The sequence below is a fragment of the Pyrus communis genome, chromosome 11 (assembly GCF_963583255.1).
Source record: "Pyrus communis chromosome 11, drPyrComm1.1, whole genome shotgun sequence".
NCBI classification, from domain to species: Eukaryota; Viridiplantae; Streptophyta; class Magnoliopsida; order Rosales; family Rosaceae; genus Pyrus; species Pyrus communis.
In genome coordinates, this window is record NC_084813.1 from 20590507 (window position 1) to 20662595 (window position 72089).

Here is a 72089-nt window from a genome sequence, read left to right on the forward strand (position 1 = left end):
CTGAAGTTGAGAAACAACTAGGAAAGGTCATTAAGATTGTTAGATCCGATAGAGGAGGAGAATACTTTGGCAGGTACACTGAGGCTGGACAGAAGAAGGGGCCTTTTGCTCAATATCTCGAGCAACAAGGTATCGTTGCTCAATACACCACACCTGGGACACCACAACAGAATGGAGTTTCTGAGAGGAGGAATCGAACTTTGATTGGAATGGTGAGAAGCATGATGACAAGGTCAAAGTTGCCTGGTTTTCTTTGGGGAGAGGCATTAAAGACAACAACTTATATCTTGAATAGAGTGCCTTCCAAAGCAGTTTCATCCACACCTTTCAAAATCTGGTGCAAAAGGAAGCCTAGCTTTGATCATTTTCATGTTTGGGGATGTAAAGCTGAGGCTCGAATATATAATCCGAATGAGAAGAAACTTGATGCAAGGACTGTCACATGCTACTTCATCGGATATTCAGAGAAATCCAAAGGCTATAAGTTCTATTGTCCTCAAAGTCACACTCGGATTCAAGAAACTCATAATGCCAGGTTCTTTGATGATCAAGATATTGCAGAATTGTCACAAGGAATTTTTATATTTGAAGAACAAAATCTCACTGAGGCAGCTTCTTCCGAAACTAACTATAAAGAAATCTTGATACCTTTCTCAGCTGCAATTCCGTTGGAAGAGAATCAGTCTATTCAAGACAGAATGGAATCAGATCCTAGTTCTGAACTTCAACAAGGATCAACCACTGGAGCTATCAATCTGCTTCATTAAGGCAATCAACAAGAATCAGGAAGACCACCATGTCAAATGACTATGTTTATTTGCAAGAAAGTGAGTTTGATTTTGGCGATATAGATGATCCTCTTACATACACTCAAGCTATGAACAGCCCTCAATATGCATTATGGAACACAGCAATGAAGGAGGAGTTAGAATCGATGTCACAGAATAAAGTATGGACATTGGTGGATTCTAATCCCCAAATCAAGGCTATAGGATGCAAATGGGTCTACAAGACCAAGAGAGATGTTCAGGGCAAGGTTGAAAGGTACAAGGCAAGATTGGTTGCCAAGGGTTTCAATCAGAGAGAAGGAGTCGACTACAATGACACATTCTCACCTGTTTCTTCCAAAGACTCTATGAGGATGATTATGGCATTAGTTGCAAATTTCGATCTAGAGCTACATCAAATGGATGTAAAAACTGCCTTTCTCAATGGTGAACTCCAAGAAAACATATACATGCTACAACCTCCTGGATTTGTTGAAAGGGGGAAAGAAAACAAGGTCTGCAAACTCAACAAATCCATTTATGGACTGAAGCAAGCATCAAGACAGTGGTTTTTGAAACTTGACTAGGTTGTCACAGGTTTTGGCTTTGTGGAAAATAAATTGGATGATTGTATTTACATCAAATGGTTAGGATCAAACTTCATCATTTTAATCCTGTATGTCGATGACATTCTCCTTGCAAGCTCTAATGTTAAGCTTCTTAATGACACCAAGGATATACTGAGCAAAAATTTCGAGATGAAGGATCTTGGTAAAGCACACTATGTACTTGGAATTGAAATCATTAGGGACAGATCCAAAAGGTTACTTGGACTATCACATAAAGGTTATATAGACAGAGTATTGCTAAGATTCAATATGGAAAAATGCAATAATGGTGAAGTACCTGTGAATAAGGGATATAAGTTCTCTAAAGATCAGTGTCCCAAGACATCAGTTGAGGTAGACAAAATGAAAAACAAACCTTATGCCTCCTTAGTAGGTAGTTTGATGTACACTACAATCTGCACAAGACCAGATATAGCATTCATAGTAGGAATGTTAAGTAGGTTTCAAGCAAATCCAGGAGAGTCTCATTGGATAGCTGCAAAGAAGGTTCTGAGGTACTTGCAAAGAACCAAGGGATACATGTTGGTTTATGGCAAAGAAGAGAATCTGGAGTTAGTTGGTTATACCGATTCAGACTTAGCTGGTGATGTAGATGACAGAAAATCCACAGGTAGCCATGTGTTTATGTTTGGTGGTGGTGCAGTTTCTTGGAAGAGTGCAAAACAAACCATAATAGCAACATCTACTATGGAGGCAGAGTTTATAGCTTGTTTTGAAGGAATGAAACAGGCTGTGTGGTTAAGGAACTTCTTAACAGATTTAAAGATTGTAGATTCTGTTCAACGGCCTATTAAAATGCATTGTGATAATAATTCTGCAGTATTTTTTGCCAAGAATAATAGAAGAACTTCAGCCTCTAGATTGATGGATGTGAAGTTTCTTAAAGTTCGAGAAAAGGTGAGAGAGGGGGCTATACAAGTGGAACATCTGAGCACTGATTTGATGATAGCAGATCCCTTGACCAAGGCATTACCAATAGGGGTTTTTAAAGCTCATGTTTCGCGGATGGGGGTACATGAATCATTTGATCAGTGGGAGTAATCTCTTGTTGTGTATTTGACTGTCGAAGTTGCTGCTGTGAAGTTCAAAGAGCTGGTGCAGTAATGAAAACAGGTTTTATGTATTTTAATAAAGCTTAAGGCTAGTATTTGGTTAGGTAGCTTTATTTTAGAGTTTTTATTTTCTAGTGAGACTTGTTACAATGGTCTATTGTGTTTCTGAAATAAAAAAAAAAACTTGATAGTTCATTTGATGCTTGAATAACAGCTTGTCTGTATAAGCAGTTGTTGTTGAACTATTGTTTCACATGTTGTCTGGAGCAATTAGTTATTTTGCTGTCAATAATGTGAAATAGTGGGAGCAAATTATTTTGCTTATCTGATGGAACTAATTGAAGTTCACAACAGTACAGATACAAATTGGATGTATGTGACTCGTGAAAAACCTTGTTGCATTATGGTTGTAATGAAGATTTTCAGAGTTCTACATTTTGAAATGTATGTAAGATTGGTTGTGATTGAAAACTTTTGTTAACAGGACTTAGTGTACACTTCTGTCTGAGTATGATTGAATAAACTGTGTGCTTAAAACTTTTCTCATACTCAAGTGGGAGAATGTAAGAATATGAGTATGAGATAAAGAAGTTTTGAGAACAGTTAAAGGTATTCAATTAGAGATGGAAAGTCCTATTGATAAGAGGAGTGCTGATCCTTTACAGTAAAGGATTTTGGTTAGCATACGGAAAACAAGAGGTGGTTTCCAATTAGGATTTTGATAGGGAATCCTGATCTGTCTTGGAAAAGTCTATATGTATATATATAGTGGCCTCTCTTCTCACAGAAAAATGCTCATACTGGACCATAACCTATCTGTGAGTCGAGCTCTTAATATTCTGTAAGAGAAGAGAAGGTTCACTGGATTGCTGCGATGGCTTCAAGTGCGGGTGTTGCTGCAGGTATGATTCACTTTCTGGTTTGTAATGTGCATATATCTGGATTAGTCCTTTTGTGTTTGTAGTTCATGTTTTGGTCTTGGTGACTGGTTGCTAGATAAATCTTACATGTTATAGTTGGGACCTGGAACTGTTTTGTCTTCCAATGAAGAATCTTGTCTAACTATATAATATCTGCCTTATGAATCATAACACAAATTTATTTGTTATCCAGTCTAAGGGTAAAATCAAAGGAAAATATTCTGGTATGATTTATTTTTCTACTTAAATATTAATTTTCCACACAACGGAAATATATAAGTTATGCAATCATTAGTGACAACCAGGTATATATGTATAAGGCTCATCGCAAATATATAATGTCCTAATATACATAGATCATATATGTTAGTAATAAGTCAACTAAAGTTAAATTGAGACTTCCTCCAAATGAAGATAACAATCGCTAAACCAAACGCTAATTGGTTCTTGAGGTTGTCTTACTATATGTACTAATCAAGATATTACCTTTGAATATTGTTTCCTTATAATCAAATTTTTGTTATATTTGCTAGACTAAGGTTTAAATTCGTGTCCCGCTGTTGACAATCTCTCTTGATGTGGGCGATATGTAAAAACAAAAACAATGACTAAAACCCTGTCTATAAATCTTCAAAAATACTTATATAGTAAGCCCTAATCCTGAAATGGAGTAGCCTTCCTCTCCCTAACTTTTTGTCACCAAATAAAGAAAAATTCTGGATACTATGTATCAAATTGTCTAACAATAAGAAATTGCTGAAGCAGTTAACATGCATGTTACTGATGGATTATTTAAAAAAAAAAATGGCAATCTCTAAAATTATATAATATTAATGAGAGTAGACTTCAAAGATGGTGTGCCAGTAGGCCCCTACAAATATCTTCAAGATCCATTTTTGCCTGCTAAGCATTGGTTCAATACCACCACACTAAACAAGCTGAGAAAGAGAGCAAATCGAGCAAATCAAAACCTAAAATGGGTGTTTTTGTGAAGATAATCGACGCCGTACTCTTCGTAATGTTCGCCATAGTGGCGGTGAACGCGGTGCTAATAGACGTGCAGTTGTGTCTACCTCAGAGCCTCTTCCCAAGCTCGCTGGTGGAGCTCAAGAACTGGTATGTCAGGGAGTTCGACGATTATCTTGGTGAAGAGAAGCCTCATTTCTTCGTTGGTCTCGTTTGGGTTGAGCTCCTACTGCAGTGGCCCCTTCTCGTTGCCAACTTGTATGGGATTTTGGCAGCTAAGCCTTGGTACAGAACCACTTGCTTGCTCTATGGCGCCTCTTTCTTCACCACCATGGTATAATCCTTCTCTGTCATTTCTAACAAGCTCCAATGTTAGATTAAAATTTAATTTTTGAGAATTCAGTTAGCTACTTTATTATGATTATACACGCAGTTACGTATTCTGTATATAGAATGATGTACCTGGCTACTGATCAAAATTAAAATCTATTCTAACATCAATTAAAGTTCGATAAAAATAAAATCACCTTCTTCAAAAACAATCTTATTTTTTTCCTTATTTAATTTAAATTTTGTAAACATACTGATTCTTCACCTGGGTGCTGATTATTTGCTTCTTCAAACTAGTCCAAATAATACATATAAACAAACCATGTTGAAACCTCCAAGATTTTGATAATTTAAAGTCGATTAAGTATATCATATTTACACGGCAACCTCACAATTTAAATGGATTTGTCAATATGATTAATGTGTTTTAATTGCCTGTTTCTACACTGTTCAATTTCTTGTTAAGATTTAGTTAGACTGGTTTTGATGGAGGTGTTAAGTACAAAGTGATTTTTCAGTGTAGTTCTCACACTCAAAAAGTTTCTCATGAATATGAGACGTTAGTTAATTAAGTGTGACCGTGTGAGAGTCACAAAGACACTGTTTTTGGAACTTCTCCTAGAATTAGAACCAAGGCAATTCTGAAAATTAGGTTTTTTTTTTTTTTTCCACATGTATGGAGCGATGTTTATAAAAGATTCCTTCGTTTCTTTCAACTTGTTGCATATTCTCTGCCTTGGTGAAAATTGCAGGGCGCTATTTTACCAGAGCTGTTATGGTCCAGCAAGGCATCTAATACAATGTTGATGTTGTACTACCCTGCTGTGGGCTTTGCCGTCCTGGCCATACTGCGCGGGTTGCTCCCTCCGTCTAACGCCAGTACTTCGACCAGTGACAAAAGAACAACAAAAAGCACCGGCCAACCAAAGTATCAGAAAGTAACTTAGAACTCAGATTCTTTATCAAAATTTACGTCTTTTAGTTGTTCACTTCTGTTACATCTATGTACCTTAAATTCTAATGTATTGATGAGAAAGAATTGTTATGAACTAATGGCATGTCAATCATGCTGTTGATGTTTATTTGGGAATTTTTTGGTGGCCGTAAGTTAAAATGCATACCCCTCAGGGAAGAAGAAACAAACAAAGTCACGAAAAGCATGCAAATGAGGGCTTCTTAGGAAATAATCCCCCGTCCTAGGACTAGTCTCACCAAAACTCATTTAACTTTAGAGTTTGATTTGATCGATTTGATGCATATGAGTGATAAACTTTATAGGTCCAGCATAGTCAACCATTAATATCACCGATATTGTCTCAACTTAACTACCTATTGCTAAGTGTTGAATATTATCACAAAAGGTTTCAGTGATGTTAGAAGTGAAAACTCCATATAGTAATCGTATATTATTTTGTCATATGACCATTATGAGATTCTGTCCTCCAACAATGAGTTGGTATGATCAACGATGCAGAATTTAAACCTCATGCACTCACTTGCTCATCACAAGTTGCCTAGAATACCCTAATTAGTCAGCTAAATTGTGATAATTGTTTTAAGTGTCCTCACCATTCTGCGTGGGCTGCTGCCACCCTCCGCCACCACTATTTCAGCCATAGTAAACAAAGGATAAGAAAATTAACTAGAACTCAAATCTTTTATTTCATCATTTCTTTTTGCTGTTCTTTTACAAGAAGTGAGAACCTGATTTTTAATTTTTTATATGAACTCCTTTATGTGAAAGAGTTGATAAAAGAAGACAATGTTATGGGCTGCAATGTTTTGGACTCCTCACTGCACTATTGGAAGGTCCACTTGGATAAGAAATTGAGATTCCAGTTTCGGTTCAAGAATTTCTATTTCGAATTTGAAATCCCAAAATTTTAATATTCTGAAAAGCTTGGATGTAAATTGGAATGTATTTAGGAATTTAGAAAATTCTGATTTTTTTATCTGATTTTCTCCAATAAAGTACCGTATTTCGAATACATTTTTTACAAAGAGTATACCTAAGTTCTAATAAAAAAAAGTACAAGTCAAATAGGCATAATCTGAAAATTCCAAAACAAGCCATTAACGCATCTTTCTGTACTTTTTTTTCTTTTAAAACACAAAACAAAAAAAAGATTATCATGTTTGACATGTACTAAAAAATGAGCAAGAATTTGTATAACTCAAGCGGTTAAAAATATTTATGCATGCATGCACTCGATTGCTTAAGGTTTGGTTTTCCTTTTTTTCATCATCGCTTGTATAAAAAGAAAGAAAGGGAATTATAAAGTTAGAAGGGTTATGAATAATTATTACACATAGGTTAGTCAGTCATGAAATCTTTTATTTAGAGGAAGAAAAAAAATGAAAATATGCAGATACGGGGCATCGATCGGCTTGCTCTTCCGTCTGAGCTATATCCCCCTCAGTCTTTAGATTTTCCTCACAATAAAACAAATCACTACGAAAAATACGATTGAGCGCGTGTCGGTGCAACAAACATAATTATTAAGAAATTACACGTCGTTAGGATCAGGAAGAAACGAATGAATCTGTAATTCTGTTACTCCAAAAGTAAAATGGGTGCTTTGGCGAAGCTTGTGGACGCCACACTGTTCGTCTTCTTCGTCGTGATCGCGGTGGCAGCACCGTTAATCGACGCGCAGATATGTCTGCCCGAGAGCCTCTTCCCGGACGCATTGATTGATCTCAAGAACTGGTACGCGCACAGCTATGGCGATTATCTGATGACCCAGAAGCCTTATTTCGTCGTTGGGATCATTTGGTTCGAGCTTCTCTTTCAATGGCCTCTCGCGCTTGCCAACTTGTACGGAATATTGGCCGCCAAGTCTTGGTTCCACACCACCTGCTTGATCTATGGCGTTTCGGTCTTCACTTCCATGGTAAAGTTTTCGTTTTATTGTTCTTTAATAATATCATAACTTGATTGCCAATTTGTTGTTGTTATTGATTCTAGCTAGAACTAGGGTTTTTTTTTCTTGTAAAAAAAAAAAACACAATTTGGGTTTTTTTAGATTCCCTTCTCTTGTTTTCCATTGGTAATGTTATAGTACTTTCGGTTTTTATACAAGCGATATGAGGGGAGAATCGAGGACATGGTCTGCTCTTAACCTGTTGCTCTACAAGTCCCTAACATTATAGTTTGTTTTTTAAATGATCTTTTAGAAAAGAAAAAAAAGGTTCCACATGAGTAACCTTTAGTTATAGTTAAGGATTTAAGACAGAATGATTGTGATATCAAATAAGGTTGGATGTATGAGTCATGTTGATTTTCTTTGGGAAGTTTAAAGTGGTCGATCAAATTTCATGGCAGGCCCACTAAAATGAAGAAAGGAGAAAGTAATCAAGTGAAAGATGTTGAGGAAGTGGGTGCTTAAAAAAAATTAGCTAGCTAGCTAAATAGACTTCTGAAAACTATTTTACTTATGTTATCTATTCTTAGCATCGGTTAAACCTATAACTCTAAACCAAAGTGGTATAAAATCCTGACATCGCACTCTGTTGATTCAACTAGTAGATTATCGAATTTGGTTGTAAAGTTGGGAATTCCTCATAAATCTGCAGCATACATGCATATTACCACATTTTATTTTGTAACCCTCGTTTTAGGCATGCATTGAATTAGAAACGATACACACCATTGAAGGTGAAAGTAGTGTCTTAGGCTCACATGTTGAATTTTAGTCATTCCAGTTAATTCGGTAAAAACTCACCTAATTATATCTAATGGTGATTGGCGATGAGAATTATAACTGGATGATGGGGAGGGTGTTTCTTCTTCCTGTTTCTGCACCATTTAATTACAATTTACAAAGTCTAGTGATCACATTGAATTCTATCTCATGTTGGATTGTATATCTTTCGTTTTCTTCAACTTTTTTTTTTTTTTTTTTCTTAAGATGTCTTCCTTTTCTGAAAACTTCAGGTTACTATATTATCAGAACTGCTTCAGTCCGGCAAGGCTTCAGATGACCTCCTATATACGTATTTCCCTTTTCTAGGCTTAGGCATTTTGGCCACAGTACGAGGGCTGCTGCCGCCATCCAACACAACTACTTCGAGGATTGGCAAGAGACCTACATTGGGTAGGAAAAAGAAGGCTTGACGTACAACTGAACTTGCAGACACATTGTGCAATTTATCATTATTTTGATAGTTCATATATGTCAATTATGTGTCCATGTTCTCAATTTATCAATAAACTCTTGTTATGAATGATTGAAAGTTGTTGCTAATTGGATTTATCAATAAACTCTTAGTAACATATCAGAATTTGAAGGAAAGGAAAGACAAACATAAGTTACTACAGTATTTATTTTCCACGGATGTCGATTTACGTATCTCTCATCTCATGCTAAGTTCCTAATCACATCCAGATTGAATTGATCCTCCGTATACCAATTGTCACGGAGGATTTTCTTTCGAAAAGGCCACAATCTGAAAATCAACAGAAGAATACTTTTATCTAAAAGAGTATGTTATTCAATTATTCATTCATGTAAACATTGTAAAGGAACCTTACAAGAGGATAGAAGTGTGGGCCTCAAAAAAAACCTTGTCGGGAATTTCACCCAATCGAAGGAAAATATGTACCACACACTAAAATATGAAACATTATCATCTATCGTCCTAACAAAATATTGAAAATTGCGTCAGCAGGTTCTTCCAAGCAAACCAAATCATGAGACATAGACAGAGAAAACCGAACCAATATTCTATGAGTAACCCCATTGCCAATCTATGGGCCAACTCAATTATCAGCAGTAAACACAAGAGATCCACCGTCAAGAACACTATCTGCAGTGCCATGTCCAGTGCTAGATAGCAAGAGATCCGTTGAGTATTTTCCATCAGATGAAGCGTCAACAATTTTATCACGATTATTGGCAGACCTAAGTTGCTCCGGCTGAATATGCTGTTTTGATGTTACGGTAGAGTCTGCATGAGCCGGAATCCACTTCAACCAATTGTCCCGTAGCCGTATCTTGTAACCCTGCACTTCCACACTGGTCGAGCCCAACAACAACGAATCAAGGATAAACGGTATGTCGGTGCACATATTCTTGAGTCTCTTAAATTCAGCGATAGTGGATATCGAAACCCATCCCTGGTCATCCATAATCGAAATCAGGTAACGATCCTTCTTTAGATTTTTATCACTGAAATAATACTCTATTTGCCTAACGATATTACTTCTCAAAACCATTAAATCTTGTGGCAGTAATGGAGCCCATGGATTAACCGTAAGGCCTTGGTCAATCATGATCACGGGATTAGGAGGAACATAGTAAAACGGAGGAAACTGAGCACACTGCAGTTGCGGATTGACCGGTGTAGGACATGATGTACGGTGATAAAACATAGGAGGAGGAATATAGTGTTGTTGGTGGTAGGGCAAGGGTGGAGGAAAAAGAGGTGAACGATTAGGGTTTTGTTTATCACGGCTGCTTGTTTTTCCTGGAAAGAATGCTTTCGCATCGGCAGAGAGCTTCGTGGCGGAGTGGGATTTCATAGGGTTGAGGGTCTTGACGTCGCGTATCGGCATCACCAGTTCTGCTGTGGGATTTGACAGGAAGTTTCAACTTCTACTTCGCGGACATAAACAAGGTTGAGAAGCGGGTGGTTTTATAATCCCTCTCTTTTTCCTTTTTGTATTATGAAAATCGAAAGCGGAGTTCTTATTAAATAAGGATTCCCAATTGCTTTATATTTCTTTTAATTAGTTTTATTCTTTTTTTTTTTCATTTTAAATTTTGAGTTCGTTTTAATTTGCTCACTCCCTCACTCAAGATAATCATTATTTTCGATCCAGATTTGCGTCACATGTTAAAAAATGTAAGTATAGTTAGTCTATACTATTTAATTATTTATTATGTAAAAGAAAAACAATTAAACTAATTAAGCAAAAAACCTTAGCACCATTTATTCTCTCTAATCCTCATCAAACAATTGATTAGCATTAATACACCCTTTCCCGTCCTACCAATTCGGCTACGACATATCAAAATAAAAAGTAAAAACTGTAGTACAGGAAAATCGAAAGAAGAATTAACCAAAGAAATGTTAATTTGGTTGATATACAGTCTTTCTTGCAGGCAACTTCCGGATCGTATGATTAATATGGGGAACCTGATTCACTTAAAAGAATTCATACACACCCTTTCTTGGAGGCGTATGATAATTAAAGGCTTTTCTTTTAGGAGTTGTTGCTACTTCTACGCCTGAAAAGTGGGATGTGAAAGGGGGTATTAGTGTCGATCAACTATTTATGACGAGATATTATAGAGAGAATAGATGGTAAATTTTTTTCTTCATTAATTTAGTTTTTTCTTTTCCATAAAAAAATATTAAGAATATAGACTAATCATGGTTAGTTCTTTATACACGTGGCACAAATATGGAAGAAAGTAATAGTTATCTTGATTTAGAGGGTAAACCTAACAGTGAGGGTGGTAAACCTAAGAGTTAGGGGTTACCACCTAAGAGTTAGGGGGTGAGAAAAGACGAACTCTTTATTTGTTTTTTTTTTTTCTCGTAATTTGTAGTTTAACAAGTTTCCCCAGCTAGTTTGGAATGTAATTTATTCCTAGGTATAAAAAGAAATCGTATTCCTGCCACTTAGTACTACGATGGTGGTATTTCTCTTCACTTGGAAGTGAAAGATTTTAGGTTCGAATCTCGTGGATGGCGAATTTGATACCAAATTAGGCTTTTCATTGTGTGATTTGGCCGAATTTCCCATTCTTTTAGTGTAAAATATCGATGTACTAAAAAAAAAAAAAAAAAAAAGAAATCCTATTCCTGCCTAACTTTGGGTGCTTTCTGGAATGTAATTTATTCCTAGGTATATAAAGAAATTCTATTCCTGCATAACTTTGGGTGCTTTCTTTTGAAATAGCTAAGAAAACGAACTTTTTATTTACAATAACTTTTAATTTTTCGTTAAAATAAGGAAATTTGATGTGAGTATTTACTTTTCTGAGTTCGAAATTACCGGACCTGACTTCTCTACCCTTCCAGATCCTATACACTTCCATCTCATCCTATTTGTGCGATCACGGTTAAGACACGTCAACATTTTATATCACTATTGTTTTTCGTCTTATTATCTTTATAAAAAAAATCAACATAAAATGTTAACGTGGCTTAACCGTGACCGCACAAAATATGAGGAGATGAGAGTGTATGAGAACTGAGAGGGCAGAAAAGCCAGTCCGAAATCACCCTTCTTTAGTATAATTGTGTCGAAAGACAATCAATCCATCAATCTTACTTTTCTTGCAAGCCAAGGTAACTGAAATCTACATCCAACTTGGGGATGCAAAGAATAGGAATATGGTCTTGTTGCCTTGTCGGTAAGAAAAAAAACAAATAAAACGACTTGGCGTCTGAATATGTTCCAAAAATATTAGGAAACGACACATCGTTCAGATCAGGAAATTTGACCACACAAACAAAGCCAAAGTTTCACGGAGCAAACCAGAGAGATCCATTGAAGGAAAGCAAAGCTGTCCACCCTGAAAATTCCAAATGGGTGCTCTGTTGAAACTCGTAGACGCCACTCTCTTCGTATTCTTCGTCGTGATTGCGGTGGCTGCGCCGTTTATCGACGGGCAGACATGTCTGCCGCAGAGCTTCTTCCCGGAGGTGTTGGTGGAGCTCAAGAGCTGGTACGCGCGCACCTATGGAGATTATCTGGTGAGCCAGAAGCCTCATTTCTTTGTTGGGATCGTTTGGGTTGAGCTGCTCTTCCAATGGCCTCTGGCGGTTGCCAACTTGTACGGAATTCTGGCCGCCAAGTCTTGGTTGAACACCACCTGTTTGATCTATGGCGCTTCGGTATTTACCTCCATGGTAACGTTTTCGTCTTTCTTTTCTTTTAATAACATTATAAATTATAGAAAATTGGTGATTTGTTTGGTTTTAGATCTTGGGTTTTGCTGTATCTCTTTTTTTTTTTTTTTTTTTTATAGTTTTCAATTGTTTAATTATATATTTTCTTGTTAATTATCTTCCAAGTTTGTAACTTTTATAGGATTTAACATCGGTTAATTGTGGTATCCAATCCGAGGGTGGTTTAATAAGTCAAAGATGTTAAAATGTACAAGATAGAAAATGAAGCGAAACTTGTTTGAATAATGTTATGTAACTTAAAGATTACAAATTGCATGAAGAATTAGCCAGATAAGAGAGTTCCGAAAACTATTAGCATCGATCAAATTCTAACATATTTACTCTACTGATGGATTTCGCTTCCTCATTTTAAGCATAAATTGGATTGGAAACGAAACACCATTGTAGGCGAAGCAATGTCTTAAGGTCACGTGGTTAGTGTTAAACTGTTTATCATTACCCATAAACACTCTCATAATTATTACGTAATGGTGGTGAGAATTCTAATTGGGTTATTGGAGGTGGAGTTTTTCTGGATTCGGCAGCACATACATAGTCTGTCATGTTGAACTATTCCATATTGGATTGTCAACCACCCGTCTTCAACTTTTTTCTTTCTTAACAGATTTTGGTTTTGTCAAAATTTCAGGTTACAATACTATCAGAGCTTGTTCAGTCCGGCAAGGCTTCTGATAAGCTGTTATATGTGTACTCCCCTTTTTTGGGATTAGGTGTTTTGGCCATGTTGCGGGGGCTGCTGCCGCAATCCAGCACGACTACTTCAAGGATTGGCAAGAGACCTACATTGGGTAGGAAAAAGAAGGCCTGAAAGACAACTGCCTGACTTAGATTTTGCGAGTTATTGTTATTGTGAGAGTTTCATGTTTGTCCCCTTTCAGTTGCTGGTTATGCAACAAATTGGAAGATTTTAGCAATGTAACAAATGAAATCCTTCTTATGCAAGATTGGAAGATTTTAGCAATTGGATTCACTATTAACGTTTTAGCTATTCTCCAGTTCTGTATACTTTGTATTTCAATATTTTGCTGAATTTCTCCCTTCTTCTCTTGTTAATTACTTAGAAAAAAAAGATGGAAGTTCCTCACAAATTGCTGTGTTTTAGCTTTTTCTTTGGGTCTGAATCTCTTCTCTTCCTATATTTTCGAAAAGAGAGAATATAATTTCTGACCAATCTAACCGTTAGATGGTGAATGCATTAAGTAAATGCATGTACCGTAGCCAAGTCCTTATAGCTTCTCTACCCCTCGCACATTTATTTCTACGAGTTGTAAGTTGCTGTGTACTTTGGGAGAAATCTGGTTTCTGTAGCAGATGTACAGTGCCATTAAAAAATTAGTTGATTGTTGTTGTAACTTGTACCCTATCTATATACAGATCATATAAATCTTATCTCAGATTTCTTTCGAATAAGATAAAGTTGACATTGATTGCTCCTCATCTCTTTGCTTATTTCCTTCTAAACTACACCAACCAAAGGTTGAAGAGTTCACCATAAAAAAGGTTGAAGAGTTTCAAAGAAAAAGCTATCTACCCTCAAAAACCAAAATGGGTGCTTTGTTGAAGCTTGTAGATGCCACACTCATCGTCTTCTTCATCGTAATTGCGGTGGCAGCGCCCTTGCTCGACTCGCAGATAATTCTGCCTCGGTGCCTCTTCCCAGACTGGCTGGTTGAACTCCAGAGCTGGTTATACGTGCGCATCTTAGGCCATTATCTTGTGACCGAGAAACCTCATTTCTTTGTTGGCCTCGTTTGGCTGCAGCTACTCCTTCAGTGGCCTCTTGCGCAGGCCAACTTGTACGGAATTTTGGCCGCCAAGTCTTGGTTCAACACCACCTGCTTGATCTATGGAGTTTCTTTCTTCGGCTCCATCGTAAAGTTTTCTTCCTTGTGTCTTTATTCACGTTATAATTTATAGCCAATTTGATTGTTTTGTTTGATTTTACAACTTGTGTTTGCTACATCTCTTTTCTTTTTCACGTTTTCATTTGGCTTGCTTAGATCTTGCTATTAGACTGTACAATTACAAAGTTCGTGACAGAAATCAATCCGCTTACAGAATTCTTAAAACATGATATTTGAACATATGTTTGTTATCTTTCGATCAAATTCTACCAAGCTCGAATATAACGTGTTACTGTGATGATGCATTGGCATCCCGATCTATGCATGCATTCGATGTGAAACGAAACGCCACTGCAGTCACCAGATAAGCAATTGCATCGTAATTGGGTTATATGAGATTGAGAGGTGGAGTTCTTCTGGTTTTGCACTAATGAAAGTCCGTAATATTGAACTTCTATTTCATATCGGATTGTCAAGTGTCAATGTCAACCCCTTTCTTCAACCTTACTTTCTTATAACAGATTCTGGTTTTGTGAAAATTTCAGATTACTGAATTATCGGAGCTGGTTCAGTCCGGCAAGGCTTCTGATATGCTGGTATATTTTTACTTCCCTTTTCTGGGGTTAGCTGTTTTGGCCATTCTGCGGGGGCTTCTGCCACCATCCTGCAAGACTCCTTCAACCATTGGCAAGAGACCGACATTGGGTAGGAAAAAGAAGGCTTGATATACAAAACTGATCCAGATTTTGTAGTCATTGTGAGAGTGATCAATATCATTGAAACTTTTATGATGATTGATCGGAAGATTTTGGCAATTGATGTCATTTACAGTATATGAAACCAGAGAGTTACATGGAAATCTTTCGTTCATGTTATGAACTTAGGATTGTGATTATCTTAATCACAAATTAAGAGTCAAGTTAGTTGTAATTGAGGGTTTTACATGTTATTTGTTAGAAGTGCCAGCTGGCAGTAGTCACTCTTCGTGTATAAGAGCACTTGCTCTTTGGTTTGTAATGAGATCAGAATTTGTTTTCAGGAGCTCTGCTCTGCTCTCTCTCTCTCTCTCTCTCTCTCCCTCTCTCTCTCTCTTCCTTCCCTCTTCCTCTCTAGCCTCTGTGTTACTTGCAGGTTGATTAAGGGCTTACAGATTTGGATCTTATCAGTTCAAGATGATTTGGTTTCGGTTTGTATTTGACTACTCTGCTAAATTTCTCCTTTCATTTCTTACCTAAACAAAAGATGGAAGTTCACTATATGTTCAATTTCTCCTTCCGTTTCTTTACCTAAATTGACCTACTATTTGTTGGAATGATGTCATAATCTCACATCCGGCACTAGTAAAATTAAACTGGTCATCCATGCCGGCGCCCAATCGAAGACATCAGTGACGCCTTTCCGGCCAAAAACGTCAATTACATCATTTTGAGATGTTTGTTCAAAGGCGGAACAATTAAACGTTTCCCAAAGAAAGAAAGCAAAACAACTAATGAAGGCATCACGATACTTCATTCTCTCCTCTCTCTCGCTTCGTCTCCCAACCCCCATCCCTCTCCTCTCTCTCTCTCGCTCCTCCCCCTCTCATCATCTCATGTCAAAATTTTCTCATAATAAATAGCTCAAATCAAAAACCATGCAATACCAACACAGTGGCAAACTATCCACATTCAATCAACACAAATTACCTCAAAAGAAATCTTTTGCAAAATAGAAACCAAGAGTGATTGACAATAAAGAAAAGCAATATCCATTAAAAAACAAGAACACTTAATCTCTTTATAAATGAGAAATGAGAAAGTTCAATCCAAATAATAGCAATATCAATTACTGTGTACAAGGCTAAAGAAGGTGAATAATGAGAAAGTTATTCAATCCAAAAAAATAAAAATAAAGGAAAGGTCTTAAGCGCTCTTCACTTCTCCCCTCAGGGGTATAAGCTGCCGAAATCCCTTAACACCATCTATGTTTCTCTCCTTTCACCTTCCTTCCTCGTCCTCAAAATACTGCAACAAAGTCAAGGCAAACGATCATCAAATATGTGACACGTAATTAATTTGTAATATGTGACATGTATGATTAGTTTACCTAGAAAGTAACTAACTGAGTTATGCAGTTCATGCACTGTCGCATGAGAATGCAGCTTTTATCTTCTCAACAGTGCAATCAATAAGATCGTTAGCCGCTGTGACCGACGACCCAAGAGACAGCTTAGCAGTTGGGTCTGAATCAATCAAGAGCTCAAAAGCAACAGTGAGAAGTGAACTACCACCAGAGGAAGAGTCTCCTATGCCGGCTCCATCGGGGAGTATCGCAAACCCAGAAGGAAGAAGGGGAACATGATCAGGGTCACTCCCATTCAGCACGGCTTTCATGTGAATAATGTCAACTGGTGCATAAATTACAAAGGAAGCTGTTGGGTCAGTGCAGCTCTCTTGCAGTATCAGCATGTTGCTCTTGCTTGAATTGGCACTCTACAAATAAATTTTATGTTACCTTGTAATTAGTGATGTGAAGAGAGATACATGTAGTTGATTAGAGAAAAAAAACATAATATAAAAGATAAAACTACATTTACTAGTAGTAGAGACACGCAATTTCCATTGTCACGACCATTAGCAATGTGCCCAATCTCTTGAAAAATTCCCGCATAAGAAAGAATATCCCACTGCAAGCACAAGTAGTGATCATAACAATTACAACCGGGACAATTTAAGGAGAATAACTGTGTTTCCAGTTTAGCAGATGCTGATCAGCTTTCTATATCTAGCTTCTGATTATTTGTAAAATACATAACCTTCTATCTTGATGATCTTTTTTTTTTCTGTGGTTTACACAAAAGAAACCTAGATTTTCTCTGGTATTTGTTTCTGTATTAGGTAGGATGTGAAAGTATGTACTTTTCCTTTTCCATCCAAGTTACTTAATGTGGAAATTGTTTCTATCCATGCTTCTGTTGTCCGTTTATGGTATGTTTTTGTAATGGTTCATGTACTTGTTTGTTACATTTTTCTGAGATACACGCATTAAAATACTTGCTTATAAATAGAAATATGATCTCACGCTTCTGCAAAATATATGTGCATTAATTTGGTTCATGTAATAGATTTGGTAAATTTATTCCAAGAATCAGATGACTATTAATTCAGCTTTAAGATTAGTTCAAGCGTATGTACCTCGCTGCGAGACTTCTCATTGCGGAGAAACTCAAAGACTCTTTTGGGAGGTACAGGAAGACAGAAAGATGCCGCGGCTCTGAGCACAATACCTGCAGGCCTTCCGAGATCATCCACACATTTTCGGGTCATCACCCGGACGTCATCAACCCCTATTCCGGACATTGTGGTCCATGTGTGTGTGGTCGATGCACTCAATCCAGCACAGAAGCTAATCACCATTCTTTCAGCCCATTTCAGGACGCTTTTTCTCCTTTCTTGATTTGTGATCACTTATTAACCAGGAATTTAACAAATATAACCAATAACAGTTAAATAATTTTTATCGAAAAGAATTAGGCTTAATTAACTAACGGACATGCATTAACGGTATATGACCAATATTTTAATGGGCTATCCTGTTAGTTAATAGGATGACGCAACATAATAGTCTCATGTAAAATTTCGCGCCATATAAATATTAAAGAAATGAATAATGAAATAGCAAGCCAAATTATTATTACCTCCAACATCACCAGTAGGGATGTCAGAAGCCATTGCACTAGCAAGACGTTCGCATTGACGGTCCAAGGTAGCAACCCATCGTTTTGCGCCAAATGCATGGCCGGAGCTAACCAGCTGCTTGTAGAGGTGGTGAACACCTCTTTCATCCACTTCATCAGCATGCTCAACCCATGTAACCTAAGGCAGCAACATTTATCATTAGATGAAATTAATGTATCCTGTAAAAATTGGGCCTCAAAATATCCCATTAAAGTGAAACATGTATGATATGTATAAATAAAATAGTGTCTTGTAAACCTTTGAATTCCCATTTGGCATTTCTTGAATTAGGCATCCTGAGGGCCTTCTTTTACAAGATTTGAGTGCAGGATTAGGGCGCAAGTTGTCCAAGGAAACATCAACCACAGCCCAGGTGCCATCGGCATGCTGTTTGCAGTACCTCAGATAATAACTCTCACGAGTTGAAACAAGTGGTGAAGGAACTTGAAATTCTGCCGTCATCTACCAAACCACAAACAGTATTTTAATACAAAAATATGTATCACAAAAAAACTAAACAATTAACGACAAAATAAGAAGAGCTGAAGTTGAACTTTGAGGGGAAAATATATATACCACTTGCAACGCTCCATTGTAATTTCCGGCCACGCCAGTTGATAGGACTTCAAGGGTCAGAGCTCTTGAGACAATCCCAGAAAATACAGTCGACCACTGATTCTACACGTTACAAAATCCACACAAATAATACTGTGGGTTCATGCGATTCTTTCCTTCAAAAGTGTTATCAATACAACGATATAAATACACTAATGAAGGCGTATGTAAATGTCTAATAGAGTTGGCAGGCTTACCACATCCATGAGAATCTCAACAAGTTTCATGTGGTTCATAATAACAACTGCACTCTCACGCGAAGCTTCAGTTTTGAAGCCGCTTTGTTTTGGCCTGACTTCACGAGGGAATGTTTGTTGGTATTTGACAGTTTACTAACTCAATACCAAAATATGTGGGTGATAAGTTTACAAACTCTATCACACCTCTTTCACTTTGCACTCTCAAATAAAATTGGACAAAGAAAGAAATAGAGAAAGGAGGGAAGCAACAAGCTTTGGCAAAACACTTGGACTTTGATATATGAAAAAAGGTTTACAAACTGTTGGAATAAGAAAGCTTACAAGCTTCTTCACAATTGGAAGTGGGATTCGGATGGGATGATTTACAATGCTTGAGAACTTGGGTATTTATAGCAAACCAAATGATTAAACTAAGATTATTTATTACCACACAAAACACATTAATTGCACCTAATAATTTTTATTCAACCATACCTAACATTGCCTAACTTTCCATGCCTAACTTTGACATTGATTTTCAACAATAGCTAGCAGCAACATCCTGTTTTGATTTGAATTTCCAACACACCTCCTCAAATCAAAACGCCTTCATTCCTAGCATTTCACGCAGTAGCCGGAATGTTTCAATTGGCAATGGCTTTGTGAAGATGTCTGCCACTTGTTCCTTGGTGTGACAGTAGACAAGTTCAATTGTCTTTTGCTTCACATGGTCCCTTAGAAAATGGAACCTGGTATCAATGTGCTTGCTCCTTCCATGTTGAACAGGATTCTTTGCAAGTTTGATTGCAGACACGTTATCTACATGAATCACAGTCGATTCCACTTGTGGATGACACACTGACTTCAACAGATTTCTTAACCAAATTGCCTCACACACGGTTGAGGCTACAGCAACATACTCGGCTTCACATGATGACAAAGCAACAATTGATTGCTTCTTTGAAGTCCATGAGAAAGCTGTTGATCCTAGAAAAAACACATAGCCAGTTGTGCTTTTCCTTTCATCTTGGTCACCTCCCCAATCACTATCTGAATAACCAAATAATTTTGCATCTTCACCAAAATTATAAAATAGACCATAGTTTAGAGTACCTCTTATGTACCTCAAAATTCTCTTGGCGGCCAGCCAATGAGACGCCCTTGGTGTTTCTATGTATCGACTCACGAGTCCAACACCATAAACTATATCAGGTCTTGTGATTGTAAGGTACCTTAGGCTTCCAACGAGGCTTTTGTACACTGTTGAGTTTACAAACTCACCCTCTCCTCCTTTGGACAGCTTCAATCCAGTTGCGACTGGGGTATTGACAGTGTTGCACTTGTCCATATTGAACTTCTTCAATATGTCTCTCATGTACCTTTGTTGAGAGATGTAGATACCATCACTTTCTTGCTTCACTTCTATGCCAAGAAAGTATGACATTAATCCATTGTCAGTCATCTCGAATTCACTGAACATGGATTGCTTGAACTCATGGAACATTGCCTCATTGTTTCCTGTAAACAATAAATCATCTACATAGAGACAAATAATTAAGAACTCCCCCTTTTCACCATTCTTCATGTAAACTGAATGCTCGTATGGACATTTCTGAAATCCATTTTGGTGAAGGTAGTTGTCGATCCTTGAGTTCCAAGCTCGTGGTGCTTGCTTGAGGCCGTACAAAGCCTTCTTCAAACGATACACCTTATCTTCTTCTCCTTGTACTTGGAAGTCTTCCGGTTGTTCCACGTACACTTCTTCCTCAAGTACTCCATTAAGGAAGGCTGACTTGACATCTAGTTGATAAATTTTCCATTTATGATGTGCGGCAAGAGAGATTAGCAATCTTACCGTGTCAAGTCTCGCAACTGGAGCATAGACTTCATCATAGTCCACTCCATACTTCTGTTTGTAGCCCTTTGCTACAAGCCTTGATTTGTATCGATCCACACTCCCATCTGCAGTGTGTTTGATCTTGTAAACCCACTTGACACCAATAGCCTTCTGATTTGGTGGGAGCTTTGTCAGCTCCCAAGTGTCATTCTTCTCGATGGCATGGATCTCTTCTTCCATGGCTTTCTTCCAACAATCTTCTTCCACAACTTCATTGAATGAGAAAGGCTCGTGGTCTGCATACAAGCAGAAAAGGTTGGTTTCTTCTTCTTCTTCTTGTCCATAAATCTCTGTGAGACTCCTTAACCTCACTGGAGTTGAGGAGCTGCTTTCCTCACTAGATGTAGGACCACTCCTTGCAATTCTGTGCACTGGAGTTGTTGTGATTGTTTGAGCAGGCTGTTGCTCAATCGGTGGTACAACTTCTGGTTCTTCAAAATCAGTGGAGACGATCTTCTCTTTACTGACTTCTTTGTTGTTCCACGTCCATGTCTCTTCCTCACTGAAGATGACATCTCTACTAACCACTAGTTTGCCAGTTAGTGGGTTGTAGAGCTTGTATGCCTTGGACTCTTCACTATAGCCCACAAACACACATTTCTCACCTCTATCATCAAGTTTCCTCCTCTTGGCTTCTGGAACTTGAGCATATGCAACACACCCAAAAATTCTTAGGTGTGTAACATTTGGCTTGTATCCACTCCAAGCCTCTTGTGGTGTCATCCTCTTGACACTCTTTGTTGGACATCGATTCAACAAATAAATCGAACAAGCTACAGCTTCTGCCCATAACTCTTTTGGCAAATTCTTCTCCTTAAGCATGGACCTTGTCATGTCAAGGATGGTTCGATTCTTTCTTTCGGCTATCCCATTTTGCTGTGGGGTATAGGCAGCAGTAAGTTGATGCCTAATTCCTTGCTCCTTGCAGTATGCTTGGAAAGCATTGGAGGTGTACTCTCCACCTCTATCTGATCTCACAGCCACAAGCTTGTGGTTACTTTCTGCCTCTGTGAGTGCCTTGAACTCCTTGAAAATTTTTAGGGCAGCTGACTTCTCCTTGAGAAAATAGACCCAAGTCTTTCTACTGAAATCATCAATGAAGGTAATAAAATACCTATTACCTCCATAAGACATGGGATCCAATGGACCACATATATCTGTGTGCACCAACTGCAGTGGTGCCTTTGCTCTCCATGTATCACCAACAGGGAATGATAGTCGTGCTTGCTTGCCAAGCACACAACCTTCACATACTTGGCGTGTGGCTTCAATCTGGGGTAGACCACGAACCATTCCTCCACTTGACAGCAACTTTAGGCCATTGAAATTAAGATGGCCAAATCGAAGATGCCATTTCCATGACTCATCTTCCATTACACCGATGTTGCAGCTTCCAATCTTTGTGTTCAAATTCAACGGAAACATCCGGTTCTTTGACATTCGAACACGTGCAATAAGCTTTCTCCTTGCATTCCTGAGAGTGAGAAGCATGTTCTCCATATGTATAATGTACCCTTTCTGGAGCAGTTGACCAATGCTCAGAATGTTGCTTTTCATACCTGGTATGTAGTAGGTATCGGAGATGTATTCTTCTCTTCCATCCTTCTGGATGATCTTGATCTTCCCTTTGCCTTCAACTGGCAACTTTGAGGAGTCACCAAGACTTACAGATCCATAGGCCCCTTTTTTGAGTTCGGCAAAAAACTCCTTCTTTCCACACATGTGATTGCTTGCACCAGAGTCCAAATACCAAACATCTTGTTGGCTACTGGAATCATGGTGTGCTAGTAAGACTGTAAGTTCTTCATCAGTATTTCCACTTGATTCTGCCATGTTGACATGCTCACCATTTTTATGTGAACATTCATTGGCATAATGTCCATATTGCTTACAGTTGTGACACTGGATATGCGCCTTTCCTCGAGTAGATCTCCACTCCTGAGACTGACCTTGATTTTGTGCATAGCCTCGACCTCTTCCTCGGGCTCGTCCTCGGCTACGGTTGGATGAGCTCCCACGACGTGAGTTCTACTGCCCACGACCTTTATTTGGTTTGTCAATATTCAACTTTGACTCCAAAGCTTGCTCTAGCGTTGTGGGGCTTGCATTCTTCTGAATGCGTTGCTCGTGAACTAGGAGGGATCCTAGTAGCTCTTCTGCGCTCATCACCTCCAAATCCTTGGATTCCTCAATGGCAGTCACCACATGCTCAAACTTAGATGTGAGTGACCGGAGTATCTTCTCCACAACTCGTACTTCATCGAGTCTCTCGCCATTTCTCCTTATCTGATTTACTATCACAATGAGCCTTGAGTGATAGTCGGAGATGCTCTCCCCTTCATTCATATGAGCAGTTTCAAAATCTGCTCGAAGTGATTGTAACCTCACTTTCTTGACTCGATCTACTCCTTTGTAGATTGTACTGAGTGTATCCCATACTTGCTTGCTCGTTGTTGCTTCTGCAACCTTCTCGAACGTTGAATCTTCCAAACCCTGGTATAGAAGATACAGCGCCTTTTGGTCCTTCTTTCGTAAGTCCTTGAGAGTGTTCCTTTGATCCGCAGTATATACGGCTTCTTGCTCGGCAGTGGGTACAACATACCCACTACTGACAACTTCCCATAGCTCCTGTGATCCAAACAATGCTTTGAATTGGATGCACCATCTTTCATAATTTTCTTTCTTCAATGTGGGAACTTGGAGTTGCACTAAGTTGGACGCCATAACTGCTGCACCTGCCAGAATGGTATTCTGGCTCTGATACCAATTGTTGGTATTTGACAGTTTACTAACTCAATACCAAAATATGTGGGTGATAAGTTTACAAACTCTATCACACCTCTTTCACTTTGCACTCTCAAATAAAATTGGACAAAGAAAGAAATAGAGAAAGGAGGGAAGCAACAAGCTTTGGCAAAACACTTGGACTTTGATATATGAAAAAAGGTTTACAAACTGTTGGAATAAGAAAGCTTACAAGCTTCTTCACAATTGGAAGTGGGATTCGGATGGGATGATTTACAATGCTTGAGAACTTGGGTATTTATAGCAAACCAAATGATTAAACTAAGATTATTTATTACCACACAAAACACATTAATTGCACCTAATAATTTTTATTCAACCATACCTAACATTGCCTAACTTTCCATGCCTAACTTTGACATTGATTTTCAACAATAGCTAGCAGCAACATCCTGTTTTGATTTGAATTTCCAACAATGTTCTGATGTACTCATCTTCATTGAGTACGGTGGTGCTGCCATCAAGGCTAGTCATCCACAATGGTTCACCCATTTGGGCCATTCTGATGAGTTCATCCATAGCTGCAACGGCAAGCTCAATCATCATTGGCTTGTCTGCTTCACTTGATGCACTGATTGACCTGAGAGGGTCTCCAGCACCATACATCTCACCGGCCATGCTTGACTGAACCCCAAAGCTCCCACCACAAGATCAAGTGGACTGCGAAAAGGAGAAGAATTAGCTTCCCAATGGTTTGCCTACATACTTCGCAGCTATCGCTGATATACGATCGATCTGAACAATAAAGGAATAAGTTAATTTGGCGACTTGTCACGTGCCACGAATCTAGAACATATATGTAACATTCGACGTATCTGACAATAAAACGTTATCTAAATTTGTTATAACAAAATAAGTAAAATATCCACCAAATAATAAATGTGTTTGAGATTATCTTGATCTTTAAATTTTCTTTACCGCTTCTCATAATCGAATCTTTTGTCTCAAATGGTGTTCGTCGAATGACATCTCTCAAATGACTTTAATGGAAATCATGCATTAAAGTCTCGCATTAAGTGGTTAATATTTTTTTCATTTATTGTCAATTAATTTGAGATAGATGCTCATTCTAAGCAATGTGACAAGCTTAAAATCTGAGTTTCATAAAATTCTCCATAATTCCCTTCTTTTTGATAATTTATTTTGTTCTTCAAAGTCATTATCTAAGCCTATGAGACGAAATGAAGAACGCAAGTCATGATTCTAGGGTTTTCTAGTCTTTTCATGTCTAGGGTTTTGAAAAAGAATGGGCCTTACAGCAGGTCCAATCCTATTTCTATACGAATAAGAATTAATTTTCTATTACTTCCCCAATCTTAGGATACATAATATTGTTTAAAAAAAAAAAAAAAATTACTTTCCTACTTTTCTAAAAAAATATTACTTCATATTTCTATTAAGTTAAAGACTTTGTAAGTTACATCTTTGTCAATCCTTAGATGACACGTCCCGATCCCGATATTCCCAAATATCATGATAGGCACATGCTGGCTGACACTCGAGGATGACGAAACCATTTTAGACATGCATACGAATGAAAATATGTGATCAGAAAGAAATATACGAATGCAGAACCATGTTTAGAGCATACAACTACTAAAAGATAATGTGGAAGAATTATTATAAAAAGGTATGAATAAAAGAATGGGTCTTAGCCTGAGAAGACTCGAAGATCCTTACGTTGAATTGCCCTGACGCTGGGACTGTATGCCTCGATTCTAATTCCTAAGGGGGGCGCAAAAACAAAAAAGGTGAGTGGACCAAAGTTTATAATAATAATACTAATAATAATAAGAAAACCGTTTTCTTTTTTAACATACTAACCCCCTATTTTGAAAACACATATATATAATACTACATAGTACTTTTCTGAAAACTCTACGTGCCATGAAAACGTTCATCAAATCGGTACGTATGAAACCATGGTCAGAAATGAATATAGCCGCCCGAAGGCAAATTCGGAAAACCTTCTTGAATCCCATCAATGTTGTACTCTCTAGGGGTATCATAGTCGGCCGAAGGCAGTACCTGTCCATCACTCGAAGATAAAGCTTTACGACACTGGGTTACGCCAGTGAAGAAACATGGTAGACCCCATCGCCCAAAGGTGAAGCTATATAACTCTAGATTACGCTAGAGAAGAAACATATAACATCATAACACCAACACTAGCTGTGGCTAGTGAAGCTGTCCGACACTAGTTTCGCCAGTGAAGCTGGGGGGTATGACATAATTATCCTCAACTGTGTCCTATGGCCATAGACATCTACATACCTGTGTTGTGTGGATGTGTTGTATGATAACCCACTAGATACATACCAAAAATATACCTCAAAATCTCATATCCAATCACCGGAGCTAAAAAGCTCAAAGCCTCATCTCATAAATCCATAATAGTTCATATTCATAAATCCGTAAAATAGATCACATTTGAAAACCATAGAATTTCATATACGAACATCCAAATATTCATAACCTTTCGTAAAACATAAATTCGAGAAATAATAAATATTTCGTAAAAGCAATTTAAATAAATCGTAAATAATGCATAAATGTAAAATCAAGAAATCATGCTTTTCGTGAATGCAACCTAATGTTTTATAAAAACCATGCAAGTTAAGAAGGGGTCCACTCACAAGTATTCCATTGCCTGGAAGTTGCTCGAACTCGCGAGGATGGTGCCACTTCCCACCAACGCACCTAAACACAAATAAGGACCATTTAGTAAAACTTTACTAAAATAGTCAAATTTGGGAAAATGGATAGTGAATTCGGATTTGGCACATTGAAAAACCTAAAGAAAGACTTTGGGTTCCCCCCACGCGCCGCCGCATGAGCCGCCATGAGGCGGCGACCTAGAAAGCCACGGTCGGAAACCCAATTTTTCGACCAACTTCAAAAATTACCAAATTTTACAGGAATGTATAACTCATTAAGGGGAAGAACTTTCATACCTAGGACGAAGTCCAATTCGACTGGGAAACGCCTGAAAAACCACCTCGATCCACCAGAAAACCCTAAAATGGTTGTTCTTCAATTCGTCGAATTTGCAGTTCCGCCGCCCCCAAACGTGTTTGGGCTTTGATCCATGCCTCAAGGGGAGTTGAACAAGGGTGGTGGTCGACAATGGTGCTTGCAAGAACGGCGAATTGTCGTCGTGCACCCATAAACCCAACAAGTTTCGTTTTTCATGAATATGGGGTTAAACAAAGTGAGATTTAGGTGGAAATGGAAGAGGAGTTGATGTAGAGTTGTTTCCAGGTGGGAGGGGTGGCTACGAATTGCCGAAAAAACCAACGAAATCTTGTCTGAAAATGGCGCCAAGAACTGATTCAGGGAACCGGGTCGCAATGGGCAAACGGGTCGAATAGGGGTCTGAAAGGCTGGGCTCTCTTTTCTCTCATTTCCCTTCTTTCTTTCTTTTCTGATTGGGCAACATCCCACCTTTCTTTCTCCTGATTGGTCTTCTCTCCCTCTTTTCCCCTCCTTTCTCTTCTATTCTTTCTATCACAACCACATACGTGGCTTCCAAATTGTTGCTCTAGCAAATCTAGAGCCTTCTAGATTATGGTCAAATGACCATTTCGTCCCTATCTTTGCTCGTTCATAACTCTTTTGTTATAACTCTAAATTTCATTATGTTTAATCCTATTCGTTTGTAATGATGATTACTACTAGAATACGCCAAGGAAACAAATCTTACATGACATGACAAGGCGGTCAACAAAAGTCAACGTATTTCACCTCAAAGGGCATTTTTGTAAATTCACGCTTTAAAATTATAAAAACCATAATATTTGGAGACGGGTCGTTATATTAGAGCACATTTGGATGAAGATAGATTTAACAGAACTTTTCAAGAAGCTTCGTTTCTCCAGGTTCGTGTAATGCAATCTAACCGTAAGCGTGATGCCTAGAAAACTATTGGTGTGATGTCAGTTAAACATGCCAGTTCATTGTGGGTTCCTCCATTTGTTTTAGATATTTCCGTTGTTTTTCTTTCTACAAATCATATGGTCATCAAGACTTAGTCTAATAGACATCCATTTTTTCTATTGAAAAGTGTATCACAATTTGTGGGTATGGATAATTTTTGTCGTATGTATGTGTGCGTGTGCCCGCGCATTGTCTCAAATGGTTCATGGCAAACAATATCGTGAAAACTTTTCAACTTGACTTCTTGTTTTTACATTTTCTTGCTAGATATAGTGCATAAAGGTCATCATTTTTATGAGATGATACAGAGTTTGAAGATACATTAATTGTAACATTACTTCCAAGAATTCACACCATGAAATGAATACAAAGCACTGCTGACAATATTACATATGCATGTTGAACCAGAACCCAGCAACAAGCCTTCCTATCTAATTATAAAAGCCGCATTTATTCCAATTAGTAATTTTGTACTACAACTGCAATTTCTCTTGCACCATGGAGGACTAAGAGTTAATGAGGGTTTAGAGAGGTTCATATTTCTAGTTATTAAGTGTCAATCAGTGAGTTTTCTTGTTGTACAAAAGTATGTACAATTTAAATATTACGTTGCAGATGTTCAAAATGTGTAACTAATTAATGGAATAATCTTTATATTTGCTGATGTGATGCCTACATTAAAATGGACTGGAAAAAGCAAAAAGAATTATGGTTAAGTGATCAAATGTTGTCGGACAATTATCAAACTCAACTAGAATCATACATTTAAACATGATCTGTACTCATTTGATAAATAGTTCTTAATTGATTGTTTGATAATAAATAGCAAGTTACATAGAGTATATATCTTCGCAATCTAAAGAACCGGTGGCACATATGAAATTATTGGATTACCTAATTTATCCACATATAATTTACATTTAAGCGTTTTTCAACTTAAAATTTGTCACCCTTGAGATAATTTCCTCCCAACTAAGATTAAGCTTCTTCGCTCATCTTGGAGACTTGCTTTAATTGCTTGTTTTTTTTCCTAGTAAAAATGGGAGGAAGCAAACCCCTTGGCCCATCCTCATCCTAACTCCCCCTACCTGTTAATGTAGAGAGGGAGAGATCGAGAAAGAAGATTAGATTTTTAAGAACTAGAGAGAGAGAGAAATGTTTTAGAGAGAGAAACTGTAGAACTGTTATATTGGTTTTCTTAACCTTCAAGCTATTACAATGATGTATTTATATAGAGAACACACTTTCTAACAAACTAACTAACTAAGGCTTACAATCTTGTGACAAGTGGCACAATCCTAGGCACTGTTTATATCCTTACATGCCCCTTTAAACTCATGATTCGATGATCCAAGTATGAGATTGACACAATGAGACTAAAAAAGAGGAGCACTGAAACCCTTAGTTAAGATATTTGCAAATTGTTCTCGAGATGAGACAAACTGAACAAAAAATTTCTTCTTAGTAACCCTTTCATGCACAAAGTGCACATTAATCTCAATATGCTTCGTGCGTTGGTGTTGAACAGGATTAAAGGACAATGCTATGGCAGAAAGATTGTCACAAAAGAGAACAGGAGTAGCAGCAGACTTGACATGCATAAATTCCAGCAATTCTAGAATCCAATCAATCTCAACAGATGTAGTAGACATATCTCTATATTATACTTTTGTTGATGGACAAGAAACAATGTTTTGTTTCTTGGAAGACCAAGAAATAAGATTGTTTCCCAAGAATACAACCAAACTAGTAGTTGATTGCCTATCATTGGGATTACCAGCCCAATCTGCATCACTAAATGTCTTCAATGTTAAATCTCTTTGAGTATAAGAAATGCCAACAAATAATGTCCCCTTTAGATACCTCAAAATCCTCTTAACTACTTGAAAATGTGACACCATTGGAGAATGCATAAATTGGTAGACTTGATGAACTGAGAATGCAATATTCGGTCAAGTGGAGGTGAGATATTGTAATGCTCCAACTATACTTCTATATACTATTGGATTGTTGTAGGGAGTACCATCATCTTTAATTAACTGATTGTAAGGTAAATAAGGAGTGTCACAAGTCTTACAATCCACCATCTTAACTTTCTGCAACAAATCCTAAATGTATTTGGACCGAGACAAAAATAACCCCTTGGCAGTTTTGGTAACTTGAATTCCCAGAAAATAATAGAGCTCTCCCAAGTCGTTGATGTCAAATTCAGAGGTTAAAAAGTGAATCACCTGTTAAATAACTAAAGTAGAATTACCAGTGATGATAATATCATCGATATAGAGTAAAACACCACAATATCCCTGCCAATAGTCCTAACAAATAGAGAAGAATCAAAATATGTGGATTGAAACCCAAGAGAGGGAAGAAAGCTTGTAAATATGTTATTATAGACTCGAAGAGCCTGTTTCAACCCATAGAGTGACTTGTGAAGTTCGTAAACTAATTCATGATGTGCAACATCTCCAAAACCAGGAGGTTGAGCCATATACACTTCTTCATTTAACAATTCATGAAAAAAAGCATTCTTGACATCCAATTGTCTGAGAGTTTAATTGAAGTGAGCTGCCAAAGTTAGAACTAATCTCATAGTGGTTGGTTTAACCACATGACTAAAGGTTTCATCATAATCCAAGCCAGGCTCTTGATTAAACCACTTTGCAACAAGTCTAGCTTTATACCTAGCCACTGTCCCATCTGAGTTCTTTTTTAGTTTGAAAACCCATTTGTAGCCAACAAGATTCTTGTGAAGAGGTAAATGTACAAGACTCCAAGTGTGTTGATTATTCAATGCATCAATCTCTTCCTGTATAGCTTTAAACCAAACTGGTACCTTCATTGCAGATTATAGGTTGCAGGTTCCACCAAAGTTGAATCAACATCACTAGATTCAGCTACTTGGCTCAAAAACACCTTATTCTTGATGATGCCATTCTTACTTCTAGTTTGCATATGATGCAGATTGAGTGGAGCATTTGGTAAAACCACTTGAAGTAGACCAAGACTTAAAGTCAGAGTCCATAAGGAGTTAAGGAGTATGACTTGTAGTAGCAATAAAAGACTGAGAAGAGATACTATCTGGTGATGATGGTGAAATGTGAGGTAATGCAGAAGAAATTGATAGTGAGGATATTATCTCAGTGGGTAAATAGTCTGTTGGTGGAGGTAAAACTATTGGTGAGAATGCTCCTTGGTGTGGTGGTGATAGTGGTGTTATCTGAGATTGAACTAAGACATTGTCCATATTTGGAATTGGAAGTGGTGACAATAATTGAGAAAAAAAAAGATGTCATAGGTTTGTGCTTAGGTAATAAAGACAAACGAGTGTAGGGAAATCTAGACTCATCAAACACTACATGCCTAAAAATTGAGAACCTATCCTTTAACACATCAAAACAAATAAATCCTTTGTATTTGGATGCATACCCAAGAAAAACACACTCTATGGTTTTAGCTTGTAACTTTGTCTGAATGTAAGGTCTCAGTAGAGGAAAACAAGAACACCTAAACACCTTAAGATGTGTCAAAACAAGAGGAGTCCCAAAAAGTATTTCAAATGGTGAGCAATTTTTCAAAACTGGTGTAGGCATTTTATTTATAAGATAGACAGCAACTTGGCAAGCAAAGGTCCATAAAGAAGAAGGTAATTTTGTAGATTGTAACAGTGTGACAGTGGTTTCAACAATGTGTCTATGTTTTCTCTCAACCAAGACATTTTGTTCTAGGGTATGTGAACAAGACTTATGGTGAATAATCCTTTTACTGTGAAGAAAGGTTTGAAGTTTATTGTTAATATATTCCCCATCACCATCAATTTGCAAAGTCTTAATACAAGCAGAGAATTGAGTTTGCACAAACGAATGGAAGGCAACAAAAGTTTCAAAGAAATCTAATTTATTAACAAGAGAAAACAACCAACAATACCTAGTACACTCATCAATAAGAGTCACATAGTACTTGTAACCATCAATGGAATTATATGGAGGACCCCAAAGGTCACCGTGTACAATTTCAAATGGAATTATATATTTGTGTTCACTAGACTGAAAGGGCAATTTAGTGAACTTGCCCTCTAAAAAACTATGACAAAGCATATGAACAGTATACTTTGTACAAGATATATGAGACTTATTTAGCATTATAGAGGCATTATTTGAGGGGTGCCCTAACCTACTGTGCCAGAGATTAGAGGTAACAAGTTGTCCAAGCAATGTAGAAGCTGTAGAATTGCCTTGAGAATAAAGTGAATGATGATTGACAAGTGATGGAATAGGGTAAAGTCCATTACTACATTGTCCTTTGTACAATATCCTCCATGTGGTTTTGTCCTGAATCCAGAAACAATAAGCTTTAAACATTAACCAACAATTGTTATCAAGGAAAATGTGATGAACTGATAACAAGTTGTGAGATAGTCTAGGCACATAGAGAATTGAATTCAATTTTAATGGTTGCACAAGTGTTTGAATAATGGAGCTACCAATATGTGATATTTTCAAACCTTTACCATTGCCAGTTTGCACTCTCTCATTAGAAAGATAAAGAGATGCCAAAGGCAAGTTACTGAGAACTGTAGTCATATGATTTGTAGCCCCCGAGTCAATGAGCCAAATTTGTGGTTGGCGATGAGGTGTGGTAGCTGAAGATGACTGAGAAGATACTGTATGCATAGCTTGGATATTGGATTGAGGAGAAAAAGTTGGTGCGGAATGAGCATAAGCATTGCTGGACATTTGAGGATAATGTGGACAACCAAAGTTGGGACATTTATCATTGAAAAAACAATATCAGGTAGTATGATTTGTCTTACCACAAATTTGGCATCCCTGTCTTTCCAACTATTTTGAATGACAAAATGGAGCAGTGTGGCCAAGCTGATTACATAATTGATAAGGAACTTGCTGTGATGGAGAAGGTCCAAAAACCCCAGAGAATATAGGTGCTGAATGTGAACCATGATTGGGAAACTGTTGTCTAGGATTAGGATTAGGATACCTATATCCCTGATTATATTTTCCTTTACCCTTATTGTTCTTGTTGAAAGATTGATACCCACCCCATAATTATGACCTGAAAAACCAGGATTAGCACCACCAAATTGATGTTGAAAATTTAGAACCACCAGAGTTATTAGCCATCATGGCAGACATAAATTGAGAATTCACATTGCTGTCAACAATCAATTCTTCAGTAAGAAGTTGCACCCTGAATTCTTTGAGAGAAATAACACTCTCACAACCCCTTATAACAATGCGAAAAGTACTGAACTTAGGAGGTTGAACATTTAGTGCTAAGATAACAATATCCTTATCTGCAAAAGTAACTCTAGCAGCAGAGAGGTAATCACGAGCTTCCTTAATTCTTTGTAGATATTGAGACACAAAATTAGCCCATTTCTGAATAGTTTGAAGATTCGACTTGAGGTGAAAAATACTAGTCCAAGAGACAACAGAAAATTGTTCCTTTAACCGAGTCCAAAGATCACAGACACTTGTGCTTCTAATAGGACATGAAATTGCAACAGGTGACAAAGTTGCAGTAATCAACTGCATAAAGGCACGATCATGCATCTTCCAAACAATGTAATCTTCATTCTTAGATTGAGTAGAAGAATTCTCAGCATCAGCACCAGAAGCATTGGAAGTAGCAGAACAAGTAATATAGCAAGATGGACAAGGAGTGGAGCCATCAACAAATCCCATGATACCTTGTCCCTCAAGTAACAAGTGCATTTGGAATTGCCAATTCAAGTAATTAGAATCATCAAGCTTAACATTCATAGACGTAGAAATTGTAGATATAAGACCAGTAATAGGCGATTGTAGAATTTGTAATTGAGATGAAATAACCATATTTGCAGAATTGAGATGGAAAATTGATAGAAGAGATTTCACAAACACCTAGTGTGCACAATCTTGTAATTGCAGAAAGAAGAAGATCAAGAAATTCAGAAACCCTAGAAATCACAGAGGAAGAAAATACCAGAATTCGTCCAAGAACACAACAATGTACTGTCGTCAAGAAACAGAAAGAATCAAAGATCGAGAAGTTGAGCAGAAGCAGCCGAAGGATCGGAAAAAATAGCATGAGCAAGAATGGCGATTGATACCATGTTAATGTAGAGAAGGAGAGATCGAGAGAAAAGATAAGAATTTCAAGAACTAGAGAGAGAAAGGTTTTAGAAAGAGAAACTGCGGAATTGTTATATTGGTTTTCTTAACCTTCAAGCTATTACAATGATGTATTTATATATAGAACACTCTCTAACAAACTAACTAAGGCTTACAATCTTGGGACAAATGGCACAATCCTAGCCAATGTCTATATCCTTAGACTACCTCCCCCAACCAATTGAGCTAATGAAGGGCTACGTTTTTATCAACAACTTGTATTTAAGGTATCACTTAACTCTATACATTTGGGATTATAAAACTGCTTTTTTTTTTTTCTACGTTGGTGCATTGCATTGAAATGCACCAGCATATAAGATGTATTAGCGTTTGAGCAGTCGGATTGTAACTATCAAAATCCAATTTTTGAATGCAATGTTACATCTCGAACACTGATGCATTGTATAACTTTTTCTGTAATAAACAGCCTAAATCAAAAGCCGCGAATACCAACAAAGGCAAACAATCCACAATCATTCAACACAAATTACTTAAAAAAAAAAAAAATTCTTAAAATAAAACCATACTTTTAAAAACCTTTTTGAAAAAAGAAACCCTGAACGTTTGACCATAAAGAAAAGCAATATATGGCCAAAACCCTAATCTTGTGTACAGGGTTAGAGGTGGAAAAGGAGAAGGTTCAATACAAGCAAAAACAAAAAATTAATAAGGTCTCAAGCGCTTAATTTGCCTTTAACATAGTTCAACGAAGTCAATACCCGAACCCCTAATCTCTATAGATTATACAAAAAGATCATGTAGGGTGCGCTCTTGACTTCTCCCCTCCCGGGTATAAGCTGCCGAAATTCCTTACCACCAGCTGTGTCTCTCATTTCACCTCCCTTCCTCGTCCTCAAAATATTGCAACAAAATAAGGGCAAACGATTATTTGACTAATATTACACACCAAATATGTGACATGCAATTAACTTGTAACATGTGCCATGTATAATTAGATTACCTATATAAATTAACTAATTGAGTCATGAAGTTCACGCATTGTCGCATGACAAAGCAGCTTTGATCCTCTCAACAGTGCAAGCAATAAGATTGTTAACTGTTGCAACCGACCCGAGAGACAGCTTAGCAGTTGGGACTGAATCAACCAAGATCTGAAAAGCAACAGTGAGAAGGGAACCACCACCAGAGCCAGAGTCTCCAATGCCGGCTCCATCCGGGAGTATAGCAAACCCAGAAGGAAGAAGGGCAACATAGTCAGGGTCACTCCCATTCAGCACCACATTCATGGCAACAATGTCAACTGGTGCATAAATCACAAAGGAAGCTGTTGGGTCAGTGCAGCTCTCTTGCAGTATCAGCATGTTGCTCTGGCTTGAATTGGCACTCTACAAATTAATTTTATGTTACTATGTCAATTGTTATGTGAAGAGCAAGAAATATACTTAATTAGGGAAAACAAAATTATTATAAAACATAAAGCTACATTTACTCGTAGTAAAGACACGCAATTCCCAGTGTCGCGACCATTCGCAATGTGTGCCATCTCTTGAACAATTCCCCCATTGGAAAGAATATCCCACTGCAAGCATAAGTGACCATCACAATTACTCAATTAGAACAATTTAGGGCGGATAAATGTGTGCTTTCAGTTTAATTAGCTGATTGTTTGTAAAAACCAAACTTCCATCTTGGTTTTTTTTTTTTTTCCTTTCCTTTATTTTCGGCTGACGTTGACACAAAATAAGCCTAGGTTTTCTGTGGTATTTGTTTCTATATTAGGTGGGATGTGACAAATATGCTTTTGATCTTCCATTGAAATTACTTACTGTGCAAATGGTGTCTGTGTATGCTAGTCCGTATATGGTATGTTTTAGTAATGGTTCATGTACTAGTTCTGTTACATTTTTCTGAGACACATGCATGGTAATATTTATCTATAATTTGGAATATAATTCTCAGGCTTCTGCAAAATGTAGGTACGCATTAATTTGGGTCCTGTATTAGATTTGGTAAATTTATTCCAAGAATCAGAGCACAACTAATTAAGTTTGAAGACTAGTTGAAGTGTCTGTACCTCGCTGCGAGAGTTCTCATCGCGGAGAAACTCAAAGACTCTTTTGGGAGGAACTGGAAGCCAAAAAGATGTGGCGGCACTGAGCACAATACCTGGAGGCCTTCCGGGATCATCCACACTTTTTCGGGTCATCACCCGGACATCATCGGCACCGGTTCCAGACAGTGTGGTCCATGTGTGAGTGGTTGATGCACTCACTCCAGAACAGAAGCTAATCACCATTCTTTCAGCCAATTTTAGCATGCTTCTTCTCCCTTCTTGATTTGTAATCACTAATTAACCATGAACGTAACAAATAGAAACAATTAGGGTTAATGAATTTATATCGAAAATAATTAGGCTTAAATTAACATGTGGGCATTAACAGATTATGCCATTTTCGAGACGCGTAATCTTTTAACGGACTATTTTGTTAGTGAATACTAAAACGTAGCAGAATAGCCCCATGCAAAATTAGTGCCTTATACCATTCCCCGAAAATATTACAAAAGAAAAATGAAATAGCAAACTAAATTGTTATTACCTCCAATATCACCAGTAGGGATGTTTGATGCCATTGCACTAGCTAGACGTTCGCATTGGCGGTCCAATGTGGCAACCCATCGTTTCGCGCCAAATGCATGGCCGGAGCTAACCAGCTGCTTATAGAGGTTGTGAACACCTCTTTCATCCACTTCAGCATGCTCAACCCATGTAACCTAATGCACCAAAATTTTATCAATTGATGAAATATATTTACTTTAAAAATTCGGCCATAATTAAATGTCACATGAAAGTGAAACACGCATTATATAGTGTTTAATTGTATACCTTTGAATATCCATTTGGCATTTCTTGAATTAGGCATCCCGAGGGCCTTCTTTGACAAGATCTAGGCGCAGGATTGGGGCGCAAGTCGTCCAATGAAACATCAACCACAGCCCAGGTGCCATCGGCATGCTGTTTGCAGTACCTCACATAATAACTCTCACGAGTTGGAACAAGTGGTGAAGGAACTTGGAATTCTGCCGTCATCTACCAATTAATCACAAACAGTATTTTAATGCAAGAATATATGTGGCACGAAATCTAAACAATTCATGATAAAACAAGGAGAGCTAAAATTGAATTTTGAGGGGAAAATTTACATACCACTTGCAAGGCTCCATTGTAATTTCCAGCCACGCCAGATGATAGAACTTCAAGGGTCAGAGCTCTTGACACAATCCCAGAAAACACAGTCGACCATTGATTCTACACGTTATAAATCACAAGTAATAGTTAGGGTTCATGTGATTCCTTAATTCAAAGACGTTATTATTAATATTTTTTAATAGAACAATATGATGACATTAATGAAGACACGTATGTAAATGTGTAATGGAGTTGTTAAGCTTACCACATCCATAAGAATCTCAACAAGGTTAATGTGGTTCATGATAACAACTGCACTCTCACGTGAAGCTTCAGTTTTGAAGCCATTTTGTTTTGGCCCGATTCCACGAGGGAATGTTCTGATGTACTCATCTTCATTGAGTACGGTGGTGGTGCCATCAAAGCTTGTCATCCACAAGGGTTCACCCATTTGGGCCATTCTGAAGAGTTCCTCCATAGCTGCAACAGCAAGCTCAATTATCATTGGCTTGTCTGCCTCACTTGGTGCACTGATTGACCTGAGAAGGTCTCCAGCACCATACATCTCACCGCCCATGCCTGGCTGACCACCAAAGCTCCCAACCCCAAGATCAAGTTGACCACGGGAAGGAACAGGAGAAGACATGAGAGGGTAGGTTCCTAATGGTTTGCCAACGTACTTCGCAGCTATCGCTGATATACTATCAATCTGAACAATAAAGGAAATAAGTTATCAATCAGACGACATATCATTTGCCACGAATCTGAAACATATATGTAACATTCTGCGCATCTGCCAATAGAATGTCATCCTAATTTGTTATACTAAAATAGGTAAAATATCCACCAAGTAATAAATGTGTTTGATATTTTCTTGATCTTTAATTTTCTCTACCTCTTCTCGTAATCGAGCATTTTCAAGTCTCAGATGGTGTTCGTCGAAAGACATCTCCCCTAGAGCTGTTGGGCCGCCACAATTGGGGCATGAGGCATTGCCTAGCGCTTCTCTGTACCTCATGTTATCAGCACGGAGCTTTTCGTTTTCGTTCCGAAGTTGTGTGTTCTCATGCCGCTCATGCTGAGTCTGTAATATAGCATTAGCAGCAAACAAAAACAGTCAATTAGTAGCTTCAACAAAGGAAAATTTAAAAAAGACAAAGTTTAAGTATTCCAAAGCCCTTATTAAAGATATTTCATGCACAAATATATACCTTCATTTGGGTGCGCTTGTTTTGAAACCAAAATTTGACTTGTAATGGTTCCAAACCTAATTCCCGGCTCAGTTCCTTCCTCTGCTTGTCATCTGGGTGGGGACATTCCTTGAAAAAACTAAATAAAACAACCAAAAAAAGACTAATTCAAAGGTGAACTAAAAGATTTCGAACAACTGCTTAACATAAGCTTGTTTAGGAGGTTTGAGACTAGTTGATAAATATTACTTACGCTTCCATTTCTTGGATCTGATGCTGAGTGTGGCGGTGATAACGCTTCTTTTTGGGTCGGGGGTTTTCTTGATCATCACCGGAACCGCCCTCAGGGTTGTCGCTGCCGGATTTGTTAGCACTGTCGAAGTCATCATCTCGGAACCGAGGAATGTCGCTTTCAGAGGTGTTTGGAGCCATGTCTAGCGGGTGCAGATTACCGGCGTCCATCATATTTGGCTGCAACATATCCAGAGATCTTTAAGATATTGATTTTTGTCCCAAGGGCTTAGCAAGCTTATGGTTTTTCAATCTAATAACAACAAAATGGAAAAATGTATCCACTCAACAGGAAATAAAAAAAAACCCAATACGCATATCCTATATAGTAGTTTCTTAGCCCTGTGTATTAGGTCAATACTAAAATATTCTTTGAAATAATGAACAAGAAAACGCGTTGAACTTAGATCTCTGTGCCCGTGTTTGTAGTGGAAACCATTCCAACTTTTTTCTAATACCGAGACGGATTTTGCCACAAAAGAATTTTTTGAACTATCTGAGTAGTCAAACCCATCTTACGTTATAAAATTAATTAAATAAAATGTTAAAATACCGAAACGAAGATGGATAAGGAAATAAACTAGGAAATTGGATCTTGACGTACTGATTGATAAAATCCACTTGTTAATTTTTCTCTTGGTTCAAAAATAACTTATTTTAGATAAATAGCCGAATCATTGGAAAAAATTAGATCTAATTTGCCTGAAAAAGCAAAGGCGTAGATTTGTAAATCAGTATACCAATTACACAAAAAACTCAAATTTAAGCACACTGACCTGACCAAGTGTGAGTCCTGAAGTTGATGCAAACCCAGTAATGTTCCCATTGCTTCCCATCATGGAAGGCATGTTTCTCGTAGGAATCATAAGCCCGGCTGGCATACTTCAAGGCCAAAAATACTCAAAAACAACCTGAATTTTTAATTTGTGCGGATTAGTTTCTTAGTTTAGGGGGTTTGAGGTTGATTTGGATTTTTGAGTTTGCTCTAGACAGAGGGATAAATGTGAAAATGTTCAGGTGAAAAAATAAAGAGACAGAGAGAAGACAAAATGAGGTTTTGTCACACGGTTCAATTTTGCACTTGGTGATGAAATGGAGAGTGTGAGTATATGAAGAGATTAAAGGGGTTGACGATTTCAATACGGCTTGAGTCTTCAAAAAAAAAAAAAAATCGATCGATCGCTCTAAACCAAACACATAACGCACACGAATATCTCGGGAGTAATCCAAACTGTAACAACCCAAGTTTCTCCTTATATTTTCTGGTCTTGCCCTAGCTGCACAAAAAGCCAAATTAATGTTAGAAAAACTCAAAAAACAAAAATTGTAAAAAGCGTTACAAATACTGAGAAGACAGAAGCCTTCGGACAAAAATTGAAAAAGAAAATGAGAAGTTTAGGGCATGCGAAAATCTAGGTTGGAAGAATATGTACCTATAGATGTATGATGTTGTGTATCTGCACCTGATCAAAACCCCTAGAGAGCGAGGCGCTGTAGATCTGGTTTTGGGCTTAACCTGGTGCCAGGAAATTAACCACTTCTGGGTGCCCCAAAAGTGGTTTTCCGGCGTCAGGATTTTGGTGTGTAAGATTTTATATGTAAGATTTTATATATATTGTCAACTCTGGAGTAGTAAAAGGTTTTGGAAGTTGGAGAAGGTAAAGAAAAAGAAGGAGAAGATGAGGAAGAAGAAAGGGAAGTGGTTTTAGGAAATAGAAAAAGGCAAGGAAGGAGATAGGGGGGCAGAGGGAGTAATTGCAGAGCGTATTGAGAGGGTGCAATTGCATTTAATGGTGGGAGAGAAAGGTGTAATTGCCATGCGTGAGAGAATGAGAGAGAGAGAGGGAGACATATATAGGGAGAGAGCTTAATTTTCTGCTAGGAAGTGTATGTATGCAATGGATGACGGCTACCAAACTCTATTTTTTTTTCTCTCCCAATCTATTTGCTACTGCCTAGTATTTGAATTTTTACCACCCAATAATCCTATACAAATTTATATCCGAATCTTTTCCAACAGTGCTTACTTTCCCTATGAAGAGAATCATAATCCCTATGAACAAGAGAAGACACTTTCTAACTAGATTATCGACAAATTGTTGGTGATCTTGGTTATTGGTGTATGGTGTTTGCATGTTGGGAATAATTCCATAGTTCTTGATTTCTCGTGTACTGATACATAAAAAGTAAAGATGTATGAGCACATTTGATTATGAAATAGTACTGAGTAGATATGTGATTGTTAACATCAGTGTGGGCGTTCGGAAGTTCGGATAGGCAACTGTCAGTAACGTAATTTTCAGTCAGACATATACGCTTGAGTGACCGACCTATATAGAAAAAATCCATTGAGCTATTATACTTGGATTGGAGTGATGTAGTCATGAAAACAAAATTTACTATTAAAATTATTATTAATTAAGAGGTTTACCCGCGTGATTGAATGATCATCCTTAAGATGCGCAATACAAGGAAGTTGTGAAGTATGTGGTGTTTTGATGTGGAGATATAACCTTAAAAGACTGCAACCATAATAGACTAGAAGCCAAATCGCTAAAAAGTAAGACCACATTATTTGCAAAGTGGGAAAACATTATAAACAAGTTATCTAAACTAATCCTATAAGGAAACTCAAATACATAGGATTATGACGCACTGGCAAGACCACCAGCAACTTCATCGCATCTAGAGAGATCTATAGTGACCACGAGCTAAGCAAGGCGGAGCCGCCATATATATGGCTACGTAAGGAAGCTCACCCATCGAAACCAATTGTATGTGATAGATCTGACCCACCAATAACCACAAATCCGGCCCAAAAACCCACCTAATATTCAACATTCAGATAAAACCTAAATTTCAAACAGATTGTCATGTAGACAAATATGTAACATATTCACTATTTATTGCCACAAAACCTAATTATGTCAATATGTTATTACTCATCCTAATTATGATGACAATTAAACCTATATGAAAATTTTACCTTCTTATATCATAAATGTTAGTAACATATATGAATTAATTTACCCACATTCAAAAAATAATAGGCATCTATCGTATGAAAAAGAATTCTTTTGTACAATCAAGTATTTTGAATCAAATAATATTGTTTGAAAAAAAACAAATAATTAATCTTTTATGTGAGTAAATTATCTTGCATGGATTATTCACTTTTTATATTATTATATATGCGTGCAAATAACATTTTACCTATATTTATATGTAAAATTAGGTAAAATGTTATTTTGAATCAAATAACATTTCTTTATTTTATAGATATATAATTTTGTATGTATTATTACATATATTAGGTACATTTTATTGTTATTATATATGTGTGTCTAAGATAATTTACCTATATTTATATGTAAAATATAGGTAAATTAGTTTTGAATCAAATATCATTCTTTTATTTTGTAGGTAAATTAATTTGCATGTATTATTACATATATTCAGGATATTTTATTGTTATTATATGTGGTGTGTAAAATGATTTACCTATACTAATACGTAAACTATAGGTAAATTAATTTTGAATCAAATACATTTTTTGCATGTATGATTACATAGACTATCCGCATTGTATTGTTAGTGTGTGTGTGTGTATCATATGGAGTAGTACTAAGCCCACCCCATTGTCTTATCTTCCCACCCACTATAAAAAGGTAAAGGGTTGTTTAGATATAGGCCCATACAACTCATATATCTCGGATAAAAACCCATCTATGAATCAACATCCAATAAAAACCCAAAATTGAAATAAATTGCAACATAAGAAAACAAGTAACCTATTAATATAAGTTATTTACAATTTATGCCACAACTTTCTATAACTGTTCTCATACAACCATATTAGCCAACCATTATGGCTAACGTTTTTAACAATTTCTTTTACCAGTCTAATAATGGATTAATATAAATGCATTACAATATCTCTTAACTATATTATTTTGCGAACACATAAACATACATATGATAGTAAAACATAAAATAGAAGATATATTTTTTGAAAAGTTAAATTGTAGGTAAATTATATTCATACAAAAACAAAATTGTAGATACACTATTGTTGTTAAAAAAGGTAAATCTTTTATGTAGTATTGTAGATACATTATTGTCACAGTAGGTAAATTAGTTTCATATAAAATCAAAAAGTAGGTAAATTATATTCATACAAAAATAACATTGTGGATACATTATTGTTAAATAAGAACAAGTAAATTTTTATCCTAAAATTTGAACAATAGGTACATTATTTTATTGATAAATATTTTAAAAGATAGACTATTTCACTAAAAAAATATATATATATTTAAATTGAAAAATGTTGTTAAGATTAAGAAAACTTGCCAAATTAAGTCCTATATCAAATTAGAAGCAAATTTTATGGAGTGAGAGAAACATGAATCAACCAAATTAATTACAAAATGTGGAAATCTTGAATTCTCATATAACATGCAATGCATTTAGAATATTAGTACCTTTTTTATTTTTTTTATTTTTGTAAAATCATTAATCCTCCTTAAAATCTACATATGTTTAATTATGCACATTAAACATGCAAAAAGGGGTATTATAGGCATTCGAAAAAATTAAAATGTGTAAAGTCAAACATAATTAATGAATTTGCTTATGTGGAGTCTAATCATTAATTAGGTTTTATTCGAGTAAAAAATTTATGTCGGGTTTTATATGAAAGAAAATGAGTTTGAAGGGTTAAAGTCATATTTTCAGAAAGGTAAATAATAACATCACTCTTTCCCCCACCATTATTCCAAGGGTGATGCTAGGAAGACTAAATTTGTAAACAAAATTTACAAACTAAATGATATGCCACCAATAGGAATGAGTACGTTTATCAACGTGCAAGTAATAATCCAATCACCAACTTATATGTCATTTAGTTTACACAATATTGTCTACAAATTTAGTCTTCCTAGCATTACTCTTATTCCAATTATAACCTTTTAAACATCTTTTAGTTCTTTAAATTTTATTTTCTGTAATAGGTATATATCAATATATATGTAATATATTTATCTAAAGAAAAAAACTTTAGCTACACCAACACCCATGCCCTACCCCATGCCACCCTTCACAACACTGTTGTAGCCTCACAACCATCCACATCCACGATTTTACCCATATTTTCCCCTTCACCGTACACAATCTCCATTTCGCTGGAATTAGATTAAGGCTGCAACCTGTCATGAGAGAGAAAGGGAATTTGAAGAGGGAAGAGCTGCTGGCTTCGACGCCGCCGTGAGGGAGGCGGGCAGATGTGTACTGGTTGGGTTTGTATAGTAGCGTGGGTTTTTAAATTATATTTTTCCTTTTTTCTTTTGTGCTATTTCAACTATTGTTGATGTGGCAAAATGTTAGTGGTTATAGTTGAAGTCCATAAATGTCATTTTGTAAGAAGAGATATTTGTCATTAGCATTTATATTTTAGAGTGGGTGCACTGATAAAACAACATGGTGGCTTAACACCACTCATTATATGTGTGTTAAAATTAATTTACTAAAAATGGAAATTGATTTACCTATATTTTTATGTAAATTATTTTACAGTGTCCTTTCAGATTTTCATTTGGTAAGAAAAGGGAAAAATTAAATTAAAATTGCCTATTATTATGTAAATTTGGGAAACAATTACGAAGTCTTAAGAATAGTAAAATAGAATTAATGCTTTTTTTTCTTTTCCAGAAGGATTAATCTCCAATTTGTGATAATATGCAATTAATATTTAAACATTAATGCATTTTTTTAAAATCTTTAATCCCTCCCTTCAAATCTACATACAATTAACCGTATAGGTTAAAAATTGTAATGGGATATTTTAGGCATCTGGAAAAATGTAAAATGTGTAAAGTAAAAAAGAATTAATGACTTTGCTTATATGGAGCCCACTCACTGGGTTTTATATGAGTAAAAAACTATGTCAGGTTTTATATGAATGAAATTGAGTTTTAAGGGCTAAAGAAATTGTATTTCTTTTCTTATTGGCGGTAATTATATCGAAGCTATATATTAATGAAACATTCTTTGTCAATCAAAAGAGGATGAAAGTACATTTTGGTCTTCTATCACAATAAAAAAAATTAAAGACAGTAAAGTAATTTCACAAAATAAAATTGTGCTTTTTTTTTTTTTTTGGGTTAAAGCCTCATCTGCATGTAATTTTATCATCTCTAATTTAAAAAAATAAAAAATAAAAAGTACACAATAAGCCTCTCTCCCTCTCTCTCCACGTCCACGTTCTCTCTCTCTCCCTTCCTGGCTCCTTTAATTTTAAAATAAAAATAAAAAAAATTACACACACTCTTTGTGTGTGGGCGGTTTCTTTTATTCAAGCAATTTTTATTTGCAGGATTCATTGAACTAGATACGATGATAAACAAAAAGTAGAAACTAAATACTAAAAGTCCAAATGGTGATAGCTAGGTTAAGAAAAGAGATGAACAAATTGTCTTTGAAAACAACTTTGCGAGGAAAAAAAACTGTCAAATTGCCGTGGAAAAAATGGTCATAGAATTGAAATCATTGAGATGAATCATTTTTTTCATAAGAAAAAAAGCATGAGCGTAGTTGACGGGATGTATATTTATATTTTATTTTATCAAATACTAGAGTTTTTTTTTTTTTTTTTTTTTTTACTGAACACAATACTAGAGTATGAATATCTGTATTTTTGTTGTCTACAGCACTATTATATTTAGGATGGTGCTATTTACGCACTCATTTTTACTTTTAACACACTCCTTTTAATTTTCGGTCATCGGATCGAATGAATTGAAAAAGATTAATGAACAAAACCTAACAAGACTGCGTAGAAGATAAAACAGTGTGTGAATAGCACTATCCTATATCTAATCAACAATTTAATGTGATGTAAAAAGCTTAGCCTTCCAAAAGAAGATAACGTACAAATAAGAATATTTCATGAATTAAATGAACCAAACAATATTCATCTTCACTACTGAATTTGATATGAAGTTTGGTTTGCCCATATAATATTATGGTTAATTAATATAGGTAGCTACCGAAGTAACACTATACTAACAAAGGATAACCTATTAGCATAAGTGTTCCAATATAGAATGCATATTTAATTTGGAGAAGGTAAATGCTACAAAATTAACACAACGACTGTGATGTGAAGCAATGACAAAATAGTGATATTCGTCAAGATTAACCAATTTGTACATGCAAATTATAAGCCTTTAGTAACGAGGACGATCATATCATATACAGTTGAGTTAAACATGTGCTATTATTTAGAGAAGACTCATACTCAATCATTTTTGATAAAGTGTTGGTTACTAAAACCTCTCACTTACAAGTGAATAAGAATATCACTAGATCGTAGTACTAAGTGTTAGTATAAAAAAGTTAATATAATAATTAAAAATTATTTTAAAAATCGAAGAAAAAATCCACCCATATTTTCTTCCACTACTCTTCTCTTCCTACTTCTTTTCAACTTCTCAACAATTACTATCTCATAGTACATGCATAGAATGTGTCAAGTTACTCGATGATATGAACATTTCGTTTATATTTACTCTGTGTGATGCTATTCCATGTGTAGTTTAATACAAGTGTTTTGTAAAGTAATCATATTCCATCTAATCATTTGCGCCAAACAAAAGCCTACAAATTTGAACTTTTCCACCCTTATTATTATTAATTTTCGGCAGAATGATCTATCATAGTGAAGGGTGAAGTGTTGGTTTAGTCCCTGAATTATCATCTCGGTGAAAATTGGGTCTCTAAATTATTTTTTGGGTAAAATAAGTCCCTAAATTCATTAAAAATTGCTAATTTCATCCCTACTATTATATTCAAAGCTATTTTCCAATTTTCCGTCAACTTAAGTCACTTGACACACTTTAGAGTATAATACCATTATTTTCTCGCCTATAAACCCTTAGCATTTCATATAGGTTGTGAATCTAACATTTAATTTGCCCCTCCAAAGTTAATTTCATACACTATTTCTTTATGTAAAATTACTCATCTACCCTCCAATGTGTATAGTAGCTTTGAATATAATATTAGGGATGTAATTAGCAAATTTTTATAATTAAAGGACTGATTTTTTTGAAAAAAATAGTTTAAGAATCTAATTTTTCACTCAGGTGATAACTTAGGGACTAAAAGTTAACCCTAAGTTAAAATAGAAAAAATAGGCAAACGAGGATTCTTCAAAGCGTGAAAACCCAACGTCATATTGTGTCCCAAGTTTGCCAAGTGACAACTCTATTCTACTATTGATATAATTCTATACAACGTCATATATGTTTCTAGATTGTCAATTTTTATTGAAAATATCTTTGCAACTATTGATATAATTTTTTATAAAACTTTAACCTCTAATTGTGGTCTGGTTAAACTCTTAACTCCTACCACTATTGTTCCTAAATGTATTAGATTATATTTCTTATCTATTTTATTATAAGATTCTCTTGTGATTAAATTAATTCTGCTTACGTCTTGTTTGTCTACCACTGATATAATTTGTTCTTGATAATGACTATAAAGTTTACTTTCACTAAACCATTCCCCGTTTAATTTTATGTAGTTTTTTGGGATTTAACAAATGCAGAGTATTCTAAAAGCTTCTGCTTCTCTTTCAGTATCTTCTTCTTCTTCTATTCTTATTAATCACTTTTTGATGTCTTTGATTCTCACTTTCCTTTGGTACTTCCTTATCCTCAATATTCTTGATTTCTTTGTATTTTGAAATATGTGAAGGATTGTCGGAATTTTTAAGGGTATTTCAAAATACAAGTGTTTAATATGATATAATTGATATACATATTTTCCTCTTCTTAACTGCTATTCCAAATGATATTTATATTGGCTCTTTATTATCAAATTTAAGGTCTTTGATTCAAGGTAATTATATTGACCTTTCATGGTTTGACCATATCATAATAAATCGACTTTAAAAAAAAAAAAAATAGTAATTGAGATTGACATAATTTCTCACTTTGATCTATGAGATTTAAAACCGATAGAAGTAGTCTTAGAGATTGTCCACCATCGTCAATAAATTTGGTTCTTCTATGAAAAATCTCCGTTAAATTGCAGAAAGCACCATTTTAAGGGGAGGGATTGATTTGACAAAAATACACTTGGTTTAACGAAAATTTGTCATAGAATGACCAAAATAATTGACGGTTGACAATCTCAAAAACCACTTCTCGATTTTAAATTTCAGGGACTAAAGTGTGCGAATCTCATGATAGACCATTTTAGATGATTGGTGCATGGCAGTGTAAAACTCATGTATGTGCGGTGGAGTAAAAGGGGTTCCACTAGGCACTAGCTGTGATATCCATTGGATTTATATACGTAGTAGAGTACCCCCTTCCTCACACAATCGGTTTCTCTGCCTGCGCAAAATCATCTCTCGCAATATATTAGAAACTGATCCCACGCAGGGTCTGCATGACAAATGGCATTTACTACATTCGTGACTCTCTTGCATACCCCCTTCGATTTCACATAATTTACCAACCATTTATCTGTCTACCATATCCATGTGTTGTAAACCATCCCAATCCCTTGTATAGAATTTGTATACCATCCCAATCCCTTGTATAGAATTTGTTTTTTTTTTTTTTTTATAACAAAATACCGTATTAATTTCTTTATTTCATACACACTTTCTATAATTTATGTCTTTTAATATTTTTTAATTTACTCGATCGATAATCAGGAATTAAAAAGGGTATGCGAAAGGTAAAAAGAGGTGTATGGATAGCACTGTCTTTTTCCTTTTTTTGGTCTAGTATGCATAACTATATTGTATTACATGCTCATTACATTTTAGTTCTGGAATTGATATGACATCGCCAAAATTTACATAGTTTAGATTGATAATTATTATGTCATGCAAGTAGCTCGCTTAATATAGTTAATTGTCACGTTGATCGGTAGTAGTAACTAGTACGAGCACTGATTAGTAATAGCACTTTTTTGAGTTTTTAATGTGACAACTTTAGATGTAAATATTTATAATAAAGTTTCTATTATTTGAAAAAATAATTGATAATTAACAATAACACTCAACTTGCTCGTACTCACTGAAAAAAAAAAAAAAAAAAAAAAAAAAAAGAGGGGAAAAAGAAGAAGAGAACACTCAACTTGCTATCGTTGTGAATGTAGTACCGGTAATTTATCCAAAATTTTCAACTTTCCATAGTTGTGTAGATTTGTGAAATATTGATGGCAAGGTTTCCTACCCAACATCATTAGGGTTTACCTGTAACCTGTGTGTTCCATCTAAGTTTGAACCAAAGTCAAACGCTGCGTTCCATTCCATACAAAATTAGGAACACATTGTCATTAGCCAGTCGCAACAACCACCAGACTGGGACTGGTGGGAGGTTAGTAGGTCCCATGGTTCATATTTCACGCAACTGCATGTCAAATGCCAGTGGTTGGAATCCGAGCAACTCGACTCTTTCTCTTATAGATCATCTCTCATGTGGACTGAACCAGGCGTAGCATTATTATCTTTTTCTCTTTAATTTTTGGTATCCATGAATTGATTTACAATAAACTTGAGTTTTCTTGTGGTATGAAATTTGCTGAATAGCGGTTGTTCCAATATTAGTTTTTAGGGAAAACAAAAATAATGTGCTTGAAAATGATTTATCATATAATGTTGCTATATTCACAAAATTACTTCATGGTTCCTTGCATATAACATTTAAGCTGTCGGGTAACCACGGGCCGATTTGAATGGGTTCAAATCTTCTTTACCTAAATTTGCATGTAACCTCTCTGTGGCTTTTCTTAACTTTTAACGCGCGTCCACACTAACTACAGTCATAAACACTGTTAAAACATTGAAAAATTAATAATAATAAAAACAAAATGGTCAATCTTTCTTCTAAACACTGTTAAACACTTCAAGTCCTTGTGGACTGTCTTTCTCGGCAAATCCAAACGACCCGCCCAAGAAGACGACGCCGACGACAAAACAAAAAAAGGAAACCGATACTCAAATGGAGAAGGTCGAGACTCAGGCACAGAAGAGAAGACTGAGACCCAGACTGAATTATCCCAATTCGATTAAACCCAAAACCACGTCGGTTTCACACTCAAAATGTGCCCAAACAAATTACTATATAGATTATAACTATTTGGTTGATAAATGATTATGTGTGTTAAGCCAATTAATCAAAACGGTAGTTCAAAATATGTATGTTTTTGTCACTTAATATTACGGTCTAGTGGAATTCATCTTCACTTGTAAGTACTTAGGTTCGATTCTGGTCAAAGACAAATTTGAACCATATTATTATGACTCTTCCATTATGAAACTTAACCTACTTCCTCATCCCTTTAATGTAGATAATATCATTTGTTAAAAAAAAAATATGAAGAAGATGATATAAAACCAAAGTAGACTACTCTTGGGCGGTTTGGTCTAGTCGATTAGGGCCTAAACCCAATCCTTATGTTATTTTGCAATTTTTCTACTTATCCGAATTCTATAGCTTGACAAAAATCATTTGATAATTTATACATCTATAACATCCTAAAAATCATTCCTACATCAAAAGAAAAAAAAAAAAGAATTTTATAACCATAAAGAAAATTGGGATTTCACTATAAAACTAAGGGTTCGTTAGATATAGGCTTATACTGTCACATTCCAGTCTTGGCTCCACCGTAGCACAATATTGTCTTCTTTGGGCTTATCATTCCTTCACGATTTTGTTTTTGGGAACTCACGAGCAACTTCCCAGTGGGTCACCCATCCTAGGATTGCTCTCGCCCCAACTCGCTTAATATCGCCGTAGCACAATATTGTCTGCTTTGGGCTTACCATTCCCTCACGGTTTTGTTTTTGGGAACTCACGAGCAACTTCCCAGTGGGTCACCCATCCTAGGATTGCTCTCGCCCCAACTCGCTTAATATCGGAGTTCTGATGGAATCCGAAGCCGATGAGTTCCCAAAAGGCCTCGTGCTATATGGAAGTGAGCATGTACATATAAGGCACATCACCCCCTCTCCGTTGGTCGATGTGGGATGTTACACATACAACTCATAATTTTTAGATCAAAACCCACTTATCTTTAAACATCCAATATAAACCCAAAATTCAAATATGTTACCACATCAGAAATTAAATGACCTATTACTTCAGATAATTTACAACATATACCACAACCATTCTAACGTTTTCTCACACACAACCTTCCGATTTTGGCTTCAATAATGCCTACATAATATGAGCACAAAATTCTAATTACTCCTCTTGACGTTTTTTTAGCCATTTGTAATTATAATTTATATGTATTTGAAATAATGTAATATTTTTATATTTTGTGGGTAAACCATTACATATATATATTCGTCACATTATTATAATAATGTGGAACATAATTTATCTAGATTTATATGTAATATATAGGTAAATTAATTTTGTAGCTAAATTAATTTGCATTTATTAGTACATATGTTAGGCACATTTTATTGTGACCATATATATGTCTGTGTAAAATAATTTACCTATATCTATATGTAAAATATAGGTAATGAACCTTGAATAAAATAACATTTCTATATGTTGTACATAAATTATTTTACATGTATTAATATATATATATATATATATATATATAAGGCACATTTTATTATTATTATTATTATATATGATACATCCCGGCCGAAATCAGGGCGTGTTGGCTGTCACGTGAGGGTGACGTAGCCATATGCACAGTGCGGAAGCAAAATATAATAATAAAAGTACGAATAAATAAAAACCAAACTACACACAGAGTAGTTAACATACAAGTGCAAGTATAAGTGTGCAAAATAATATTCAGAGCACCGAGAGCCTAGTGCAGTCCAGAGGAACCAACATTAACTAAACACACCCAGAGGTGGTCCTACACTAGTGATAATCTGTCAAATATGTCGTGGATTCCTCATAAGCCACCAAAAGAGCAAACCAACTAGAACCTGGAGGGGCGCAAAACAGAAAGTGTGAGTGGGCAAAAACAAAGCTTTTCAAAATCATTTCAATATCAAAAGTTATAACCCCTTACCGTAAAACCTGTATAGTTTCCCAGAAAATAGAATATACACATATACCGAAAACATGCTCAGAAATATGCCATGGCGAATGCCTCCACATAAAATGTAAGTAACCTAGGTAATGTCAATCAATGCAAATAACATGTCAGCCGGAGTCACCTAACGTGACCTATACGGCTGAATCTAGAGCTCAAATCTCCAACTCACTAACTATACCTGCACACGAGTCAGAACCACCTAAAGTGGTCTGTACGATAGGATTGGATGTAAATAAATACGCTCAAGTGCTACGATCACGTGAAAACTGGGCGAATAATCACGAGTCACCTACGAGTCGGAACCACCTATAGTGGTCTGTACGACAGGACTGTGCACCTAACTTGGATCCAAGATGAGCGTGTGGTGCGGGAGGTGAACATCACGTAAAGGACTATGCCTTACTCTGGGCGGGAGCACTAACACTGGGGGTGCAAGTTATGAGCTCTCTATGTATCTCTATAACCACTACGTCATAACTATAAACTATAACTTACCTGGCATTTACTTGTGCGTCCGCAGCACCAAACATACATATATGCTACTACTAATGCATAAATAAATAGGCAAATGCAATGGATGGCATTTAAAACATATAAACATTCCATATCATTTTCTGGGAAAAACTACAAGTAAATAGGTATATACGGAAAGCCAAAAGCCCACTCACTGGTATGTGGAAGGGTCGTAACCCCCTTGTCTCGAGTGACTGCGCTCGTCCTCGGGATAGGTCTCACCTATATGCGAAACAACTATAAAAACGTCAATTTAAAGCACATAACCAAAACTATGTAATAACTTTTCATATAATGTTCAAATGGGGTGTGTGAATACACCAACATGATCTACTCAATCTCACGAACATCCTCATATTTTTAAAATAATTTTCTGATGCCCCACACGCCGCCACGCGCCGGCGAGGGCACGGCCCTACGCGCCCCCCATGCGCGGCCACGTGCCAGGCACACTAACGGCTTCAGTTAACGCCATCAGGAATATTCCGTTAAAACTAACAGATTCTGTTAAAGTTAACCTGACGCCGTTAAGAATATTCCGTCCAAACTAATGGAATATTCCGTCTTCTTCTCCTGCACACCTCCGGTGCTGTCGTCGTCGCCGGAAAACAGGAAAATTTTCAAACCTTCGTTTCTCACTCGTTTTTCAACCAAATTCCATGAAATTGGTACCAAAATGAAGCTTACAACAAGTAGAACAAAACCTTACCACTTTCAAGCCCTGAAATTCACGGAATCTCGCCGGAGAAACTTCATAAAATCCGGCCAAACCTGCAACTCACGATCCAGACGTCCAAATCCTTCCAACGAACCACTCGAGCTTCCTAAGGACCTCACTAAGCTTCCTATAAGCTTCAAATTCCCTGAAACACAACATTTCACGTGTGCATGAACAATGACCAAAATCGGGGTTCCCTGGTTCGACGTGAAATCGAATGATTCCTTACTTGAAATGGGTATGGTTGAACTCGTATGGTCCTCACGAACACAAAGGTATAGTTTTCCACCTCGATCTGCAACGTTTTCAAGGGTTTTGGTATTTTTCCGTACGAAAGAAGAAAGAAGACGGAGAGAGAAAGTCTTCGGGACAGAGAAGGTAACTGGGAGAAGGTGATGGAGATGAGTATGAATTGTGTGGCCCAGATGCAACCAGCCAAACCCTCAAAACAATCACACAAATGACAAATATCCACAAGGGGCAAAAACGTCATTTCACATTTACGGTACAAATAATTCGAGACGGGCTGTCACAATATATGTGTGTAAAATAATTTACCTATATTTATATGTAAAATAAATTTGAGTCAAATAGCATTTCTTTATGTTGTAGGTAAATTATTCTCCATATATTAGCACAACCATTAGGCACATTTATTGATTCCCCACATATTTGTTAAATTACATCATATATATTGTGATCGAATCACAATATGAATATTAATGCTTATTTCTCTTTTCAAAAATCATTAATCCACCTTTTAATCCGCATACAATTAATTGTATAGGTCAAAAATGTAGCTAAGGGTATATTAGGCATTCAAAAAATGTACAATGGTGAAGTCAAACATAGTTAATGAATTTGCTTGTGTGGAGCCTAGTCAATGGGTTTTAATCAAGTAAAAAAATTATGTCGGGTTTTATGTAACGAAAATTGAGTTTCAGGGGCTAAAGTCATATTTTTAGTAAAACTAATGGCCAAAATAAAGAGTAGTTCAACATCTTATAAGCCATTGCAATGTTTTTTTTCACCGATGTGAAATTCGTTTACCTTTACATACTCACAATTTGTATATAAATACAAATGTATTTCTACAAAGAAATAATCTAAAATTAATTTAATTTTAAGAGAATAAGATTTAAATTTGGATGCAAGAGAACATACATTGTCATAAGTCCTAACATCCTAACACATTAATACAAATAAAGTTCAAGACCATATACTCTAAACTACCTATTAATAGAACCCTGTTAATTAACTAAAAGAGAGTGAAAATACTATTTAATCTTCTATCACATAATAAAAAGGGTAAAATGTAATTTTACAGATCCAAATTTTACTTTACCTAGAGGTGATGTTAAAATATATCTAATATTAAAAAAATAATTTTACTTTACCTAGAGATGATGTTAAAATATATCTAATATTAAAAAAACAAAAACCTCCCACAGTTCCATTCACATTCTCTCTCTCCCTCCCTCCTTCTCATTTTAAAAACAAAAATAAAAAGTATTCATAGACACAACGTGTATAGGCTAGTTTAGTTATTACAACTGAAAGTTTGCAAAGAAACAATAAAATAAGAAATGGACGATAATTTCAATACGGGGTGAGATTTATAGAGGATCAAAACCGCAACCGAGTTGAACTAATACGATTCAAGTGGTTTTGATGGTCAAAAATCGAATCAAACTACTCATTAGAAAATCACCAATCAATCTCTTAGGGCTTGTTTGGTATAGAAGATTGACTTGGAAATGATAACCATTCTAAATTAATTCAAAGTATTTTCAAGGTAGTCATCTTTTTCATACAAAATTTCTCGCTTCTAATCCTCAAATTGTGGGAGGATTGAATTGGATAATTTTTTTTAGTGATTCATCTCCAACTTTAAGTTGCCACAAAATTTTTATTTCTTCTTTCAATATACGTTGAAAGTAGTGGTTTATCCCTTTTAATTTAGTTTTCTATATATACAGATCGAGGCCTTAGTGTAATATTCAAGTGGATTAAAAATTTAAAATAGATATCACAATCAAAGAGTGATTTGCCCCAAATTGTGTGGAGTAAAGTGTATTTGACTCTTTACAATTACGAACATTTCCTTCGTGTCATTTTCTCGTTGAAAAGTTGGCTTTAACTTTCAGTTTTTTACAATTCTAAATTTTGTAATTTCGTACCATTTCTTCTTCTATTACTAATGCCACGATCACTATTCCGCCGTGACAGTATTATACTACCGTATAGACTAGAGATTAAGGATATAACTAATTAAATTCCCATTTGGTTTTTGACCAAGGAGGTAGATTGTCTGTCCTCCTATTTCCATACTCTTCTCATGCCTTCCTGTGATGCGCGGTCACGGTTAAGTCACGTTAACATTTTATATTAATTTTTTTATAGAAATAATAAAACAAAAAGTAATAAGAATATAAAATGTTAACGTGGCTTAACTGTGCCCACACAAATAGAAAAACATGTCGAGAGTATGAAAATGGAAAAGCAGACAATCCACCTCATTTGACCAATTAAACCAATCTACATCAAAGCAACCTTATCATGGGAATGGGATGTGGCATCTTGTTATTCACAAGGAAATTGGAGCCCTAATTCTATGGTCCACGTCGTTGTTCTATCCTCATCAGACGGTGTAGGTGCTACCAAGTCTATTCCCCTCAGATCAATCATCAATTTTCTTTTGTTCTTGGAAAATTCCTTTTTAAAGCTTTCTTTAAGAAGAAGTTTAACGAAAAACTTCTAATACTGTTTACTTTAATGAAAAATTACATTGATACACTAAAAAGTCAATCCTAGTACTAATCACTTTATCCTTTATTTTATCCTTATTGTTAAAACTCAAAGTTTTCAAGTCATTTTCATTAGTTTTTCTTTCTTTAAACCTCGGAATATATTGTGGTGTAAATGACTAAACGTAGCCATGGAGGAAATAATAGCTCAAGCATCTCTTTCACCCCTCCTTTTCTTAACTCTTAGGAATCAACAACATTCCGAGAATACAAAGAAACTCAAGAGTTTAGGGTACATGGCACGATTGGTAATGAACTATTTCATTTATTATAAGCTTATTTAACTTGTTCCATCATTTTTTTCAAGCGCAATCGCGTTTTAGATTTCATATGATTGACCCTACTTAATGAGATTTATTGTATAATTTATTTTTTCATTAATTAGGCTTATATTCACACAAAATCAGTATATTATGGAAACAAACAATATTGTATAATTGGATATATATATAATAATAAAAAAAGAAGAATAATTTGGTTGCATTGAAACTATGAGTAGGCTGTTTAGGTTTTGACATTATCCAATTCCAATATAACAAACAAATTAAAAACAGTGGAGAGTATAATACGCGACACGGTTTTTTGGATCTAAAAATTTATTTATTTGTTTGTTTTGAAAGGATTTAGGAAAATCATGCTTAAGTGTACATCATTGTCATATGTGCATACAAAGATTAGTATCCAAATATTATCATTTCAATAATTTGATCATATTTCAATCATTCAAAATTTCTTCATATAAAAAATTTCGTTTTTAAAATTTAACCAAGACGTGGCCAGGGTAGATTCACAATTATACATATTATATATATATGTGTGTGTGTGTGTGTGTGTACATTCATATATGTGTGTGTGTGTACATTCATCTACTACAAACGTTATTTTCAACTTTCTCGAACCTTAGCACCTAGGCCCGAAAAAATTTCAAACCGATAATATCAAATCATTCGGTAATCGATACCAAAAAAAATCCCAACAATAAATATATATTTTAGTATTTTTATTAGAATTAAGTATCTAAAACCCCTCAACCTTTCAGTATCATTCCAAATTGATCTCAACTTTTTTAAACATTCCAAACAAGTACCCCACTTATTGAAAATGTTATATCCGTTAAGCCCCAATTAAAAATTTGTTAATTAACTGGGGCTTACTTTATCTCCAAAATTAATAGAACTTCATGGAAGCATAACCTCCACCAACTAACGGTCACTACCACCCCATCATGCCATCACCTCCAAACCCAACACAAAACCACCAACTCCACCCTACAACTCAAGCCACCAACATTGAGAAGAAGGTCATGGAGGTTGCTGAAATGGTATAGACCATCATGACGCGGCCACCACCATCTTTACCGCCCACAAAGAAGAACTAGAAGTTTTACGAGCCAAGAATCAGCAAATGAGAAAATTACATGAGCAGAAACAAACTCCTTAAAACCCTAATTGTTCTTAACACTCTTTGTTCTTAGGAGATTGCCCTCCTAATGTAATTTCAAGTTTGGTTCATTTTCGATTCAATCAATACTTGTTTGATCATAGGGTTCCATATTATCTAATATATGTTTGAAATTCAAATTTTGAGCCAACTAATATTAATAATGACCATGATATACTTAATTGGTGGGTTTTGAATATAATCTATATTTGAGATATTAACTAGAGCCTAACGGAAATGACATTTTCAATAGATTAGGTACTTGTTTGTTAAAAAGGTTGAGATCGATTTGGAATAACACTAAAAAGTTGGGAGGTTTAGGTACTTAATCCTTTTTATTATATAATATGTATTTGAAATATCAGTGGTCGTTGGATTTGCATGAGATTGAATTTGAACCCTTTGTGAAAACTAAAACTCCCTCTCTCGCTCAGAAGTCCCTCCCAGTGCCATCATCTCTCTCGACTCCGACTCCCCCTCTCTGTTTCTTCTCTGGCCACACCACAGCCCACACCACACCACAACACACCTCAAAGTTCATCTTCTCCAACAACTCCGACACCCTCTCTCTGTTTCTTCTCGACTCTGACTCCTTCGCTCTATTTCGATTTGAGGATTGAATCGGGTTTTCGATTTGGGGTTTTAAAAATCGAATTATCGTTTTCGATTTAGGGATTTTAAAATCGAGGTTTTCAATTGGGGATTTAATAAAAAATAAAAAATAAAAAAACCCCAATTAGGGTTTTTAAATTTCAGTTTGGGTTTAATGTGGTTTGTTTTTTATTATTTATGGCTATTGGTTGTCGATGGTCGAGGTTTGAATCCTCCTACAGTTTGAAGCTGCAAGGGATTCCGATTTCCCGCATAAAAAAAAACCGAAATAATTTTAAGATTACCGATTTTCGGTAACAGAAATTTCAGTTCAGGATTGGTTCCTTATTCCAATATTTACGATTCGAGCTGAACTGAAACCAGCCCTAATAAACTACCATATATTATGGCGATCAGAAAACGAGATTGTGTTCAATGCTGTTTAGCATTGATTGAATTGATTAAAAAAACCAAAATTGAGATGAAAAGAATTGAACATGTTTAGTAGTCTACATCTGTAAGGTTGGCCTTAATTCTATAAAATTGTTAATATTTTGATACTTTTGCATAATCCACAAGGACCACAACCCTACCGATGGGATTTTAGATAACTAATGTATCACATAATTTTGCTCATTTACGGCGATAAGCAGAAACAAATTAAAAATTGTGATGCAATTATACCCAGTCCCGCCCATGCAAGATGTTACGTGGTGCCATTTGCAACCATAGTGTCCTTGTCTACGCAAAAATATTATATGAACTTTCCTATTTTTGAACTTCTTTTAACTCTCCTCTTTAGCAAGCACATCTTGTAATCAATAATTTCATGTGGGACCTCTCCTTATTTAATTAGGCAACGTCTTTTTAATCCATTAAGCTTATTTGTTTTTATTGCTCATCAATAAGAATTGAATATACGATCTCGATCTCGTGATGCTTTGGTGACCCAATTGAAATCTCAAACATCTGTTTATCTAAGATCACAACAAATTCCGATGTATTTATTCCCCGGCAAAAAGACATTCTATACTGCGTAATTATATACCTTGGTCTAATGGATTTTGTGATAAATTAAAGAATAATTAATAATCAAAGCTTAATTGTTGCATTAATTCTTGAACTTTAATCAAAGCTTAATTGTAGCATTAATTCTTGAACCTTAACCCTAGTTTAGTTTTAGTTCCTAAACTCTCATGTTAGTTTATTAGTCCTTGAATCTAACAATGTGTTGTACCATTCATCATTTTCATTAATGATGTCTGTTTTTAAATTTAAGGTTAGATTAGGCAACGTGATTTTAAAGTTGGTAGGAGATCGTACTATGATTGAACTTAAACAACTAACAAATCACATATTGAACTATGGAAAAAAATTCCTATGTATCAGTTAATTTTCTTACAAACAAAATCTGATTTTCTTAGGTTTTTTTTTCTTTCTCATTTCTCATTTTTAAATTCACTTTTAGTGATGTGGGATGAAATTTCTAATACACTCCTAGATTTAACGGAAAAAGGACGGCGGTAGTGAAAAAGACCAATGGTAAAACACATCGTTAAGTTTGAGTAAGAAAACTAATGTGAAAGTTCAAGGACTATACTTAAACTAGGCGTAAAGTTAAATGACTATTGTTACAATTAAATCAATAATAATCAATAATGCTAGAGTCGTCAAATTTGTTTATCAAATATTTTGTCAACATTAGTACAATGAAAACGAATAGGAAAGAAGATTAATTTCAACTTAGGTATTGAATAAAGAGGTCATTACACTCTATCACTAAAACAAGCCCATATATATTTGAGTAATGTGAGATTCAGTCATTGAATTATTACCTAACTGAAAACTAAGTTATTAGATTTTATAATATTTTTTGAAAAAATGTCAATATTTTTTTTAACTGTCAGTTTCCCCTACTATAAGATTTGAAGTCATTAGAGTATTTCCGATAGAAGATGCAAAATGCATGTAATTACGACTCTACATTTTTTGTTGGCCAAAAAACTCTCAAGTGGGAGAGATGTAAATATGACCTGAAGATGTAAATAAAAATGTAAATTTACGTTTTTTTAATTATATTTATGAGGTGGACCCTGCCTGTCACATCCCGGCCCGAGCAGGACCACTTCCCGGGCCCGACTCTACCGTAGCACGATATTGTCTGCTTTGGGCCTCCAGCACACCCTCACGGTTTTGTTTCTGGGAAATCATACGAGAACTTCCCAGTGGGTCACCCATCATGGGAGTGCTCTCGCGCGCTACTCGCTTAACTTCAGAGTTCTGATTAACTTTGAAGCCAGTGAGTTTCCAAAAGGCCTCGTGCTAGGTAGAGATGAGAATAAACATATAAGAATCACTCTCCTAGGCGATGTGGGATCTAACAATCCACCCCCCTTAGGGGCCTGACGTCCTTGTTGGCACACCACGGCCAGGGTTAGGCTCTGATACCAAATTGTCACATCCCGGCCCGGGCGGGATCACTTCTCGGCCCCGATTCCACCATAGCACAATATTGTCCGCTTTGGGCCCCCAGCACACCCTCACGGTTTTGTTTCTGGGAACTCACACGAGAACTTTCCAGTGGGTCACCCATCATGGGAGTGCTCTCGCACGCTACTCGCTAAACTTCAAAGTTCCGATGAATTCTGAAGCCAGTGAGCTCCCAAAAGGCCTCGTGCTAGGTAGAGATGGGAATAAACATATAAGGATCACTCCCTTAGGCGATGTGGGATCTAACAATGCCACCGAGAACCTAGAGGGGAGAGGTGTATTGTTGATCACGTGTACCCAGGATGTCCAGTGATGGTGGAGGATGTTGTTATACCAACTGACCTTATCCTGTTAGATATTGTTGACTTTGATGTGATTTTGGGCACAGATTGGTTGCATTTCAATCATGCCAATATTGATTGTTACGTGAAAATAGTTACCTTCCATCGTCTTGGATTACCTATGGTTACTTTTGTGGGTGAGCAGAGTGGGGTGAGACATGCCGTTATTTCTGCTGTGCGAGCAAAAAGGCTGCTATCAAAGGGTTTCCAGGGATACTTAGCTCATGTGGTGTTGAACGATGTTGCTCCTAGTAGTGTGGAGGATGTAAGGGTAGTTAGGCATTTTCCTGATGTTTTCCTTGATGATTTACCTAGTTTGCCGCCAGACCGAGATGTGGAGTTCACCATTGATTTGCTTCCGCACTATGCACATGGTTACGTCACCCTCACGTGACAGCTAGCATGCCCTGATTTCGGTCGGGGTGTGTCACTGCCAGTTTAAGAGAGAAAAATAAATAGGACCCTAAATTTGCACCTCTTCCATCGAAGTAGAACTAAAATATACATCTCTTGAAAATATAAAATTAATGTAAATCTAGCTTTTACAGTTTAGTGATATTCCTCTTCACTTGTAAGTGAGAGGTCTTAGGTTCGATTCTTGCTAAAGACAAATTTGAACCACGTTATTGCTAGCCCATTGTGAGGTTTGACCCACTCTCATACCCCTTTAGTGTAGATAATATCGTTTGTTAAGAAAAAAAAAAGTATGGATGAAATGACAATTTCTAATGAGTTTAAGGACTTCTTTTTGTTGAAAAAATAATAATTTAAGAACCTAACTTTCACTCGAATAATAATTCAAGGATGAAATCCACAATTTACTCTATATATTTGGATGCTCAGGGGTTGTAGTTCTAGTGACACATATTTGTTTTCATCCAATTTGATAATTTTACAAATCAACTTGTGTACAGTAATAACAAAGTCACTATGTATCTTTAATATAGTCAAGTTAGTATTATGTAACATTGGATTGTAAAATTTGACGATTATATTGTAATTTTACATCCTTGTGATTCAAACATTGAATCTTTACATTATGTTGAAATTAACACCATTAAACGTGAAGTTATGAAGTCTATTTTAGTCAACTGGTCTTTGAGATTTGCATAACTCCTCATTTTGGTCACTGAAATTATCCACCATTAATCATTTTAGTCATTGTGTAAAAACTTATGTTAAATAAGGATTAAAATAACAAAATTACCCTCAATTTAATAAACAACAGACTAAAGTGATTTGACAAAAATCGAGGATATTTTTGCCATTTTGCCCTTATTTGATTGAGATTTTTCACGGAATGACCAAAATGATTTATTGTGGACAAACTTAGGACCAATTTTATCGATTTCAAATCTCAAGAACCAAAGTGAGAAGTTATGCAAATCTCAATGACCATTTTGGCTAAAAAGCCTATTTGTTTTTCGATAAATATTTTTTTCAAATTTCTGATTATATGAATATGATATATACGTTATTTTGTTTAATTCAAAATGTAATATGATCTAGTGACATTTCTCATCGGTTATAAGTAGAAGGTATTAAGTTCTACTGTGAATGATGAATTTGATACTAATTTGTTATAGTCAACTCATTGTGCAGTTTAGCCTAAATTTCAAACCCTTTAATATAAATATATCGATGTACAATGAAATAACTAAATATTATTCCTCATCTTATCAAAAAGGAAAACAAGTTGCATGCCCTGAAGTAAATAGGAATGCTTGATTCATAAATTTGTGTTGTGCCTGTCATGATGTATATGCCACAGTATTCAACCCAGTCATGCACACATTGCAAGTCCTGCCAAGAAACCATGTCCTTGTAGGCCATCCTGATTTCAGGGCAATTCCCCATGCATATCCGTCTTGGGCGCGCTTTAATGGGTTCTTCTGTAGCTGTCATGTACCCAGGGGCAAAGGCAAGTAATTGGGTTTTCTCTCTTTAGTCATTATTCAACTCCAAAAAATGATCATCATTATATTGGAGTAAAAACCAAACATAAACACAGCTTTTCATGCAAACACAAGTGAGAAAAATTTAAATGGCATGAGTTCTGAAAACCAGTAACGTTTAAATTATATCGAACCAAGACCGATCAATATTCTATGCTGCATCCAGTGTTTATTGAATTTATTGATCAACGAAATAAGTTATTGCTCGCATCACTTAACTCATGGGGATATAGCTCAGTTGGTAGAGCTGCACTCCCTAATTGCTAAGTCAAGTCAAATACAGGAAAGTCCCACAAAAAAATCTTGAGCAATATCTTCTCATATGTATACTACAATGATATGCATAAAATTTTATTCACATAACATTGTATTAATGTCAGATGATATTACGGATTTTCAAGTTTCTGATTGAATGAGGTCAAACTGCAGTCAAGGTAAAAAAGCCTCATAACACAGTACACTCCCTTTCTTCTGCCAATGCCCAAGGGTAATTGGCCCCTTTAATATTTAGAGTTTATAGCAATCCACTAGCGCAATTGAAGGTTTCAATTCTCTTTTTTTTTTTTTCTTTTTTTTTTCTTGCACACTTCTAGGATCCTCACACAGCCAACCATCAAATAAGCCGTCTAATTAATTAGTTGATCAAGTCAAACCTAGATACTTTTCATAACTTGCAGAAGCTGCAGATCGATCACCATTAATAAGAAAAAACAAACTTAGTTTTTAGCCATTTTGTGCAATATTTCAGATTCTCACAGTTACTGACATTGATCTCAAGGTCTTGTTACATATTATATAATTTGCTTCATTATTTAGTGTTAGGTACCATAAGGTAGACCAAGAGATAATAACTATATATTTGGTGAAGAAGAATATTTGGATGCTCTGCTTTGCGTATGTATAATGAGCATGAACTATGCTGGGCATCCCATGTTACAAATATTGTGTAATTTTTCATGGAACTTTTACATTTCTGTGCCCATGGAGCCATATCGACCACATTGAGCTAGCAAGCCAAGAAAATAAGATCGTACGTACGTAGATGTACGTAGAGCTTTCTTTTGTTCAGATTGATTTCCCATACCTCTTCATTTTGACCTCATTTTCTCATACCTTAGGCATGCCGTGTACCTATAATCATGTTATTGGTGAGTATTAAAATAGATAATACTAGGTAGACCAAATTTTTAAACAAAATGATGTGTCATCAATAAGAAATAAGCACGTTAATCAACACCTGAGTAATAATTTAATCATCAATGTCCACATCATGTGAGTTACAAAATTTAACTTAAAATTTTGATCTCCATACCATTACCCGTATTAAAATACAATACCAAGATTATCTTCGACGTTCCTGATATCATTAGCAGTGCACGTGCATGGCATGCACCTCAGTACTTCAAAAGAAATAGAATATGCTGAAGTTGCAAAGGTTACTCACTAGGGCATGAGAAATATTGTCTTATCAACATGATATTATAAAAATATCATATTTAAATTATATTTTATAGATCACATAATGTGACGGTCAAAGATTAGATATCTTTTTTAAATATTTTTTTTCATTGAAATATGGCATTCTTGGTTGACAAGAATTACTTTGACATCTCACTTTTTATTTCCTCAGGTTGTAGGTCGAGAGAAGGACATTTCAATCCCTCTGGACTTAACAACAATTCAACTTTTCCAACCAGAAGAAAAAGAACACTTCAACACTAGCCAAGAAAGGTATTCGTGCACCTTTTTTTTTAATTTTTTTTTTATTATTTCATGATATAGATCTTTGCACAATTGGTAAAAGCAAATGCAGGCCTAGAACATATTTGCATAATGATAACCACACATCATTAATTTTTCTCTCCTACACACCTCTTTTTATTTAAGTCACCGAAACTGAATTGATTAAACGAAAATTATGATTAAAATTAATCATGAGTGTACATGAGAAGAAAATTTGGGTATGGTTATCATTTTGCTCTATAAGATGGGCAAATATTAATTATTCCTAACCCTACTTGAGCAGTTTCCTCAACCTGAAATAAAACCTTAAAAGGCATCTTGGGCCTGGGCCTGTCTTTGGGCCCTGGGTGTCGGCATAAGAGGACAAACTAATTGGGTGCACCTGGAATCTGAGGTTGGTCACTAAATATGCCTACACTATGCGCAAAGCCTAAATATGATGTATAGTCGTTTTGCGCGGATGACTGGTATGGATATTAGTCTTCAAGTCTCTAATGACACCACTCATTCCATTTTTTGTTTGTCACTAAATAATCACACATTCATGCGTAACCTAACTAAATGGGAAACTGTTGTAGATGTTGCTTTTGCTAAATTGGGCCTAAAGAGACATTTTCTTAGCTTTTGGAGGAGCCTTCGAGTGTTTATGTCCGATTATTCATGACCACGGGATAGGCCTGCACTCGATCCCAGTTGTTACTTAGTTGTTTTAGGCTTTTTCCACTTGTCCCAAAATAAAAAATAAAAAAAATCCCTGATTGTATATAAACATCAACATATTTTTGTCATGAAGAATTTGATTTTTGTACTTAAACATATACCAGCTGAACCAAAATTTTGTTGTCCTACTCAAAATGGCATTTCATTTGTGTGGTTAATAATGTTTGATATTTTTTCTTTTTGTTTTTGGGGAGGGATGGGGGTGGGGTTTTAATTGATAATCAAGTTTAACGATGATCACAACTTTGACAGAGTGATAAATCATTATTGTTCTATCATGTTAGATGGAATTCAAGTCGTTTATTCAATAATCGCTGGGCAGGAAAAATCTGGCCAAAGTAATGAAATATTTGAAAATTTCTTGACACCTTTGCACGAACTGCATTCGTCCGGAACAACCTGCCTAACCTATAACCAATTGGTTATGGCAGGGACGGGTGTGTTCAACACAACTTGTGTTTTCCAATCACAGATCAGCTCAGAATTTGATGAGTTTGTGCGAAATGAGTCAAATGACCAATCACTGTTGTTTGTCTAGGATAACTTAATTTGGATTGTAAATTTGACTCAAAATTCCAACTTGGGCTTTGAAGCTCAATCTCTCATGCCCTCAGTTAAGGGACAACACTTCTCCTTCCCAGTAAGAGAAAATTCCTCCTTGCCCCACTAATATCGCCTCATTTAGCGGTACAAATGTTATAATTGAAATGAGATAATTTATCTTTATATCATTACCTAAATATTACTTTTAGAAAAATCTTTCGATTTGAAAACTGTTTCGTCATTCATGCACGTCAAACAAATTGACAATTAATTCATCACAAGAATGCCATTGTGAGTGTTTGACAAATATAAATGACTGAACACACTCAAAATTGAATGAATTTTCTTGAGAAATTATCTTTAGATAATGATAAAGAAAATGAACAATTTTATTTTTAAAGTTTGTGCGATCAAAGTAATGTCTGATTAAACGGCAAGGAGGACTTTCACATTACTGAGACTTAGGGAAGGGACAATACTTGGGTACAGGCTAGGCAGTACTCAATTTACTCACCTTATTAAGTAGCCCAATAAAAATGCAACACCTGTCTCCATAAAAACACCCTTTCACATTGAACCATAAACGAAACACTCATCATCTTCTTCCTAGACGCAGACATTCCACGTTCCACACACTTTCAAGTAGCCTCACCAGTCACCACCCACTACCCACTCCCATCTCTCCTCCAACCTCTGTCCTCCATCGATCACACCCCACACTCCACTCCACCCTCCAATGGTCAAGCCACCCCAGACCTCCGATATCTCTCCTCCATCGTCACCCTTCAACTGCAACACTGACAAAAACCAATAAATCCGAAATAGGTGTGGTAGAAATCCATTTTGATGTGATTTTTCAAACTCTAATCTCTTAGTTGCGGTAAAATTTAACCTTTTTTTTTTCCCGTAACATGTCAAAATTTAACTTTAAAAGCATGAAAAATCATTAATTCTCAGTAAAGATTCAAATGATCTTGATTATGAAGCATGTGTTGATGACGAGGAGCGAGATGCGAGATGCGTAGAGGAGGGGATGGGGCTGACGGCAACCATGACAGATTTGCCATGGTAACCTAGAAAGGGGAGGAAGATGATGGCGTTTGGTTATAGGTTTAGAGGGAAGAAGATGCTGTTTGGTTGTAGGTTTGTATTAATTTGTTTTTTTTTTTTTACAGGTGTTGTGATTTTAGTGGGCCAACTAAGAGGGTGATTAAATTGGATACTGACAAGGCAGTACCCAAGTATTGTCCTGGTCACTCATTGATTGGGTTTAGTTGAAAGGATTGTGATTTTCACACACCCTTAACTACTTTTCTCACATCCTTTCTATTTTTTAGAGGCTTTTGGATCTAGGTCCAAAAACTTAAGTAGTTTTTCGGACTAAATCTAGTTATCCAATTACATATTTTGATATCAATTTTGCCCCTTCAAATAAAAATATTTAATTTCTTTAATTTTTTTTTATCATTTATTCAGTTTTTAAATTTTGAATCTTTAAATACTCAAACTAAAATATTATCTAGTAACTACCTAATATTTATGAAGAAAACAAGACCGTTATAATCTAGTAACTACCTACCTATTGTATAGGAAGAAAATGGTTTATACCTACAAAGCAGATATAATCTACCTGAAAAATAAAAATAAACTACCTATTGTATTGGAAGAAAAATGTTGGGAACCTACATGGCGGAACATAAAAATATAAATATGATATAATATACCCCCATTAAAGGAACGAATTTGGAGGAAATAACACAAAAATATCACCCATGAAAAGAAGAGACAAAAAAGAGGAGGATTGATAGAGGGAATTGTTTGGAAGAAGGAAAAAAGGAGGGATGAAGCGGACTGGGGGTTGAGGTGATTATATGGCTATAACTAATCCTACAATTAAGGGATTAGTTAAACCACAAATTATCTCATAATTAAGAAATTGTGTGTATTTACTACGATTCGAAAGTCTAAGGGGTAAATATGGTACAAACCACAAATAAACATACATGGAATCTCAATTATTGGATCTATTTCAATGAAGTGGATTAATTGGATCTATATCAAGTTATCCCTATTTTTTAGTACTTAATTGATATCTTACTATTTAATTTTTCATATATACCCTTCCTACTTTTTGATGGTAATTAATGAAAGATTAAATAGGGAGAGGCATATATGGAAGATTAAATAGTATGATACAAATTAAGTATTAAAAAAATATAAAAAAGTGTGGAAAAAGTAGTTAAGGGTGTGTGAAAATCACAACCCTAGTCGAAACCCATGATGCCACAGGCCCACAAGTCGTACAAAGAAAAGTTGGTTACTATAGGTGTGAATTGTGAAAATCCCATTTGATCATTACCGCATAAAGATTTTTCAGTGTAAACAACATACGAGATGGTACATTATATGTTATTATACAAATAATGAGATATGTATGTTAAAAAATTAATAACTTAAAAAATAAAATCTCTCACTACTTGCATAAAAATAATTAATGTACCACTTATATTTCCATCATAATTAAAAATTTCTACAAAGGTCAACTCCTCCCGCCTCCGTAACTTTTATTTTTCCTTGCACATTCTCTGTTATATCTCTCTCCATTTCTGAACCCTTGGTTTTATTTCGAGATTCTGGTTTTTTTTTTTTTTTTTTTTTTTTTTTTGATAACTTCCTTCAGTCTCTCTCTCTGCCCCACGCTAAGATACCGCATTATGGGTTCACCTTTTTCCTCATTATTTTAATCATTTCTTTCAGTTATATAAAAATCTCTCTTTTTAGTATCAAAAGGCCAGGCAACAAATATATTGCAGCTGCCCTCTCTGTCATGGAGAAGTCTTGCGATTCATCTCTGCTCAAAGCTGTTCCTTCAAAAGAAACCACATATTCATGCACTGAGGAGGAGAGTGGTTGGACTGCTTACTTTGAAGACTTCTCAAACAACAATAATAACAGAAGAGAAGAAGGAGGAGGAGGAGGAGCTCAAAGTTTTGGCTGCACCTCTTCTTTGGTTTCTGATGCTGCTTCTGGTGTTGCATGGAAATTAGTTTCCCACAACAATCAAAACCATGCAGGCTCTATTGGGGTCGCACCCAATAACATTTCCAAGAAATTAAGCTTCAAGAATACAAGAACCAAAAAGATTTCTGGTGATGATTTGGAGGACACTGCTAGTTCTCCGGTTAATAGTCCCAAGGTCCTTCTTTATTTAGATCCACACATACAAATTAATTGTTCCCTTTTTCTTTTCTTTTTGCAATTTCTGTTAGTTTGTGGGAATTGACTTTTCTTTTGCGGTCGTTATTATTGTAATAGATTGGTGATTCGAGACCAGTTGGTATAAACCCAGATAGAGATAGATGATCTTCTTATGAGTATGAATTATTTGGTACTATTCTTTTTCTTTTCCTTATTATTTCTTCTATTAATACTCTCTTGAAAAGAGATTAATTATTTGATTAATTATGATCATTTTGTTTGGTCCTGATGGTTTTGTAGGGTAAGGAGGAGACTACTGTAGGACATTTTGCAGAGATGGAACAGGCAGATGATGAAAAAACTAGTGACTGTACGGACTTAAAGAAAAAGGGTTGTGCTTGGTTCCCATGTCCTTGTTGGTGAACTATCTTGGTTAATTTCACATTTTTCAAAGAAGAATCACTATCTCAACCTCTCTGCTAGTTGCACATGCTTTCTTCCTCTTCCATAACTTACTGTGTAAAGGAAATATCTGTCCATATAGTGTATATATAGTTCTTGTAAAATATGTGATCATTCCCTCTTTCTCTCTCTCTCTCTCTCTCTCTCTCTATGTATATATATATATGTGTGTGTACCTTTCATTTCTTCTATAGTCCAGATTTTTGCCAGATCAATCTTCCATCATGTATAATAACATGAACTATATTATATGGGTTTGTTATTTCACAATATATAGTACTAAACTAGCTAATTTATGTATAGATAAATCTTACCATAGTAAATAACTGGAAAATATTCTTTTGCTAGTATTATGTTGCTTGAATAAACCTAACGACTGTTGTGTACTTTCCTAAATGCGTGTTCTATAAATATTTAAGTCTGATAATTAACATAAGTGTTTGTCTAGCAATATAAATAGTTACTAATGGATTTGAAGTTACATGAAGTAGCTAAGACTAGTAAACAATTTTATCAATTAACTTGGATGCAATGTCTTAGACTGAAGATCTTCATTTGATGCCACAACGTGTCTTAATATCACGCAAGCCAAATTATATAACGTAAATCGTGTTATTTTTTGCAAGCTTCCCTCAAAAGTAACCCTAAAATTCAACAGTTTAATAAGGAAATTGTTATTAGTACTAAAAAAAATCTCAGTTTACACTCCAAACTCATTATAATTAGAAAGAAAAATACACTTGTGAAGAATGTACAATAAGATTTTTGGAGTGCTAATAACAGTTCCCTTTAATTAAAAAAAAAAAAAAAAAGTAATGAAAGTAGCACATGAAAGTGATTGTGGTTAATTAACACAGTCATCAAACAAGGCCGCCCTTTTGCGCCCCCCTTGCTACATTTCTTCTCATCGACTCATCCACTGATCCCATGTATAAATATAAATAGTACCAAATAAGATATATATATTTTTTTCATTGTTACAAACGACATTATTATTCTAAGTTATATTGAGAAAAAAAATGTTAAAACTCAGGACGTAGTAAATTAAAACAAAATGTCCTATTAACCAACCAAAACGATACATGACTTGCAAATAAAATATGATAAAATTTAAGTAATTCTTATTCTAGAGATTCTAATGGGGTATTATATTTGGTGACTACTAATAATTGATACATGATATATTAATATATATGCAAAAGGCATGAGAATATCGCAACAACTAAATCCTGAAGGATGCAAGTTCCTTGTACGTCCGAAATAACATTAAAAATAGCTAGAAATAGTTAAAAAAGGGGGGAAAAAGTAGATTGATAGGTTTATTTATTAATTCAGCTCCAACCTCTTGCAGGCCATTCATGTATTAAGAAAAACTCAGAAACGGCCGCAATACAAGACCCCTCCATGTGCAAGGAGCACTAAAAGCCGGTGAGACGGCATTCATAAGAGCTAGCTTGCTTAGTTTAGTTTAGAAACAATACTGATCAGCAGTACAGCTATATATTTCCACCATTAATTTAGTCTGCTGCTGCCCTTTGACTCTTTCATATTCTATAATATTCCTCTTCTAAACCTTTCGATCCGATTCTTCTCTGCATAATTAAAGATTAAGATGCTACCTATATAAGTGCTTCCTGTGTTTTTGGATAAAGGGTATCTGAATGAAACCTCATTGATATATGCATTGTCGATTTATTCTTTGAATATCTAAGGTTTTAAGAAATCGCTAGTGATTGTCTTTTTTTTTTTTTTTTTTTTTTTTTTTAATTGTCTAATATGGCGTTAGGAATTTTTTGCGAGGAATTCTAATTTTAGTGTGGATGAAACTTAATGCATATGTATTATGATCATCTCATTCTCTGACTACTTAAAATGCGGGACCGTTAACGAATTATGTGTTATACGGTGGATATGACCGAAAGTATATTTTCTTTTTTGTTTTCTCATCAACCAAACAAGGCATTATTAATCCACAAGAATTTCAAAAGTGGGTATTAATGGACACTTTTGTTGAGTGTTGATGGTGTGTGGAGAGTTTGTTCCACGTTGGTGAGGGACAAGTCTAGCTAGGGGCTCATATGATGATCTCTTAGGCTACTCTTTATATTGCCAATTGGTTTTATGGTGGAATCCTAATTTCATCATGGTATCACAGCAGGTTGTCTCTTATGTGAAAGTCCAAAGGGCCACACGTGCTCACGTGCGACTCACTTGTTGTCCAAGTATAGGCTTGAAAATCGGCCACACGTGCGGTGACGTGTTGAGAGTTGATGGTGCGTGGAGAGTATGTCCCACATTGGTAAGGGACAAGTTCAGCTAAGGACTTATATGATCTTGAGTTACTCCTCATATTGTCAATTGATTTTATAGTGAAATCTCAATTTCATCAACTTTTAGCTATACCTATATGGATGTTTGTCACTCTAGTCTAGAAAAAGGTTCGTCGCACATATACAACTACTTTTTATAAGTGCTATAACGTAAGATAACAATGTTCTTGATGCGTATGTCAACTTGATCGTAATGGATAATACTTTCTTTACTGACTACGTAGTACGTACGCACTTGGATCAGTGTTATTTAATTAAACTAGTTTAATTTTCTTTCCCATAATAACAAAATAACTACTATTTCATGCACATAAATTTGATATCGATGTTTTAGATAATTGTAAGACTATCACTGCACGAAAAATGACTAATAAGGCTACATAAAGACAATAAATATATAATGTATTTAAAATGACTAGGGATGGCTCACTTAGTATTACGGCCTAGTAGTATTCTTTTTCACTTGTAAGTGAGAGGTCTTAGATTCGATTCTTGCCAAAAGGAGAATTTGAACCACATTATTGCTAGCCCATTGTGAGGCTAAGTTCACCCCCTCAATCTTGAAGAAAGTTGGGGTTCCACCATAAAACCAATTGGCAAGGGGAGTATCCCAACCTCTTATAAGCCCATGCAAGGTCCCTCCTCAATCAATGTGAGACTCATTCTCAACAAGTCATCTCACGTTTGGTGAATTTTGAAGCCTAACACGTGGACAACACAACAGGGTGATGCAGAGCACATGTGGCCGCTTGA

The 72089-nt window shown here is 35.8% G+C and overlaps 6 protein-coding genes and 2 pseudogenes across 8 annotated transcripts; 5 read left to right on the plus strand and 3 right to left on the minus strand.

Moving 5' to 3' along the window:
* The first annotated feature begins 4306 nt into the window (after window positions 1–4306).
* Window positions 4307–5611, plus strand: LOC137709176 (uncharacterized). The gene is made up of 2 exons (XM_068448287.1): window positions 4307–4668; window positions 5417–5611. Exons 1-2 carry the CDS (start codon window positions 4345–4347, stop codon window positions 5609–5611), a joined length of 519 nt encoding a protein of 172 aa, XP_068304388.1. The 5' UTR covers window positions 4307–4344.
* A 1531-nt stretch (window positions 5612–7142) lies between these two features.
* On the plus strand, window positions 7143–8870 carry LOC137749332 (uncharacterized). Its single transcript, XM_068489429.1, has 2 exons — window positions 7143–7558; window positions 8602–8870. Exons 1-2 carry the CDS (start codon window positions 7235–7237, stop codon window positions 8779–8781), a joined length of 504 nt encoding a protein of 167 aa, XP_068345530.1. The 5' UTR covers window positions 7143–7234; the 3' UTR covers window positions 8782–8870.
* Window positions 8871–9426: 556 nt separating this feature from the next.
* Window positions 9427–10221, minus strand: LOC137709177 (la-related protein 1A-like). The gene has a single exon (XM_068448288.1). It carries the CDS (start codon window positions 10219–10221, stop codon window positions 9427–9429), a length of 795 nt encoding a protein of 264 aa, XP_068304389.1.
* Window positions 10222–12132: 1911 nt separating this feature from the next.
* On the plus strand, window positions 12133–13560 carry LOC137708708 (uncharacterized). The gene is made up of 2 exons (XM_068447841.1): window positions 12133–12530; window positions 13219–13560. Exons 1-2 carry the CDS (start codon window positions 12207–12209, stop codon window positions 13396–13398), a joined length of 504 nt encoding a protein of 167 aa, XP_068303942.1. The 5' UTR covers window positions 12133–12206; the 3' UTR covers window positions 13399–13560.
* A 452-nt stretch (window positions 13561–14012) lies between these two features.
* On the plus strand, window positions 14013–15486 carry LOC137749509 (uncharacterized). Its single transcript, XM_068489608.1, has 2 exons — window positions 14013–14462; window positions 14980–15486. The coding sequence occupies exons 1-2, from the start codon at window positions 14136–14138 to the stop codon at window positions 15157–15159; spliced, it is 507 nt and encodes a 168-aa protein (XP_068345709.1). The 5' UTR covers window positions 14013–14135; the 3' UTR covers window positions 15160–15486.
* Window positions 15487–16548: 1062 nt separating this feature from the next.
* On the minus strand, window positions 16549–24615 carry LOC137749510 (homeobox-leucine zipper protein PROTODERMAL FACTOR 2-like; annotated as a pseudogene).
* A 9610-nt stretch (window positions 24616–34225) lies between these two features.
* Window positions 34226–40181, minus strand: LOC137749512 (homeobox-leucine zipper protein HDG2-like). Of its 3 annotated transcripts, XM_068489611.1 has the most exons (13): window positions 39815–40181; window positions 39158–39658; window positions 38344–38561; window positions 38112–38229; window positions 37796–37984; window positions 37166–37609; window positions 36919–37020; window positions 36598–36801; window positions 36311–36485; window positions 35788–36059; window positions 35197–35292; window positions 34714–35098; window positions 34227–34604 (listed from the first exon to the last, which is right to left on the minus strand). In XM_068489611.1, exons 2-12 carry the CDS (start codon window positions 39260–39262, stop codon window positions 34745–34747), a joined length of 2277 nt encoding a protein of 758 aa, XP_068345712.1. In that variant the 5' UTR covers window positions 39263–39658; window positions 39815–40181; the 3' UTR covers window positions 34227–34604; window positions 34714–34744. The 3 variants fall into 3 exon arrangements, with proteins under 3 accessions (XP_068345711.1, XP_068345712.1, XP_068345713.1); XM_068489610.1 differs by having other exon boundaries at window positions 34226–35098; XM_068489612.1 differs by having other exon boundaries at window positions 34227–35098; window positions 35203–35292.
* A 27992-nt stretch (window positions 40182–68173) lies between these two features.
* Window positions 68174–68981, plus strand: LOC137749467 (vascular-related unknown protein 1-like; annotated as a pseudogene).
* The last annotated feature ends 3108 nt before the right edge of the window (window positions 68982–72089 follow it).

What these genes read in the sequence shown, in the direction of transcription:
- LOC137709176 (XM_068448287.1), top strand. Translation starts at nt 4,345, where the DNA reads ATGGGTGTTTTTGTGAAGATAATCGACGCCGTACTCTTCGTAATGTTC. An exon ending in CCTCTTTCTTCACCACCATG is followed by an intron (nt 4,669 to 5,416) that starts GTATAATCCTTC and finishes TGAAAATTGCAG; the next exon opens with GGCGCTATTTTACCAGAGCT.
- LOC137749332 (XM_068489429.1), top strand. Translation starts at nt 7,235, where the DNA reads ATGGGTGCTTTGGCGAAGCTTGTGGACGCCACACTGTTCGTCTTCTTC. An exon ending in TTTCGGTCTTCACTTCCATG is followed by an intron (nt 7,559 to 8,601) that starts GTAAAGTTTTCG and finishes TGAAAACTTCAG; the next exon opens with GTTACTATATTATCAGAACT.
- LOC137709177 (XM_068448288.1), bottom strand. Translation starts at nt 10,221, where the DNA reads ATGCCGATACGCGACGTCAAGACCCTCAACCCTATGAAATCCCACTCC.
- LOC137708708 (XM_068447841.1), top strand. Translation starts at nt 12,207, where the DNA reads ATGGGTGCTCTGTTGAAACTCGTAGACGCCACTCTCTTCGTATTCTTC. An exon ending in CTTCGGTATTTACCTCCATG is followed by an intron (nt 12,531 to 13,218) that starts GTAACGTTTTCG and finishes TCAAAATTTCAG; the next exon opens with GTTACAATACTATCAGAGCT.
- LOC137749509 (XM_068489608.1), top strand. Translation starts at nt 14,136, where the DNA reads ATGGGTGCTTTGTTGAAGCTTGTAGATGCCACACTCATCGTCTTCTTC. An exon ending in TTTCTTTCTTCGGCTCCATC is followed by an intron (nt 14,463 to 14,979) that starts GTAAAGTTTTCT and finishes TGAAAATTTCAG; the next exon opens with ATTACTGAATTATCGGAGCT.
- LOC137749512 (XM_068489610.1), bottom strand. Translation starts at nt 39,262, where the DNA reads ATGCCAGCCGGGCTTATGATTCCTACGAGAAACATGCCTTCCATGATG. An exon ending in ACAAGCGCACCCAAATGAAG is followed by an intron (nt 37,985 to 38,111) that starts GTATATATTTGT and finishes GCTATATTACAG; the next exon opens with ACTCAGCATGAGCGGCATGA. An exon ending in TGCCAAATGGATATTCAAAG is followed by an intron (nt 36,486 to 36,597) that starts GTATACAATTAA and finishes TTGGTGCATTAG; the next exon opens with GTTACATGGGTTGAGCATGC.